The 72089-nt window shown below is 36.4% G+C and overlaps 5 protein-coding genes and 1 non-coding gene across 8 annotated transcripts; 3 read left to right on the top strand and 3 right to left on the bottom strand.

The window, feature by feature from the left end:
• Positions 1 to 7886: 7886 nt before the first annotated feature.
• Positions 7887 to 15283, bottom strand: LOC104225539 (retrovirus-related Pol polyprotein from transposon TNT 1-94). 3 transcript variants are annotated; one of them, XM_009777361.2, is made up of 4 exons: positions 14984 to 15283; positions 9663 to 9821; positions 9050 to 9268; positions 7887 to 8231 (listed from the first exon to the last, which is right to left on the bottom strand). In XM_009777361.2, the coding sequence occupies exons 1-4, from the start codon at positions 15143 to 15145 to the stop codon at positions 7890 to 7892; spliced, it is 882 nt and encodes a 293-aa protein (XP_009775663.1). In that variant the 5' UTR covers positions 15146 to 15283; the 3' UTR covers positions 7887 to 7889. The 3 variants fall into 3 exon arrangements, with proteins under 3 accessions (XP_009775663.1, XP_009775664.1, XP_070006880.1); XM_009777362.2 differs by lacking the exon at positions 9663 to 9821 and having other exon boundaries at positions 14984 to 15281; XM_070150779.1 differs by lacking the exons at positions 7887 to 8231; positions 9050 to 9268; positions 9663 to 9821 and adding an exon at positions 9828 to 14547 and having other exon boundaries at positions 14984 to 15073.
• A 686-nt stretch (positions 15284 to 15969) lies between these two features.
• On the bottom strand, positions 15970 to 16042 carry TRNAV-UAC (transfer RNA valine (anticodon UAC)). Its single transcript has one exon. It is a non-coding gene; the product is annotated as a tRNA-Val (tRNA).
• A 1012-nt stretch (positions 16043 to 17054) lies between these two features.
• On the top strand, positions 17055 to 21893 carry LOC104225541 (tetraspanin-19). Its single transcript, XM_009777363.2, has 6 exons — positions 17055 to 17475; positions 18560 to 18659; positions 20274 to 20354; positions 20452 to 20556; positions 21122 to 21319; positions 21426 to 21893. The coding sequence occupies exons 1-6, from the start codon at positions 17303 to 17305 to the stop codon at positions 21435 to 21437; spliced, it is 669 nt and encodes a 222-aa protein (XP_009775665.1). The 5' UTR covers positions 17055 to 17302; the 3' UTR covers positions 21438 to 21893.
• Positions 21894 to 28766: 6873 nt separating this feature from the next.
• On the top strand, positions 28767 to 29135 carry LOC104225544 (uncharacterized). Its single transcript, XM_009777367.1, has one exon. It carries the CDS (start codon positions 28767 to 28769, stop codon positions 29133 to 29135), a length of 369 nt encoding a protein of 122 aa, XP_009775669.1.
• A 23118-nt stretch (positions 29136 to 52253) lies between these two features.
• LOC104225542 (expansin-B3) lies at positions 52254 to 56238 on the top strand. Its single transcript, XM_009777364.2, has 4 exons — positions 52254 to 52663; positions 53409 to 53715; positions 54297 to 54426; positions 55625 to 56238. Exons 1-4 carry the CDS (start codon positions 52489 to 52491, stop codon positions 55817 to 55819), a joined length of 807 nt encoding a protein of 268 aa, XP_009775666.1. The 5' UTR covers positions 52254 to 52488; the 3' UTR covers positions 55820 to 56238.
• A 2140-nt stretch (positions 56239 to 58378) lies between these two features.
• On the bottom strand, positions 58379 to 62979 carry LOC104225543 (clathrin light chain 1). The gene is made up of 3 exons (XM_009777366.2): positions 62461 to 62979; positions 59544 to 59697; positions 58379 to 59465 (listed from the first exon to the last, which is right to left on the bottom strand). The coding sequence occupies exons 1-3, from the start codon at positions 62868 to 62870 to the stop codon at positions 58734 to 58736; spliced, it is 1296 nt and encodes a 431-aa protein (XP_009775668.1). The 5' UTR covers positions 62871 to 62979; the 3' UTR covers positions 58379 to 58733.
• Between the last annotated feature and the right edge of the window lie 9110 nt (positions 62980 to 72089).

Below are 72089 nucleotides of genomic sequence, written 5' to 3'. Positions count from 1 at the left end.
TCAATTGCTTCATCCTTACTTTTAAGCAAATAAACTTAACAATATTGAGTACAATCGTCAATAAAAGTTATAAAATACTTTTTCTCACCACGAGATGGTGTTAACTTCATATAATAAATGTCAGTATGAATTAAGTCTAAAGAATTTGAATTCCTTTCAACAGACTTATAAGGATGTTTTACAAGCTTAGATTCAATACATATTTGACATTTTAATTTATCGCACTCGAGTTTAGGTAATACTTATAAATTAATTAACTTCCGCAAGGTTTTGTAATTGACTTGTCCTACATGAATATGCCATAAATCATTTGACTCTAGTAAATAAGAAGAACCTGAAATTTTATTAATACTGTCAACAATCATTACATTGAGTTTGAAAAGGCTCTCTGTGAGGTAGTCCTTTCCAACATACATATCATTATTGATAAAAACAACTTTGTTAGATACAAACACACATTTGAATCCATTCATACCAAGTAAAGAAGGTGAAACTAAATTTTTTCTAATAGAAGGAACATGAAGAACGTTGTTGAGCGCTAAAACCTTGCAGGAAGTCATTTTCAGGAATATCGTCCCATAACTCTCAATCTTGGTTGTTACAGTATTTCCCATGGAAATCTCTTCTTCGGTACCAGCAGTAGAGTAAGTCGCAAATGATTCTTTGATAGCACACACATGTTGAGTGGCTCCAAAGTCAATCCACCACTCCTTCGGATTTTCAACTAAGTTGCATTCCGAAAGCATTGCACACAGTCATCAATATCACCATTCTTCTCCACTATGTTGGCTTGTCCCCTTTTTTGTCCTTTTTTCGGGAGACGACAATCAGGGGCTTTGTGACCAGCTTTTTCACAATTATAGCAGTTGCCCTTGAGTTCTTTCTTGTTCTGCTCCTTAGTCTGTCCAGAATACCTCTTCCTCTTCTTACTTATTGGAGCAATCTCCTCAAAGATATTAGCTCCGATAATCGTTGAATTTCCATGAGACTTCTTCTCGGTTGTTTTGTTATCTTCCTCAATCTTGAGACAAATTACAAGATCTTCCAACTTCATTTCTCTGCGTTTGTGCTTTAGATAGTTTTTGAAATCTCTCTACAAAGGAGAAAACTTTTCAATCATTGTAGTCACTTGAAATGCTTCGTTCATTACCATACCTGCAACAATAAGGTCATGAAAAATAAGTTGAAGCTCTTGAAATTGGGTTCTAACCGTTTTATTGTCTATCATTTTATAGTCTAGAAATTTGACAACCACAAATATTTTCTAGCATGCATCCCATAATTCTATCGAAGTATTCATAGCACTGTAGATATTGTATAAGTCATCCTCCAAATCACTTAGGATGTAGCCTTTGCAAAGAAAATTTGCATGTTTCCATGCATCAACAATCATAAACTTCTCGTTGTCTGGCACGTCGGCGGCAGACATTGGAGGATCTTCACTGGTGAATTTCTGCAAACCAAGCGTGGTAAGCCATAAGAACATCTTTTGCTGATGTTTCAGAAGAAAAACGATGAAGTTTTTATGTTCTTAAAATTGTTTCTGAATTTTAACACTCCGATGAAGTTTTTATATTTTCAAATCAGAAATAGAAAAATTTAAAAGGAGTAGAAAACCACAAAGGTTTTAATCTCCAAAACAGAATACAGATTACAATATAAAAATAATTTCTTTAATATTGTTAGTCAATCTTATTGCTATAATAAATTATGAAATAGTAAATTTTTTGAAATAGAAGCAGAAAATCAGCAGTAAAGGAATGTTGAAATAATCAAACAGAATCTAAAAAATAATTTCGGAATGAAATCAAGCTCACTGAATGCACAGTGTGTCCTTAAGGAAATTATTTCCCTCAAGTTCCCGAGGTGTTGGAATATTATCCTCCCAAGATAGAATGATTTAACTCACCAGTGTATCGGTACCAAAAACGACGGTGAATATGGGCTCACTTAATGGCTGTAAATCACACTGAAATTTAATTGTACAGAAGAAGTTCAGAAATTAAATAATTGAAAGAAATTTTGTCCAAAAAAATTAATCAAACAATCTTTGACCGAATTCAAATCTAAGCGAACGACAGTGCGAGACTTGCCTTCTTTCTAGCCCATTTAACACTAAGGGAAGTGTTTTCTCAATATAAGCACATTCCATTTTCTTTCCGCCATCAATGAGGGATAATTGCTTTTTCCAAAGCATAAGGGAGCTCACTTTCCCTTCACATTTCTTCATTTCATTTCCCATTCACCAATCTTTTAATTCCAACAATAAGTAGACTATCGGACTTTTGTTTTTAAGTATTTCAGGTAAAATATATGATCGTTTTCAATAATATATGTATATTTGAAATTTTTATCGACGCTAACGGGCCTCTTCTTTATACATAAATCTGTTAGCTCTTCTATTTGTCTTTTGACTCTTTTCTAGCTTGATTTTTTGTTTGTTTTTCTTTTTAATAATGTTATGTAGAGTTCCGATATTTTTAATAATGTTTTGTTTTTAAGTATTTCAGGTAAAATATATGATCGTTTTCAATAATATATGTATATTTGGAATTTTTATCGACGCTAACGGGCCTCTTCTTTATACATAAATCTGTTAGCTCTTCTATTTGTCTTTGACTCTTTTCTAGCTTGATTTTTTGTTTGTTTTTCTTTTTAATAATGTTATGTAGAGTTCCGATATTTTACAACACCTGAAAAATTGTGGAAAGAAAACAAGCATCTTAAATCTGATGTCTCTTTCACAAGGGCAAAGAAAAGAAATGGTTTCCCAAGCTATCCGTATTAGCTTCTCTTTATTTATTTATTTATTTATTTATTTATTTATTTATTTATTTATTTATTGCAATTACAAAAGTGATAAGGAAATAGGCATGGCCGGGCTTTTGTAGGATAGGAGTTGGTCTGTGACTACTGCCATTTAGGTTCATCTAAAACTCTAACCTCTACCTAGAAGGAAAATTTACATGTTATAACTAGCTTAGGACCCGTTTGGTCATAGATTTTGTCAAAATTTATTTGAATTTTTTTGACAAATACATGTTTGTTCACAAATTTTATTCATATTAGTCTTAGGGTACGTGCGATGCGCGTGAATTCTGTCTCAATGAGTATAATATTTAAATATAGTACGAAGTTAACTTTCTCCACGGTTCATATAAGAAATAAATTAATAAGTAAATTTTAATTAATTTTAAGCTCTAAAATTTTAAAAAATATTAATTAAATAACTATTATATGAAATGTTTCTTATAATATTTAACATAAAATTGAGGAACTTATATAAAGATCAAGTTTGAAATGATAAGAAAAAGCATTAGTTTTAAATTTTAGTCCTTTATTGTATGTAACTATTATTCCATAAATAAAAAGTATTCTATTAAGTTGAAGAAACTCACGTTTTCTCATTAATTTATATATGTTATGTAAGAAAGTCAATTTTTAAACTCACGGTAATAATTAGAACTTCTTATTTAGTTCAATAAGGAAATATTTAAATTTTAGGTGATTCAAATACCCTAATTATTAGGAAAGTAACTTAAATTACAATTATGTCCAATGTAAATTTATTTTTAGAGGGTAAAAAAGGCAAACGACATTTTGCTAAGGATTTTCGTGCTTTTAATATAGTATATAGATTTTGGCAAATTCCCAAAACTCAAATCCCAAAACCAACTCAAGTTTTGGCCAAAAATAATATTACTATTACATTCTTTAAAAATTGCCCCAAACTTTTATATTTTATAAAAGAGTCTACCATTTATTATTTTGTAACAACATTGCTTCGTCTTTTTGGTCATCTAATAGTGTATTATGCAATTTATTATAAAAATGATAACTTTATACCAAATTTATTTATGTTCAGGACTATAGTTTACGATAATATAATTTGATGAAGGGTATTTGTGATAGTTTTTAGAACTTGCGAGTATAAGTCATATTTCATATTTTCTCAAAAAAAAAAATATATTTTGAAAACTGAGTTATGTAGCTAAATTAAGATGGAAAAGGCAAATTATGCTGTACGAGTCCCATACTGATGGGACCTTAGTTACAATGTGCAACGCTCTCTAGCTAAACCGCTTCGACTTGGTCTATTGTAGTAACATTTTTGAATACTTATAACTTCATTTGTTATATATCCATAAACTATTTCAGAATTAACCAATTATTCCAGATACCACCTAAAGTTCCAGCAAATGCTTGGTTTTGATGGCAATAGCACTGTTACTTCCCATCGCAAGAATGATTTAACATAACTCTGATTGATTAAGTCAAACAAATCATAGTAGGCACTATCAGCCTCGTGCATTAAAACTTATTAAAGTATAGCTATAAATGATAAATACAGTATAAATATTTGATATTTGATGTGTCACGTAATTTTTCATTATTTGATCAAGGCCCTAGGGTAGAGGTTCAAATCTTTCTATTGCCATCTAAGTATTTACCTCTTCCAATTCTTTAAGCATATGATTAAAATCTTCTCATTCACAAGTTGTCATATTTAGATCCAGGAACAGAAAACAAGTTAACACTTGAAAGAGCACAAAATAGAAAAATGGAGTACAACCCTACCAAAATTACCAAAAGACTGTACACATCCAAAGATAGTAACCAACTCTCTCCCAAACCCAAATTCCACAAACCCCTCAAATCATAATTATAAGGAAAAGAAATAAAGAAATATTTTTCAACATAATATTCCAAAAATATGAAATACAAAAGAATCTGAGTTGAGCTTTCAACTCCTCATGTGCCTGACCTTGTGCCAACCCTTCTTGCAAGATGCTCCAACAATCTTCACTCCTTTCTTGAAAAGGGTCTTCAATTCCTTTGCTCTCTCCTTCACTTGCTTCTCAAACCCACCCATTTTCTTCTTTCTGTCAAAAATTTGGACAGTAGAGAATTTCAAGAATATAACCTTTCTATTGGTAATCAAGCAGAATGGGAAGCTATGCTAAGAAGATAACGTTTTTAAAGGAGCTTGTGGGTGGGGCTAGTCCTATATGCTTAGTGGGATCCAACGCATGAGAATATACACGTTGCTGGTTATCATTTTTGATTACGGGGATAAGCATGGGGTTCGACGTCAATGTTATTACTAATACTTGGGATTTTTTAATACGTCTTAACGGAAACTGCGGTCCCAATGATTATCGAGACCTGTGCGAGCCTTTCAATCATCTCTTTGGGACCATTGTTTATACTAAATCCACAGGTGTAGAGTCGTGTCGTAGGATGCACCGGATAAAATTGCCCTTCAAAATTTACGTTTCATTAAAATATATTATTATATTAATGCAAGTTTGAAATAATCCAAAAAATTAAAAAATAAAATTATATACCTAGTAAATAAATAAATACTTAACATATTTCTTTTTTTATATATAAATAAATATCCAGTTCTATACTACAATATAGGCAGATAAATTAAATAAAAAAATTTAAACCTTTTTCGTATAAAAACATTCCTCAACATCGTTTCTGTTAAAAAGATAAAGTGGTGGACTGGTTATAAGGGTATTTTTGTAAACAAACAATTCTTTTAGAAATTGTGCAATGCGTTAATACATCAAACCAAACAATGGATAAGAAATATGTCAGAATAACTAGTGCAAGCATAACTAATACCAGCATTACTAATACACCCTATAGGCATATAAATTTTATTGGAATTAAATCCGTAAAATAATTGAGACTATATTATAAAATTCAAGATATAATAGTTCAAGTAAATTTATTGGGCTAATATAATTAGATTAATTATAAGCCCAATATATATGGAATAAATAAATAAGCCTTAATCCATTGGGTTAGTCCATTTAGTTGGGCTAAAGTTATGAGCCCACTTCATTAAGCCTGAGATGTCATCTTCCTAGAGGCCCAGTTTGGTGTCACGCGTTAAATGACGTGGCATGCCAAGTCAAACGGAAGAACCAATAGGATCATGCCACATGTCAAAATGACAAGGCATGCCAAGTCACATTAGCAGGCTAATAAAATCGCGTCACATGTGCAAGTGACATATTTTGGCCAATCAAATGCGGCTATGTCACACTTCAATTTGTTTGGTCGGAAAGAGTTTGTTCTTATCACAACTCCTCCCTTCCACAACTATAAATAGGGGTATTCATAACCCAGAAAAGACACCAGAAGTTATAACAAGAAGCAAGAGAGAGCTCGTGGATCAAACGCTGCAGAATTCTCTAAAAGCTACAAGCATTCAAAAGCTACAAGCATTCAAGTGTTCAAGATCAAGACGAAGATTCAAGAATAAGCTGCAAGCCCTTGGATTAAAAATACGTCAAGATCAAGATCAGGCCTCAAGCACTTGGATTAAAATAGAATAAAATTCAAGATTAAGCTCAAAAGCTCTTTTATTTACGGTTGAAAAGTAGAATTCAGAGGATTCATAGAGATTGTAACATTCAAATATTCGAAATAAAATATTACGATTGTTGCGATATTTTTCGGTCTTGATTTTATTTTCTTGACGCAAATTTATTGTTTATACACCCTATTCAACATTATTTTTATGTACCCTACAAACGACCCTTTATAGTCCGACTCTTTATCGGACCCCGCACATAACGGGAACTTAATGTATTGGGCTGTCCTAATAGGTGTATAATTAAATACACTTATATCTGTTAATTATTATTAATTATAGTACATGTTTTTACCTAATAAAATCACTTAATTGTTTGCCAGCATAAAGCAGCAAGACATATCGTTTACATCTGTGCAGTTAGAACCAGCTAAACATGCTTGTCTGTCCATTTGTGTACAGCTTGCAGATATTTCTTTAATTTGGGCTCTTTTTTCCCTGAAAAGAAATGATTTTTAGAGCAACGGCTGGGAACCAAATCACACCATTTTTCACTTTGCCAAGTTCTGGTCCCTTTTGCTTCTAGTAAATATTCAATTGCCAATTTCCACGTATTTATTGTGACCCCAGTAGACAAATTCCTTAAAAGACTTCCAAAGCGCAATGATTCCTTTTGAATCAAATCTCACCTGACAACTACTCAATAACAACTAAAAAAGAGTAGTTTGGTGTGCAAAGAATCTCGCTTTCACGCAGAGTCCGAAAAAGAGTCACATCCTAGGAGATGTAACAGTCTACCCTAATGCAAACATTAGTGTTGCTTCCACCTCTCGAAACAATAACTCTGCTTTCCTTTGACATGATCCTCTTCACAAGTTGTCACATAGAAGCTCTCCATTTGTCATTTTCAATTGCTATGATGTCCGGATCCTTCAAAATGCCACATTTTCTGTATCCGACGCGACGATATTTTTTGAAAAATTCAAGCAATGTAAGCCAACTATAGTTTATCAAAATCTAACAGGCTAAATGCATTAGCTTCCTGAATACGAATTTTCAAATCAAAGCATTGACTTTGGTTTAGTAGAGTAGAGACTGAGAGACCACGAGAACTTGGAGCGTACTCAAACCAAGAGTGTATTTTTTCCAATGAAATCCATTTCGACTTACTTTCGGTTAATGCGCCTAATTGCTTGCCATATAAGAGGAGATTGTTACCTACCAATGGATGGTACAGAAGGACCTTTCTCACAAATAATTCAAATCTCTCCAAAAGAACAATGATACTAGCATTCTTACAATGTTATTAGTAAGAAATTGAAGGGGAGCCTTGTAGCACAGTAAAGTTATCTCCGTTTGACCTATAGGTGATCGGTTGGAGCCATGAAAGTAGGACCACTAATGCTTGCATTAGGGTAGGTTGTCTACATCATACCCCTAGGAGTACAACCCTTACCCGGACCCTGCATGAATGCAGGATACTTGTGCACCGGACTGCCCTTTTTATTAGTAAGAATATTGTAAGAACGATTTATCTTTGCTATCAAAAACCAACTACTCATGATGCATATGTTATTAATAAGGTTAATGCATTGTACAATGAATGAATTATAATAGAAGACCTTAAGTTTCCACTCCAGCAGTAACAGCATCCAAGGATTAAACCTATGATGAACAACTGTATGAAATTTTCAGCAGAGAAGTGAGCTGCACTAAAAACAACTGAGCTAACAATGACTGCTTGCTGCCATTTCATTGTGGAGGAAAGAGCAGTCAAGAAGAACCCTCTGTACACAATTTCTTCTAGCGAGGGGGTGATGATACAGTAGACCAGGATGCATGATGTTATCGAGATTGGTCCACTCGAAAGAATTTCCTTCAAGATTGGATTGTTGACTTCCTGCAAAGTTCATCAAACAATGGTCACTTACACCAGCGACGTTCTAGATTTATCACATCATACAGCAAAGAACAAGTCAAAGTGAGATAGTATTACGGATATAGACAAGAAAATGCATGTGTGTGCACCTTGACTTTATCTTCAGTTCTAGTTCCAACCAATATAAGAGGCAAGAAACCCAATCAAATACATGTAATATAGGCATGTCCGTTTCTCAAACTCAACTAACTTTTCTGGTGCTTTCGTTTTGCATACCTCCAATTCAAACCATATGCTTTAGCTTACTCAACAGTCATTCAACTAAAGCTTGAAATAATTCCTGTGTAACGTCCACAAGAATCAGGTGCAGGGAAATTCTTCCCCCCAATTTTACTATCTAAACATGCCAACATATCAAATACATTTCAGTAGTCCTTAAAGTAAGACAACTAAAGACAAAGTAGCAAGTGTATTTAAAGAACGTAACAAAATTTGGGGCTAATAAAGAGTAAGATGGCATGCAGAGACGTTTATCACTAGGGAAAGTAAGTTTATTTGTTAAAAGAATTGCACTACCTGCCAAACCCTTGGGTTAAAACTTTCAAAACCATAGTAAGAATATGAGGTCGTTGTATTGCATAGATTACTCTTGCAAGAGGGTACTCTGAATTTTCCATATGATCTAATTATCATGATAAAGTGAAACAGAATTATGAATCACGAATTTTGTCCTCTTCTTTTTTTCTTCTCCATCTTTTATTTCAAGGTGAGTTAATGCACTAAAAATTTCAATTTTCAATTTGATATTGCATCTGAAAAAGGAAACGTAAACAGCTTACCTTGGTACCTATCAACCAGTCAGCAATAATGGAAGTGGTGAAAACCAACAGAACCAGGAACCCAAAGCCAAGAGCTGACGCAAATAACCAGTTCCTTTCTTTTGCTGATTGCTTCTCTTGAAAGAAATCACGAAGCTTGTATTGGGGCTTCCCAGGATATCTTAAAAGAAGTAGCACGCCCATAAGCTCTAACATCTGAAGTACAACTAAAGACAATGCCTGTGTTGAAAAGGCAAAGAATGTATATAAGGTGTGAGCTAGGAAAAAACAAAAAAATACCATCAAATTGATTAAAATAATAAGTTAATGGACTATTTGCTAGTTGAGAAAAGTTGACGTTTTGAAATGCTACCAAGTTTGATATACTTCACTTTTGTGTCCCACAAATTTGATCCGATCGGATTTATATCTAACGGTAAGAATTTCTCTGCACAACAAGGAACTGAAAGATACCTGATCTTTTTACTTTGAGCGAGTCACAAGAAGCAAAAGAAAACACAAGAGAATTTATGTTTATAACTTTATATCCCTTGAACTTAATCAAAATTCATCAAACCAGCCCACACAGCTAGAACAGTAATATTCTATAATGTTACGGACAAATCTTACTCACCTCGGTCTGTGGATCAAGAGCTGAACAATGCAATATACTGGTAACAGCAGACAAGCCGCCAAAACTCAAAGGAACATGCACACTGAAAAGGTAGAAAGCCATACTGCTCCACAAACTACCCACATCACAAGGATTATCTGATTTAAGGACCGAGAAGCCCTAAGTTGAAAAACATTTACTTAAATATCTGAAGTACAATACTTTACAAATTTTGGAATAGAAAACTGAGTACAAGCTTTGATATATCACTAACCATTTAGTTACTATCTATTACCATGTTCATTAATCACTAGAATTCATTTGAACTTAAATATACAAGTTAACTGTTTTTCAAGAATGTTCAACCCCGCATATTGGTGCATCTTTTTCCAACTTGATTCAATTTACTAGTTACCCGACAGAATCTAATTTACATGAAATGCAGTGACTAACTAAAAAGCTCAAAATGTCACATGCCCACTGTGGCGGAATATCGTGGGTTAACTAGCACACAATCACACACAAAGCAAATAGAGAAGAAAAATCAACACAAGGATTTAACGAGGTTCGGCCAAGCCTAATCCTCGGGGCAAAAGCAGAGAGAGTTTTCCACTATGAATGAGAAAAGAAGCACAATAACAATCTATAGAATCCCCAACTACAACCCCTATATATAGATCCCAAAAGGTCCCAAACATATATGAGAAAGGTTTCCCAATTTGACAAGGACTATAGGTTTTCCTTTTCCAAATCTATTAGGACAATGGGTTTTCCTAAACCTATAGGGACTATGGGTTTCCTAAAAATACAAGGAAATAATTCAAGCCACAAATAACAAATCTTCCCCTTGGCTTGAATTCTCTTCATCAACAGGAACAACGTCTCTCTACCTTGCCCTCAGCCCTTGCAAGGGCTCTATCCACCTAAACTTGTTAAGAGACTCAATCTCTTTACTCATAGCACTAATCCGTCGATTTGGTTCTATACTCGGAATAGCTTCTAGATAGCTATAACACTCAAACGCATCAACGGTCTTTGCAACTGCCAAAGCAAATCCCACTGGATTCGTATATCCAAGAAGATTCCCATCAACTACGTTTGCAAACCTTTGCGGTCGGTTGATCACTCTCTTCTCCCTGCCTGTTGCAATGCTATATGGTTGTTGTTGTGCAGGTGCATCAACATTATCGTCTTGATCAATATTTTGCACCTCCTCCACTTCCTCTACTTTAGAACTACTGGGCTGAGCTAGTAGAGATTCAATTTCTAGCTCTATGCGGCCACTGACACCATGATCTGTTTCTGCTATTGCCTTCTCCCTCTGACAGTCCAGTGAGGCAGATTCATTGAATGTTACATCCCTACTGATAATTAGCCCTGGAGTCTTTTGATCTGTGCACCACAACTTAGAACCTTTCACTCCAGTTGCATGCCCTAGAAATATGCACTTCTTTGCCCTCGGCTCAAGTTTCCATCCCTCACATGAGCATAAGCAGGACAACCAAATATCCTTAAATTTGAATAATCAGCAGGCGAACCGGACCATACCTCAAAAGGAGTTTTGAACTCAATAGCTGTGGATGGAGATCTATTGACCAAATAACAAGTTGTATTGATTGCTTCAGCCCAAAAATCTTTGCTAACACATGAGTGTGAAAGCATGTTTCGTGCCCTATCACAAAGCGTTCTATTCATACGTTCTGCAACACCATTTTGTTGTGGTGTTCCGACACAAGTGCGGTGTCTCACTATGCCCTCCCTGCTGCAGAAATTATCGAACTCAGAATTGCAAAATTCCAACCCATTGTCAGTTCGAAGACGCTTAACTTTTCTTTCCGTCTGCCTCTCAACCATCGTCTTCCATTTAACAAATGTCGAAAATGCCTCATCTTTTGTTTTCAGAAAATACACCCACACCATCCTTGAGTAATCATCAATCAAAGTCATAAAATACCTGGCACCACTCTTGAAGGGAACTCTGTTTGGACCCCACAAGTCAGAGTGTATATAATCTAACTTGTCTCTGGTCTTGTGCTCGGCCTTCTTGATGAACTTTACCCTTGTCTGTTTACCAAACACACAATGCTCACAAAAATTCAAAACTTGATTTTTGTACCCATTCAGCAAATTCTGCTTACTCAACAAAGACAATCCATTATCACTCATATGGCCAAGTCGCAAGTGCCACAACTAAGACTGATTCAGATCACTTTTCCCAGAAGCTACAACAGCTTCCCCTTCAACTACACTGGCCTGAAGATGATACAATTTAGAATGTAGTTTACCCTTCATGAGTACCATGGAGCCTTTACACACTTTAAGTATTCCATTCTCGGAGTGAAATTTATACCCTTGATCATCCAAAGTCGAAAGAGAAATCAAATTTCTCTTTAATCCGAGGAACATGCCAACACTCAATGTTTCTGATGATTCCGTCGAACATTCTCAATTTGATGTTACCAACCCCCTCTACTGGTAATGGATTATCATCTCCCATATAGACAGTCTCACTCATTTGTTTGTAAGTTGCAAACCAATTCTTGTGTGGACTCATGTGGAAAGTATCACCAGAATCAAGAACCCAAGAATTTTGCCCATGACTAGCACTCACAGCACAAACTTCCCCTACATAATCACTATCATCAGAATTATTGCCAGTGTCAACAATATTTGTCGAATTATCTATTTTCTGCTTCCCTCTTTTCTCCTTCAGCTTAGGACAATCTCTCTTGTAGTGACCTTGCTCCTCGCACTCATAACAGTTTTGCTTCCTTGCTCTAGACTTTGATCTTGCGGTTGACTTTTTCCTGTTAAAGTCTTTTTGTTGTGTTCTTCCTCTAATCACAAGACCCTCGCCCTCAATTCTGTTGTCTGGAAAGCTCTTTTTCAACTCTTTAGATTTTAGTGCATTACTAACATCTTCTAGTGAAATGCTATCTTTCCCATATAGCAGTGTATCGGCAAAAGTATCATAAGATTGTGGTAAAGAACATAACACAATCAAGGCCTGATCCTCACTCTCAATTTTGATATCCACATTCTTCATGTCCATTATAATTGAATTAAACTCATCAAGGTGAGTTTTAACAGGTGTACCTTCGTTTATACGGAGATTGTATAACCTCTTTTTAAGGTAGAGTCGGTTTGTCAGCGATTTCTTAGAATACAGATCTTCCAGCTTCTTCCATGTCGTTGCTGCAGAAGTTTCTTCAGCAATTTCCCGAAGAACGCTATCTGTAACGCTCATGAAGATCGCACTCAAAGCCCTCTCCTTCAGGTCTTCCTTCTTTGTCTCTTTCATATCTTCAGGAAAATCTTCATCAATTGCTTTCCATAATCCTTGTAACACCAGGGGCGATTTCATCCTAATCTTCCATAGACTGAAACTAGAACCTCCGTCAAATTTCTCTACTTCGTACTTTGTTGAAGATGATGAAGATATCTTAACCCTAATTATGTGTAGAAACCCGAACCTTGCTCTGATACCAATTGTTGCGGAATATCGTGGGTTAACTAGCACACAATCACACACAAAGCAAATAGAGAAGAAAAATCAACACAAGGATTTAACGAGGTTCGGCCAAGCCTAATCCTCGAGGCAAAAGCAGAGAGAGTTTTCCACTATGAATGAGAAAAGAAGCACAATACAATCTATAGAATCCCCAACTACAACCCCTATATATAGATCCCAAAAGGTCCCAAACATATATGAGAAAGGTTTCCCAATTTGACAAGGACTATAGGTTTTCCTTTTCCAAATCTATTAGGACAATGGATTTTCCTAAACCTATAGGGACTATGGGTTTCCCAAAAATACAAGGAAATAATTCAAGCCACAAATAACACCCACATCATGGGATACTGAGAACCCAATCAATCTGCTCAACACACTCCATTATTCACTTTCTTCCTTTTACCTGCAGGTTACGTCTCCTTGATTAGCTCGCTCATGCCTCGAATAACCACCTGGAAGCCTATCCAGCCCACAAGCATAGGTTGCCAGGGTAGTCCCACCAACCAATTATGAGCAGAAGGACTGACAGCAAGTGTCGTAACTAGGATTAGAACTAGAGACCTCTTTACTCCCATGCCTGAACCACTAGACCATCCCCTTTCGCGATCATATTCAGTTCAAACATGATTTATCTCATGCCTTTAACACTTAGCTCCTGCTGGGGTTTACTTTCTTTTTGGAGTTTTAATCCATTCAAAATTTGTGTGTATCAAAGAATTTGCCATGATGAATCAATGATAAATCCATGTCATCTGTATGCAAACTAGCTTTCTGCTTCCTGTTCCAAGGACAGTCTTTTACTTCAATTTACCTATTTTTGGACGATAAATCGCAGCAATGTGGTCCAGAGTCCGTCCGCACTTACTTTGTGGTCCTATTATGACCTTCTATGTTTGTTCCTGTTTAGCATCAACGAAAAACCTAAACCTTTGCTTCAATTCATGAAATAAGGCGGCTCTAAGCACACATGAAACACTCCGGATGCAGTTTCTTCTTAAATGGGGTAACTGAGCACCTCATCTTCTCATGTCGTTGTTGTTCATTCCCTGTAGGCTGAAGCGTTTGGTACAAATTCTCCATAAGAATCCAAAGTAACCCTCTTTTATGTAGAGAAAAAGTCTGATCCAGCTCTTTCCTCACTAATGACGTAATAACATGTCAAACTGCTTGAAATTTTGTAGAGTTATATTACACTTGTCATCAAAGGTAGATGGCCTTAAAACAAGTCATCTTAGCAACTATGCACCACAGGGCACCAAATTACTACCACAGGGCACCCTATATGTATATATCTCTTTTTGTTATCCGGCTCCCGTGTATACTTCCACCTCCTACACTTCTGTGGCAGATGTAGCCCTTTTCAATGTGTTCAAGCGAACCTATTGCTTTTAGCTGAAACCACATAAACACGTGCAAAAAAAGTTGAATATTTTCAATAGACACCTCTTTCACTTCTAATTCATCTAATCTACTAGGTTCAAATTGTAACACCCCATGCATCAATAGAAAGTTCAAGAAGCTGCCCTTGACAATTTCATTGTTTATTGGGCTTTCCCTTGTCTTTTGATACTTCAAGACTAAAAAATGACCCCAAAAATATACATAGAAATCTCAATTTGTCAATTATACTCAAAGACAGAAACCATCCCACTTAGATGTTCTCTTTTTACCATCGAAATTACTAAGCTTTGTTTTCTAACAATTTTCTTTAGCTCTGTTTAACTTAACAATGGCCAAGATTTTGCAAGGCAAAAAAAAGTTAAAAAGTTTTTTGAGTTTCTTCTAGCGAACATGTGTTAAGGAAAAGAAGCAGTGAAAGCCAAAGTACCTCGGAGACGACATTCTGTGTGTCGTTATTTTTTATGCAACGAAACTTGGGATAAGTTCTTGTGCGGAAGAAGTTGAAAGGGTAGAAATGACTGTGAAAATCTTGGCTCAACTTCAGGGATGAAAGACAAATGGTAGGTGTACGGACCAGTAACCCGTTCATATTTCGATTTCCCACACCAATTTGAGCTCAACCGCGAGGGTAGAGAACTAGAGATTATCGGCGTCGCGCGGTGGCTGGATTTGGCCAGAGAGTTGGCTGTCCAATCCTTGTGAAATTTTTTCAACATAAATATGATGAGTTTTGATGATATTTGATAAGGCCTTTTAATAAAGATAAGCAATAATGCCTAGGTGTTAATTAAAAGAGTAATTCTCCGGGTGCAATAAATGATTTTTTTTTATCCTTTTAAATTTAATCTGAATAAGTGTTTTTTTTTTCCTAAAATCAAGAGGTATTATTTTTTCTTCAAAATTATTCTCGTCTACACAAATTTCTAAAAAATCTACAATGAGTAGATTAAGATAGTTTAGTTAAATAATTTCTCTTAATTAATATTATTAAATATTTTCTTAAATGGGAGTTAAAATTACTCTTATTATGAGCCGGAGGAGTAAGACTTGAAATATTCGTAAAAAATACTAGTACTATGTTTTTTTGTCTGAGAAGTCACTTTTTTTCCTTTGAATGAGAAATTATTATTTTTTTACACGAAAGCTTTTTTTTCCTTCTCTGTATTCGTTTCTAGGACTGAGATGACTATTAAACAAGCTGAAAGACTAGCTAAATTGCTGAAGCGAATAGGCTAAGCTCAAGGGGCCAAAGAATGGGGCAGACTAAAGTCTAAAGCGAGCAGATTTGATTTACTGAATGGAGAGCTATGGAATATTGAAACATTGTACAATTGGGTTAAACCATTAGAGAAAAATAATATGACACATGGGCACACAGCTAGAAGGTGAAAATTCAAAAACAAATATGACACATGTTGCTGCCCAGGATCGAACTGGGGACCTTTAGTGTGTAAGACTAACGTGATAACCACTACACCACAGCAACCTATTGTTGAAAATATCTTACAATATATTTCTTTGTACCTAGTTTTCATCTTTGAAAAGTTCGTTGCCGGACAATTTCTGGGTGCAAAAGTTCCTTAAGGCCTAAGGATATGAAAATTCTTGCATTAACATCACAAAAAAAAATATGACATATGTTGTTTTTCTACACAAACTATAATTTTATCTTCCAAGAAATATTTCAGATTCTTTTTTAAAAATTGCTCGAACAGAAAATGAGTTTTAAAGAAAAACTCTATACGTTTCCAAAATACGATATTTTGCATAAATTATTTTAGAAAAGATTTTTTTTTTTTTTGGTCAGCAACTAGTCTAATTGATGATTCATCAACAACAAATAAAAAAGAGCTGTCCATCAGATACAGAGCCTGTTTGGATGGGCTTAAAAGCTTTTAAGTTATTTTTTAGCTTATTGAGTTGTTTGACAAACTTAAAATTTGGTTAAAGGACAAATATTTTTAAGCCAAAAGGTCCAAATTAAGCCAAAAGTGATAAGTTGGGTAATCTTAACTTTTTTTTTTCCTTAAAAGTCACCCCTCTTTGACCAAGTATTTTACATTGCTATACCTGATACTTATGTATAATTTCCAAAATACCCAATCATTTCTATTTCTCCTTTCCTCCGCCATTTCAATCCTTGCCTTCTAAATTTCATAATCTTTTCTTTTTCTCCTTTCCTTTGCTATTTTCAATTTGTGCCTTCCAAATTCCAACTTTGTCCAACTCTTTATTTTGTTTTAGTTTCTTTTTTGGTTCCATAACATTTCTAAAAAGATTGTTGTTGAATCCCTCATTTTTTAAAATTGGTAAAACTATATTCTAAATCAAAATTTTGAATGAGTCTACATGTTAACAACAAATTTGAAGCTATGAGACGAAAAAATATATTTTGGTGAAATAATTGATTATTGCATGTTATTTAAATAAATAATTTATATTTTATAAATTAATTTAATAAATTATTATCTACTAATTGAATCATATTCCGTTTTCCTATTTCATGTTCACATAGATTGGACAATTACTGAAAATTTCCTAAACGCCAAGTGTCCCAGCTTATATTGCGTGAAAGACGGACAATAGGGAACGACCTCAGAATACAATCACTAAATTGTTTCAAATTCTTCAACCCGTCGTCCTCAATTCGACAATTCCCACAACCCTAACCTTTAAAAAAGAAACCCTAGCTTTAATCTAGGGTTAGGGTTTTCAGGAATTCTATTCAGTTGAATCAATAATTAAGATGACGAGGATGGCGAGGAGTTGCATGCAGTCATTGCTAAAGGTGGTAAATTCGGCGATTGGAATGGTTGGGATCGCGATGATATTGTACGCCCTTTGGATGTTTAGGGTTTGGCATAAGCAGATGGGTCCCACTCCTCCCCCTTTCTTTGGCCCTGATGCCCCTGCTCCATGGTAAATCTTTCATCTTTTTTAGTGCGTGCGCAAATTTACATGATAGTTGATCACTTTACGTGATGGTGGGGAATATTTGTTTCTCTTTTTTTAACCAAAGTTATGGCCTTTTAAAGTAATTGGAGTTCCTTTTTACTGCCTCACTTTTGGTCTGAATTTTTGATTTATGTGTTTTCTGCTTATTGGACGCTGTGAATAAAAGGAGGATTTTTTATTGTCAATTTTACTATATTAAAGTTCATTTCGGGAATTAACTATGCCTCTGTTCCAAATGGTTGGATATATATGTGAATCCTCTGTATCCCAGTATTCATAGGAAGGAGGGTCCATTACAGTAAAGACTTTTCTTTTAACAGAACCATGGTCGGGCCACATGACTAGCTCGCACGACTCCACTATTCTACCAAGTACCTCCATCCTCCCACTAGTATAGGAGCTGGTAAGCCACACCATTAGGTTATACTTAGACTATCTTTAGGATTTGGGAGGGGGGGGGGGCGGTTAAGGCTTTGTCCACTACCTGTGTATAGATCACAAAAGATAAAAGGAGGATGGTTTTGTGCCATACCTCCCATAGAATTGAAGAATGATAAAAGTCACAGAGGTAAAACAAACTTCAAAGCTGAAATGAGGAGGACTCCTCCTGTACATGATCATCTGTGTAAGCTTTCAAAAAATAGCTAGGTAGTCGTGCTATATACATAAGGGACTAACTTTTGAATCATGTACTTACCTTTAAACAATTGCTATGGGGAATCCATTATTATGCATCATGAATGGACTGTTTGATGGAAGAACTTATAAAAAGAAATGGACTGCTTGATTGAAGTAAAAAGTAGAAACCAACTAGGCCTTTTCTTTTTTCTCGTTTTATTTTGGTTCAGTAGTAAAATATTGGTGTTTCTTTATATTAGATAGTAGAATTGTCACACACTCATATGCACATGTTGAGAATGATTATTGATCTAGATTTTGATATTTTTATGTTTCATAAGCTGTCAGATTTCTGTTCTAATTTTTTGAAATTTGGATATTAGTTTCTGGTTCAACATCTGTGAATTTAGCAAACTTTTGTCTAATGCAGGTTCATTTACTCAACACTTGGTCTTGGAATAACTTTGTGCGTAGTCACGTGTTCGGGTCACATTGCTGCAGAGACGGCTAGTGGCTGTTGCTTGTATATTGTATCCTTTTCATTACTTTTCTTTTAATTAATGTAGGTTATTGAATGAGAGTCTTGTCTGTTCAGCTGCCCTAGTGTTCCTTTTTTTTGGGGGTGGGGGTGGGTTGGGGTCAGGGCAGACACGAGTGTGTTCCGAGAAAGTTATTTGGACAAGCTTCATCCTACACTATTGTAGTAATTAACTAGCAGTTCAGCAGAGCAATGGAAATATTTTTACTGATTTCACCTAGGATGGAATTGTGTCGATATTTCTAGCTTGGAGATATTGGGGGTGTGGGGTGATGGTCAGGGTAGACACGAGTGTGTTCCGAGAAAGCTACTTGGACAAGCTTCATCCTACACTATTGTAGTAATTAACTAGCGGTTCAGCTGAGCAATTGAAATATCTTTACTGATTTCACCTTCTAGGATGGAATTGTGTCGATACTATTTCTAGCTTGGAAATATTGATCTGCATAATCTTCTTATACTACTAAGGAGAAGAAACAATACTCTTGTTCATGACTTATTTCAATGGTTCTTGCATGTGACTCAGTCTTTTGTTTGATAATGTGATTTTCAATAAAGAAGAATCATCATTTTGTTTATGATTCCCATTTCTATTTTCGTTGCAGTTTGATATAACGTCAGCACCTGGGATTGAGGGTAGGGCAGGAAAGGATTTCCTTGAATGCTTGTGCAATGATGTAATTGGGTAAATTAACTTAAAATTAAACCTTGTTGGTATCATCAGTTGGTCAGCACAAACATGAGAGTTTTGGTATCCACCAGTTGGTCAGAATAAACATGGAGTTTGTATTTGGGTATTTAACCAAATAGGATCATCTGGTTCCTCTAAAAAGGACCTATCACTGAAATGCCCCTACTATGGGGTAAAACTTAGTGGAGAGACACGTTTTCCCTTGAGTTGGGAAATGAAGCTATAGCCGCGGATGATATCTACCAGTTGATTTTCTTGGTTTACTTTTGATGCCATTATCCTAGATGTTGAGGTTGATATGCTTTATGCATTATTAGCAAGTAGCAATACAGGCAGCCACCCAAAATGTTGTCAATAATCTATACTGATTGGTGAAGCTATTTTAAAAGATTTTAAGCACCTTCATGGTAAGTTAGGGATGGGGGCTGCACAAAGGGACTCTTTTGGAATCACCTTATCAAAAAAGGACTCTTTTGCAATTCATGTGCAAAAAATTGTAATTAACTATCATTCGTCATGGTTATACTCTTTCACCCTAGTAAGTTTTCTTCGCTTTCTAGATTGTTGCTTAAAGTGTCATTGTTGCTGCTACTTTTTTGGCTTATCTTTTTATTTGATATTAATCCTTTTGCCCCACAGAAGCTTGAGAACTTGGACTCTGCTTTTAAGACTTGCTATGGGAGAGTTGGAATGATTGCTAATTTGAAACTATTAGGATTAATATAAATGTTACTTTTTCTTATTCAACTTGACAGTAATCAGAAGTGGTCTTTTTTCTTTAAGATTCTGCAGTTACGTTGCTTAATATTCACTGTACGGTCTCTGGGTCTTGTGTAAGGTGATATAATCATATAAACCTGCATCCTGGAGTGACTATTCAATTAAAACAGTGATGTTTCTCCTTAATTGGCATAGTACATGGTTTTTGTGTTCCTACTTCTCATGATAGAAGCAGCTGTGACAGTAGACGTATTCCTTAACAGAAATTGGGAAGAGGTATATGCATTGACAAATGCGCCATGGATTTTGATCTTATATATTGAGCTTTTAACAAATCTTTTATATTGATTTGTGTTCAAATTGACCTGATCAGGACTTCCCCGAGGACACAACTGGGAATTTCGATGAGCTCAAACACTTCTTGAAAGAGAACTTTGACATTTGTAAATGGGTAGGTTTGTCAGTAGTGACTGTGCAGGTGGGTCTCCTTCCACGCTCATATACCTCGATACTATGATTAAGTTTTTACCTGTTTTTTATTTGGCAATATAGTTATTCAACTAAACCCTGTTGATATGATTTAATCATTAGCACAAATCGCTGTTTGAAGCTGGTGAGATAAACCCGTTCCAAGTATTGTTATGCTTGAAGAGCCTTCTTTGTAAACCGTTCCTGCCTCACTCCATTCTTTGTTTTTTAGTCATCCCCGTAGATCTATGTCATAGTAATAATGTGGATTCATGTAAAAGGAATTTGTTACTAGATTAGATCGTATATCTCTTGTATTTCTTTTTAATAGGTCCTAGTGTGCTTTAGCGTGCATTTCCGCTTTTTCTAATATCTGAAGAAATTTCTTTGTTTTGGGTGCCATTAGAGCTTATTTCGCTCTTCTCTGGCTGTAAAATTTCACTTCTGGGATTGAAGTCCTTTTAGCCTTTTTTTCTTTGAATGTCTCTGTAATATTTTGAGAAGTTCTTTCTCCATGCAGCCTTGCATCTTTTTCTGCTTATTTGAGCATCTGCCTAATTACTTTCCACGTGCAGGCGGTAAGTATATTATTGGCGATGATCCTCAAAGCTCTAGGACCACATCCGGAAAGGTATCATTATGAGAGTGATGATGACTATATTCCAGACCGAGTCCCACTATTGAAGAATTATGTTCCTTCACCTTCTTATGTTGTTGGTGACCCTGTGTATGGATCTAAGAATGATGCTTGGAATATCAGAATTAACAGCAAGGTAGGCATGCTCTGCAGACTCATAGGATAAAATTCATTTAGGTGCTCAATTGTAAAGATATTTGGCTTGATAGTATATGATTCCTTGTTTTGTATCTGATGTGCAGGCAAGCAGATGAGCTACACTTTCCGTTGGTCAATCAGCAAGCACTGAATTTGCGGTACAATTGTAATCACTGTGCAAAATGTGTGTAAAGTTGAAGGGGGAATTTTCACATGCTTCTGACCATTGGTAGAATTCACGTAAAGTTGTGCAGTTCTTGTATATTCTGATTCTATGTACTCTTACACTTGTGTGGACAATGTGATAATTTAGCTCTCAAGAGTCCAAAAAGTCTACTTCAGTTGCCTTTTGTTCAATAGCAGAATCATGCAGTTTACCAGAACAAAGAGTAAAGTACATCAAACGACTGTTAGATGAAAAATATAATCTCATCATTCTGTTGCTAGGTATGGTGGAGGACCAATCAATTGCACTTGTTATAAGTTGAGACTGTTTAATTATTTGCGGTACTACTTATTGCTTGATGTTCCCTTTTGTGGACTAATAATCAATCATACTTGTGTACTACTTACCGTTGGTGTTTCCTTTTTGCACATCCCCCTCCCTCTCTCTCTCTCTCGAAAAGAACATGTTTCTACTTTCTATTATTGATGAATTCACCCGACCTGCCTAAAACGGGTAAACTGAGAATAGTATTTGGTATGCATTACTTGTGTAGTGTTAAAATTTGTTAGGTGATGTCATCTCTTGCCCATTAACGCTCAAAGGTAGTTCTATGATAGTAATATGTCACGGACAATTTAAAGGTTAATTCCACAGCCTCTTAAACTATACACCCACTCAAACTTAGTCATCATCACATTTTAGCCCCAAAAAATGGCCGTACGGGAATTCTCCTGTAAAGATTGATCTTTAACTGGGACGGAATGAGCAATTATTGGCGAACGGCGATTGTCTATATGTTTATTGACCAATTTGACCTCCATGTTCAGTCACTAAAGAATTGAAAAAGTTTCTTCATGTGAATACATGTAAAATGTAATAACTAATATGTAGAGATCACATCATGGATACGTGCATATTTATATCAATAGGTCAATAATGTATTAATATTAAAGTTCGAACTCATTGTTTCCCCTGCAGAAAATATTGACACTTTTAATATTAGAAAGTTTTAGAGATATTAAGACGTTGTAGCAACCGAACTCTTTGACGTATGTATCCATTTGCGGATGAGTTAAAGCTACGGGTTCGGCAAAACCTAGTAGCTTTGGTCAAAATTACGTATTTGTCTTAAAACATTTATTGAATATGTGCAAATTATTAATTTAGAATTCAGTAACTTAAAAATTTAGACTCCTGAACACAAACTTCAAATTATGGTTCCACCTATGTATGTATAATCTAACTAGTCTCTGGACACGTGCGTTGCACGTGTATCCCATAGTAATAAGTACAAACATTTTAAAACGATATAAATAATATTAAAATATATGTACAATAAGGAAATACAAATTCTGCCTTAATTAATTATTGAATATAAATACTATTTAAACAACAAATATTAGTTATATAAATACGATTGTCATACCAAATATTCAATTTGATATTTTCCTTGCCTCTTTATATTTGGACAACATGTAGTTTATATTTGAATATGAGCAACGTCGGTTATAGTTGCGGATACTTCACGTCTAGAAGTTCCTACTTTGTCTTTAAGAAATTGAAGCCTTCTTACTTTTACAGTAGCATACATATCAAGAAGCTGTTGGAGGATGAAAGTTGTAACTTGTAGAAGTTGTATAGAAATTCGATCAACATAGGTCTTCCTTAAGGTGGCTAGTAAATCATAATTCATTTCATGGTGTAAAGCTGCAAAAAAAATTAGTTATTTGTAATAGAGATATTTAATAATTATTAATATCAAAAAGTTTTATTAATATCATTGTTACACGTACAAGAACCCTTTGCTTAATTGAAGATTATGACTCTTTTCATCTATAAATTTGACAAAAGAATTGAATTATATAATTTATAATTGTATAAATATAGCACGACAATCATATTTCAAATCTAATATTCATCACGCACCCTGTAGTCTAATACTTTATCTATTCTTAAACTCACATAGTAACAAAAAATGAGTTAAAGTAGACCAAACAAAAATATTTCTTTTATAATTGATATCTGCTTATTCTTTAGCACACTTGCTTTTTTGTAAATATTTTTTTTAATAAATTATCTAATGATATGATTAGAAAACATAAATAAAAAATAATATATGATTAATAAGCGATGCTCTTAAAAATCTTGTGCTTAAAAACGTAATACAAATTATTATTATTATGAACTTTATTGTCTTGATCTTAGGCCCGGGCTTAGCACAGGCTTTGAAGGACTAGTATACCTGTCAAAAGTGTTTTGTCATATTTGGTAGGTTGTTAGAAGTGACGTGAACTATATGATAGATCTCACTATTGGTCTTTATTAATAGTAAAATCCTCTCAATTAGTTTATGCTCAGAGCTTTTCAATTTTTCTTTTAATGATATGGAGTGCCAATTTTCAATAGTGATTTTTTCATTCATATATATTATTTGAAATTTTATTACCCTTAATGTTCATGTTTAGTTAATTATCCGGCATAAACAAGTTTTTTTATAAAAAATATACAATCTACCTTAAAAAGCTCTCAAATCCATTATTTATGCCTTCAATCAAGGAATTTAGTTACATCATTCTCCTTTTTTTCCTCCTCTCTCCCCTCTTCTCTCCAAATCAATGCAATTTAGATTTTTTCCCTACTTATATTCTGTATTTTATTTCCTACTATTTCAGTTGTAATCAAAATTTAAATCTGGAAAGGAGCAAATAAATGAGCTTAGCTAGTAAGCCACGTTACATCACAAATTTGGAAGCTTCCCTTCAACCAAACCAAATACTATAAAACCAAAAAAAATCAAAAAGAAGGCTAAAATATGGTATTCCATATTTATAAATCAGATCTTGTTATTGAAGGAACCAAGAGAAAGACGAAAAAAGCATACAGAGAAAACGTAGAAGTTCAGGCACAGACCCCCATCAGGTTTTTTGTGCATCAAATTATAACTCAAAGTAATTTTTTTGTTAGGTTTGAATTTATAAAATCAGTTTTATCTGTCTCTAACTCTCTATCTGCACAAATTCAGTTGTCAATTTGTTAACATATTATGAATTCGTTTATAAGCACACAATTTATTCATGGGAATTTTTTTGTACACTATCCCGTTAAATACAACTAAACTAACATACAATTTAAATACAAATTTGATATAAATTTAAAACAATATATCTTTTATATATTTTGTATCTGATTTATACATAGTAAAAATAAATTTCATACAACTAATTATATATTATACAATTTATCTACAACTTTCACACATTATTCCTACCGAATTAAATACAACTACAAAAACATACAATTTAAATGCAAATTTTATACAATATGTCTTTTGTATATTTTGTACCTGATTTATACATAGTAAAAATGAATTTCATACAACTAATTATATGTTATACAACTTATCTACAATTTTCGCACATTATTTCTATCAAGTTAAATATAACTACAATAACATATAACTTAAATACAAATTTTATATAAAATTTATACAGTATATCTTTTGTATATTTTGTATCTGATTTATACATAGTAAAAATAAATTTCATACAACTAATTATATATTACACAATTTATCTACACTTATCTACAACTTATCTACAATTTTTTTACATTATTTCTATAATTTTACTATAATTTTGTAAATATAGTGCATATCACGTCTTCTTCTTCTTCATATTCGACTTTCAATCTGAAATTCAGCAAAAATCAAGTCTAATCTTCACCAAAATACCGTCAAAATTGAGATTTAAACTCCAAATCATATTCTCAATTGTTTGCAACAACACTCAATCCCAACAAATAATGATTTTTGAAAACCCAAATTCGAATTCAAAGTTTCAAAGCTTTTTAATGGCTATCAATGGTGGAATTGCTGCTCTCTTTTCCTTTGCTTTACATTACTAGAATTAGGGATTGAGAGATAGAGAGAGACGTAGAGAGAATTTCCAATTGTTTTGCAACAACACTCAATTCAAACAAGTATTATTTTTTGAAAACCCAAATTCGAATTCAAAGCTTCAAATCTTTTTAATGGCTATCAATGGTGGAACATCTGATCCTTTAACTTTGTTAGGAATGTTCTTTGAAGCTATGTTCTTCTTCATTGAAAATCGTTGAAGCTAGCTTTGCAAAAGTCGTTAACGGGGGTATGAACTTTGAAGAAGAGTACAAATTTTGACTGATTTTTGAAGAAAGTATTTGCAAAATGCGTTAATGGAGGGGTTAATAGTTTTTGGCTAGTTTTAGAAGAGAAAATCGTGGGTGATTGAAGAGGAAAATATGGGGTGTGGTTTGATACGTGGGGGAGTGGGAATATACGGTAGAATTAAATTAGGAAACTAATTAATACCATTAAATCTCTTAAAATGTATATAAATGGTAATTAGGTATATAAAATGTAATTATATTAAAAGTTGAGTAGGGAGGATAATATAGATTCATATATGGTATAGGAATGTAAAAATCAATATATATATATATATATATATATATATATATATATATATATGTTTTGAAAAAAAGCCACTATCTATCGCTCCAAATAATTCTACGAGGAGCAGTAGTGATGTCTGCTGAATGGAAATCAAATATCTATCACTAATATCTCTAAGACGTACTTTTTCACTTTAACTAACTGAAAATTATTAGTTTAGCAGACATTATAACGCATAAATCTTTAGATTACTTTAAATTGCTTTTTCGACTTAGCTTTAGTTTTGGTCTAGTTTTAGTTTAATAATTAATCTGTACATAACTTTATTATGAAAAGAATCTAACTTCAATCTATTGCAGAAGTGGGATTGTACGTATATAATTAGCAATACACTTAGTGTGTGTTTGGTACCAAGGAAAACATTTTCCGGAAAATATTTTTGAATTTTCTTATGTTTGGTTGACTTAAATGTTTTGGAAAACATTTTCTTTATAAACTCATTTTCCTCCAATTAGAGGAAAATTTTTTCCTTATCGAGAGAAGGAAAAAATATTTTTCAAAACTCGTTCTCAACCTTCCTACACTATTCCCCACCCTCACCAACCCACCCCACACCCCCACACTCACCCACCCAACCCCAACCCCTACCCACCCCACCCCCTCTCTCAAAAAAATTTTTTTTTCTTCCAAATTTCAGTTTTTTTTCGTCACCACCCACCCTGCTCTGACCGACTGCAAAAAAATTGTTTTTTTTACATTTTTTTTTTAGTTTCAAATTTATGTTTTTTCGTTTTTCTGCACCTCCCATACCCCCACCACTCCCCCACCCCCACCCCCACATGGCACAAAAAGTTTTTTCTACTTTTTTTTTGTAATTTTTAAATTTTTGTTTTTTCGTTTTTCTGCACCACCTACCTCATCCGGCCAAACTCTATCCCCCCACACAAAAAAATGTTTTTCTTTTTTTGTAATTTCAAATTTATGTTTTTTCATTTCTCTGCCCCTCCCCCCTCCCCCCGAATTTTTTTTAATTTATTTTCAGTGTTAGTTTTTTCATCTTTCGGTTTACAGGTTCAAAATTTTACAAGTTCCAAAGTTATGAGTTCGGAGGTTTATTTGGAAGCTTACGGGTTTAGAAATTATAAAGCTTACGGGTTCAAAAGTTTGTGGATTCGAAAGTTTAGCGGTTGGGAAGTTTATGAAATTTGTGGGTTTGGAAGATTGTTGGTTCGAAAGTTTATGGCTTTATGTTTATTGTATTTAAATTATTTATGAATACTCTTAAAAAGTTATTTTCCTTAATTTACATACCAAACACCGGAAAATGAATAAGATTACTACTTGTATTTTCCATGAAAAATATTTTCCGTTATACCAAATACACTCTTAATCACATAAATTATGTCATCTTTAGCTTTACGACTTAATTAAATATCATATGCAGAAGTGCTCTTAGCTTTATCAGTATGTATTAGCAGTGCTCTCCTTCTCACCAAACTAATAAAAGGAGCTTATTTAAATTCTCAATTTTCACTTATTAAATTGTGGTACGTTCAGTAGAAGAAAACAAGTTATTGAGTGGTCCTTTTGTTTTAAGCTTACGACTACATAATTAATATTTGTATGATTACAAGAAAATATTTGCATTAATGAGAAAAACACAAGAGAGGAAGCAATTGTTAGTAATACAAAAATATGTAATGTATAAATAATTTAGTGGTAACCTTGAGCTTATACGTACTATATATCAATTGTTAGTAATATATAAAATTTCAAAACCTTAAAAAAGAAAAAGATGGAAAGAATCAATTGAGAAAACTTTAATGTCCTTCAAACATTCTGTTTCCGTGGAAATCAGTCACATAAATGATAGAATAAACTAAAAGTTAAATCGAATTGAAGAAAGAAAATTCAATGAAACAAGTGTTTTCAGTAAGTAATCTATGTATATACCATATTTTTTTGTTTGATAGTATTTATAAAAAGTCTACTTTTAACATTCTTAGATTATTATTACATACCATATAATTAATAAACCAACAAATTAAAAACACGGAAAATGTTACATAATAAGTACCGAATTTTCTGTTATAACAACAACGACATACTCAGTTTTAGCCCACATCGTAAGGTCTGAGGAGGATAGTGTGTATGTAGACCTTACCTCTATCCTGTGAAGATAGAGAGGCTGTTCCAATAGACCCTTGGCCCAAGACCGATTTTTCTGTTAGTTTTTAATAATTTGTAATATTGGGGGTTGGATATTCTACAACAACCTTTACATTTGTAATAATCTCATTCTGTTTTTTTCATAAAATATACGAACTAGAAAACAAACGGGTTCATCATAAACAGTACTATTTATTATTATTCCTTCTTATTGAGATATTTATTGTTCAAGTAGTTAGTTAGAGCTAGTTAGTGTCATTGTTAGAGTTAGTAAATTCATTGTTAGAATTAGTTGTTGCTAGTTGTACAAGTACATGTGTATATATACTCTACGAGCTATTAGAAAAAGTTCTCGAGCTTCTTTTCATCATTTTCCTGGTCTCCTTCTTCTCCATTTTCTTCGTTCAATTCTATAAGCTTCTCCACTTGCCATGGCAGACATGGTTGAGCTCAAATTGCTCTGCTCTCAGTAACGATCTTTACATGGTATCAGAGTGAGGTTAATCTCGTATATCGTCTTCATCTTTATCTTCTTGTTCCATTACCTCTGTTTTTGATTTCATCAGATATTTTGAATTTAGCCCTAATTTTGATTTTTCGTCTCATTTACTTGTTGTCGAAATCTGTAATAGTTGAAAATTGAAAATTCCTCTGTTTTTTCCTCAATTACATTTTGTTATGGATGTCATTGATCAAGACGATTCAACCGGAGTGGAAACTACCGCCACCGTCACTCCGACGGGCACAGGATTTGATCCTATGTACCTCCACCTGTCTGATAATCCAGGAGCTATGTTGGTTTCAACTGCATTTGACGGAATAGGGTACAGGTCTTGGAGGAGGAGTGTGTTGAGAGGTTTGTCTGTGAAGAACAAGTTAAGTTTCATAAGTGGAGAGTGCAGACAACCAGATCCTTCATCACCACAATTTCGACAATGGGAGCGTTGTGACAACATGGTGACATCCTGGATTCTAAACTCACTTTCGAAAGAAATCGCAGATAGTGTAGAATATGCAAATGATGCGGTTGAGCTTTTGAAGGAATGAGAGGATTGCTATGAACAAACTAATGGAGCGAGGTTGTATCAAATTCAGAAAGAGATCAATGACCTTTCTCAAGGTACTCTTGACATTACTACCTATTAGTCTAGGGGCAGCAAATGGGCGGGTTAGGCTGAATTTGGGCGGGTCAAGATGGGTTAGGTCAATAAATGGGTCATTGCCCTACTCAACCCAAAGTGTACTTGGGCTAAGATGAGCTGGGTCAAGATGGGCTAAACAATGGGTCATAACCCAACCCGCCCAACTTGACCCATATTTTAGAACCATGCTCATCTTGCATAAAAAAGCCATTTACCTTAAAATGTGTAAGTCGAAAAAAATTTGGGGGGGGGGGGGGGTGATGCCGAAAAACGAAAAAAACAGAAATTGAAAATTAAAAAAAAACGTAATTATTTTTTGAAATAGAAAAAAAAGTAAAAAAAAAATTAAAAGGGAGGGGGGAGGGGGGTTGGTGGTGCAGAAAAAAAAACTAAAAACTAAAAATACAAAAAAAAGTAAAAAATTTCTTTTTTTTGGGGGGGGGGGGTTGCGGGAGGGGGAGCAGGGTGGGTGGATGGTGCAGAAAAACAAAAACACATAAAATTAAAAATACAAAAAAAAAAGTAAAATTGGGGCAACTAAATAAATTTCTGTATAAGTTGGGTTGAGATACCTTTTGTTTTTGGGTGAGTTTTATGGGTTGCAGTTGGGCTGCTTAATAGGTCATAATGGGTTATAAAATATAACGGGTTAACTTGAGCTCAGCCCAAATTGACCCATGAGCTAAAATATTTGTAACCTAACCCATTAATAGGTCAGTGGAGAGTTGGGCGGGTTAGATTGGTTTGGGCTCAAATTGTCACCCCTACCTATTACACTAAGTTGAAGAAACTCTGGGAAGAGCTTGCCACTTTGAATAAGAGAAATCAATGCAATTGTATCTGTAATTGTGGGGCAAAATAGAGTATATATAAGGCTGAACAAGATAGGAGACTAATATAATTTCTTATAGGACTGAATGAAGTATACACAGTAGTTCGAGGAAGCATACTTATGATGAATCTATTACCAAATTTAGCACAAGCCTTTTCACTTCTAGTTCAGGATGAAAAACAAAGGGAGATTAGGCCAACTAACCATTTAACTGTTGATTCAACTTCATTGAATGTGAGTACATCAGGACAGAGTTCCTTTAAGACAAACTTCCCAACAGACAACAATTATCGTGGAATTTCTAGAGGCAGACTCATATGGGATTACTGCAAAAGACCAGGACATAGTAAAGATAAGTGTTACAAGCTACATGGTTATCCACAGAACAACCAAAACTCTACTCAGAATTTTACTCCTAGATAATTCTCAAATAACCACAACCAAGGTCAAGGTCCTAGATACAACAACAGAGGGAAAAGAGTAGTTAGTGTGCAAGGAGTTACTGATGAAACTACTAATGGCAAGGAAATTGAAAGCAAGGCACAAGATGATGGCAGAAATGTGAACCTCACTGAAGAGCAATATGGACAGCTTGTAAGCTTACTTCAACCATTTCATGGAGGAATGGAGATGCTGGGAAATCATCAAGAAACTCATACTCACCTAGTATCAATGCTTCTAACTTTGCAGGTATGATAGTGTGCACTTCTTCCATTGATTTTGGTAAACTTTCATGCAAATGCTTTGAGTCCAAAACTGACACATGGATACTGGATTCAGGGGCCTCCAATATGACCTTTAACATCTCTAATGTCTAATATCGTATTCTTACCTTATCCCCTTCTAATAGTCTTACCCAATGGATACAAAGTTAAAGTATCTGAAATAGGTGATGTTGTTCTTACATCCAAAATAATATTACAGAAAGTCCTTTTTGTTCCCTCTTTTAAGTTCAATCCGGTGTTTGTCTATTGGTTGACCAAATATCTCAAAGGGATGACATCATTCACTGACAATACTTATCTTCTGCAGGCCCCTTCAGTGAAGAGGCCTCTGGAGATTGGTAAAGTGAGAAATGTCTTGGAAATATGAAACAACCATTCATATGTACAATTTGTCCCATGGCCAGACAGACAAGATTTCCCTTTCCTCAGAAAGTCAGTACTTCTTCCAAAATCTTTGAATTACTTCATGTAGATCTATGGGGACCATATCATGAACATACTCATGACAAATACAGATACTTTATTACTATAGTAGATGATCACAATAGAACCACTTGGACTCAACTACTAGCTTGCAAGAGTAATGCTCTACAGACAATCAAAGCATTCGTTTCCCTAATTGAAAATCAGCTCAAAACCAAAGTCCAGTCCATTAGGTTTGATAATGGACTAGAATTTAACAACTTAGAAACCAATACTTTCTTCCAGTCAAAAGAAATTGTACACCAAAGAACTTGTCCTTATATACCACAACAAAATGGAGTGGTAGAGAGGTAACATAGATACCTTTTTGAGACAGCTAGAGCCTTACTTTTCCAATCCAAATTGCCTTTGAAGTACTGGGGGAACGTGTCCTAACAATAACTCACATTATAAATAGACTACCTACTACATATCTCCAAAACAAATCTCCTTTTGAAGTCTTATATGGCAAAAAGCCAGATTACACACAACTGAGAAGCTTTGGTTGCCTGTGCTTTCCTACAACACCCAAGGTCCACTTAAGCAAATTTGAACCAAGATCTGTCCTACATGTCTTTCTAGGCTATCCTTTTGGTGTCAAAGGCTACAAAGTCCTAGACCTATCAACCAAGAAAATACACATCACCAGAGATGTTATCTTTCATGAGTTTATTTTTCCTTTTGAAATTCATTTCAAGTCCAAATCTGAGTCATTTCCTACATACTTTGATGTTGTCCCCTCTAATGAATCTGCTAGTCATAATGATCCAGTACTTACTCCTCCTTTTTCACCTCATTCACCTTCTACTTCTCCAGTTCCAACTTCTCTTCCTAGCGCTTCTGCACTATCTCCACTACATTCACCTCCGCTCATTGATTCTTCACTAGTACATCATCCTCCCATACTCCTGAGAAGATCACAGAGGAAACACAAAACTCAGATATATATAAAAGATTATATCTACAAAATCAGCAACACTGATAAACACTCTTTCTGTCTCGGTACCTTGTTTTCTAAATATCACCACATAGACCATGAATCAATGAATCATAATAGTCAGGCTTTGGTAAACAGGATTTTCAATATTAGTGAGCCATCTTCCTTTGAGGAAGCTGTTGTCAGCTCTGCTTGGCAAGCAGCCATGATTCAAGAATTTGAGGCTCTTTATGCTAATAATACCTTAAATTTAGTACCCCTTCCATCTGATAAGAAAGCAATAGGTTGTAGATGGGTCTACAAAATAAAACATAGGTATAAGGTCAGGCTAGTTGTGAAGGGCTATACTCATCAAGAAGGTGTAGATTTCATAGAAATATTTTCTCCTGTGGTGAAGATGACCACAGTGAGAACTCTGATTGCAGTAACAATAAAGAACAATTGGGCAATGTTCCAATTGGATGTAAACAATGCTTTTCTCCATGGGGATTTACATGAAGATGTGTATATGCAGATTCCACCAGGCCTTATGGTGGAGGATAAATCACTGGTTTGCAAGTTAAATAAGTCTTTATATGGACTCAAACAAGCTAGTAAACAATGGTATGAGAAACTAACTAAGGCCTTGTGTTCTAAAGGTTTCAGTCACTTATTAAATGACTATTTATTATTTCACAAACAACATGGAGATTTTGTGGTTTATGTGGTAGCTTATGTAGATGACATCTTGGTCACAAGGACAGATCTAGAGGAAATACTACAATTGAAAACCTTTCTTCATGACAAGTTCAAGATAAAGGACTTAGGTAATTCGCACTAGTTCTTAGGCCTAGAAATACTGTATAAGCCTGATGGTGTAATCATTTCCCAAAGAAAATTTATTCTGGACTTATTGAAAGAGTACAATATTTTGGAATATACTACTTTCAGCTCCCCACTTGATCCTAATGAAAAGCTTAAAGTCAAGGAGGGTAAACCTTTGGATGATCCAACCTTTTACAAGAAACTAATAGGGAAGTTAAATTTTTTTACTAATACTAGGTTGGACATAGCTTTTGGGGTTCAACATTTAAGCCAATTCATGCAAAATCCTAGAGAGCCCCACTTGAAGGCTACTTACCATCTGTTGAGGTATCTCAAGGGTGATCCTACATTAGGAGTCCATATGTCCAAATCTGAAGATTAGACTGTTAGAGCCTTCTGTGACTCAGATTGGGTATCCTATCCAGACACAAGAAGATCTGTAAGTGGGTACATTATTTTGTTGGGAAACAGCCTACTCAGTTGGAAGTCCAAGAAGTAGGAAGTTGTTTCCTTATCTTCAGCAGAGGCAGAGTACAAATCACTTTGAAAGGTAGTTGGTGAACTGGTTTGGCTAAGCAGACTTTTGGTTGAACCAAGAGTTACCTCTATACACCCCATTCAAGTATTCTGTGATAGTTTGTCAGCCTTGCACATAGCTAGAAATCCTATGTTCCACGAGCGTACCAAACACATCGAGGTTGACTGCCATTTGTGAGGAAACAGCTGCAAGAGGGCCTTATTTCATTGCATTACATCGCAATTGATCAACAACTTGTGGACATTCTTACCAAGGCTTTAACAGGTGTCAAACATTCAGGTGTTTTAGCCAAGTTGGCAGTGTTTTCACCACCTCCAGCTTGAGGGGGGTATTGAGATATTTATTGTTCAAGTAGTTAGTTAGAGCTAGTTAGTGTCATTGTTAGAATTAGTTGTTGCCAGCTGTAAAAGTACATGTGTATATATACTCTATGAGGTATCAGAAAAAGCTCTCGAGCTTCTTTTCATCATTTTCCTGGTCTCCTTCTTATCCATTTTCTTCTTTCAGTTCTAGAAGCTTCTCCACTTGCCATGGCAGACATGGCTGAGCTCAAATTGCTCTGCTCTCAGTAACGATCTTTACACTTCTTTATAAGATCTTGTGATGGTTGGCCCTTCCAATATTATTTCTCAAGTCGTTTGGAGTAATTAAGAAGTTGGTCAGGTTTAGAACACGTTACATTTCATGCTAAGAAGTGGATGATGTCCTTATATATTTACATAACTAGTTTCTCGGCACGTGCATTGCACGTGTATACCAAGTCATGTATTTGCAAAATAATATTAAAAGAATAGTTGAGTAAACAATTAAATATAAAAATAATAAGATTTTTGAATAGTTTGAATATCTATTACCTTGTAAACTAAGTAATGGATACCAAGAACTGAAAGAACGGGAAGAGAAAAAATGAATTACCAAATTGAGGAATCGAAAAGAATGAACCAAGAAATTTTCAGTAATTCTCACAAAAGAAAAGTACAGGTATGTTCCATTATGATTCTTGACTGCTACTCTCAATAGCCACAAAAAATTGATTAGTAAAACCCCGTTGTATCAAGCATGCAAGTGAAGAAAGAAATGAATATCTGGAGTGATAAAAGTGTAATGTTTAATTAACTTATAATTTTGACAGTTAATGAGAATTATGAAACGTTGAGAGCTGTTTGTAGGCATTTGAAACGGTGGCAACTCTAAGCAACTTAGAAACAACCTTTCTTAACAACAGACCATAAAGCGTTGCCTTTTTCCTAGGCATTAGTTTTTTATTTTATTAAATAGGATATTTAGTTTAATTAATAGAATACATTTATGTTATTTAAAAGGGTAATTACTGGGAGGGAAAAATACGTATCACAAAGAAGGGAAAGGGAGGGGGGAAGGAGGAGACATAAAATAGGAGTTATAATGAAAATTAGGATGGGGAATTTTACAAAGGGAAACCTAAGAAACATAACGTAAAAGAAGAAAAATAGAGGAATTTTAGGAGAATAGGTTAATAATATATTTTGTTTAGTAGATAAGAGAATTGATTATCATTTTAAATTGGTAACATACGAATTTCTTAACGGATGAGATAGACAAGATATAATGACAAATAGAACCCAAAAATCTTACTGAATACATATGTTCTTTTTTACTGCATTTACTTTAGCAGTAGAATCATTTAATAGTAGGATTTCAGCCACGTTCATTGTAACGTATATTTATCATTTAATAGTTGGGAAAAAAATAATTTAACAAAAATATAATTTTATAGGAGTAATGTTTAGTGAAGGGTAAAATGGTCTTTCAGCTTTTGAAGGACATTTTAGTAAACTAACTTCACCTAAAAGTGTTCATGCTTATAAGATAGTATGATTTATGAAAATATTTTTAAAGACAAAATTATCAATTAATTCGACCTAACTCAGTCTGAGACAAAATTAAAAAGCTTCAGACGACCATGGTAAGTAGAAGTCCCGACAATTAACGTTGCGCGTATACCCCATCTCAATAAATAAATTCAATAAAATAAATTAAAATTAAATTTTTCTTTGTTTTTGAGAAAACGATTGACGCTATAGCTAAAAATGGGTAATTGACTTAATATTTTACACAAATAACTTAATATATAGAATATATAGCGAGGTTGTTATTTATTGAAATAAGTGTATAATAATAAATATCAACTCGTTTAGAATAGTTTATTGTCTTTTACTATGTCATTCTTATTGCTTCAAAGTCATATATTTATCGGTTTGACTATCAATACTATAATTTTACTCTATTTTTTTTTATTTCTTTCACCGCTAATGCTCTTGCTATTGAAACAAATTTATGTCCTACGAGTTTAGTCAACTTAAAATAATTTTACTTATATGCCAAATTTAAAAAATAATTAAATTAAATTCTTTTGCTAATAAATTAATTTAAAGACTTAATTATTATTTCTCAACCTTAAAGGAAATAGTTAAGTTTCTGTTGATTCAAAATTTTCGTATTATCTCCTCCGTAGTTTTAAATAAGTAATTATAATTATAAATTTTATTCGATAAAAATTATATTTTTAAAGCGTAAAACAATAATTTAATATTTTACGTTTGAATCTTTGTGTTTGTAGAATTATTAGTATCGTTAACTTCTGTCTATAACTTTTCTTCCTCTCTCACTCTTTCTCTTTCTTTTGTATTCTTAAATATTTTATTAGTAATTTATTATAATTATGATCAGTGTACTTTTTAAATATTATACTAATCTTCATTATTTCTATTATTATTACTATTAAAAGAAAAATAAGGAAGAAAGAATGAGAATACATTTGAAATTAACGTATGCAAGCTCAAGTTATTTCATGTCTGCTGTTTTCGTTTCTTATGTGCCTTATCATATTCATAGTTGCTACTCCAAAATTCCTAACGAGTGATAATTCTCAAATATTATCTAATAAATTTTATATTTTGACGTATTGGTGAACTGTTCTATTCTAACTTGGATAGTCTATTTAGGATTAGAACTTAGAAGTCTAGATACAAAATCCTTAGGTGAATTAAGTTCTTAAATATTAGGAACCTTCATATAATTCAAATAAGGAAAGATTTAATAACTAAATTTTAGTTGATTTAAAAGTCCTAAATATTAGGAAAATAATTAACTTATAATTTTAGGAAAATATTAAATTACTATTTTATCCAATGTGAAACTTATTTTTAAAGAGTAAAAAAGACGAACGACATTTCGATAGAGCCTTTGTGTTTTTAATATAGTATAGATATATATATAGATAATATCTAGAGATTCAATTTTTTTTTTTTAACATTCACAATGTCGGTCTAAAATAAGTAAAATGTTCACGCTCCCGCTCTTTTTAAATCATTGTTTAGCTTATGTCTTTTACCTAAATATAAAGAAATTAAGTGGGCGGTCAATTTTTGGACGGATAGGGAAGTAACACGAGACATGTTATTGACTCATTGCCCCACAAATCACCAATATATCCGACTTTTTAAAGACCTTTTGTTCATATTTGCAAGACCATTTATTTCTTATTATATTAGTTTTTCCGTTGAAGAAAGACAAAGAGGTTCCTGTTTTTTTAACAATAAATTTGTGTTGCTCTTTACACCACCATTCATGCCTCAAATTCTGCAATGAGATATCCATTAACCGTTGCTTTTTTCTTTTCTAAAGACAAAAATAAACAATTCTCTTTCCTACTAAAAGAATGCAGGGTGTGATAAAGGGAAATAAGGTCATCTTTCCATCTTGAATATCAAAATTGTAATAATTATATCTCTTTCTATGACTTTAAACTTTGCTAGTTGGTAGTTTGTCTAAGTCAGAGGTAGAACCAAGATTTCAATTTTATAAGTTCGGGATCCTAATCCTTCTAAGTTAATGGGTTCCAAATTAATAATTTGTACATATTTAATGAAAATTTTAAGATAAATACATGATTTGAACCAAATCTACTGGGTTCCGCCGAACCCGTAACCCACACTATGGCTCCGCCTATGGTGCAAGTGATGAACATTGTACTATACCCTGTTAATAACTTATATAGACCGATAATTTAATAATTTATACTATTAATATAGTTTTACATGTTATAACAAGTTATTTATTATATTTTAAGGTTCATTAGTTTATAATGTTATAATAGTTACTTGTAATTACTTTTAAGTGATTGCATAGTGTAAAATTTTGTTACCGTGATAGTGCATGTTAATTAAAGGAATTTTTACCTCATATAACAAAGGTTGAAACTTTATTTATTTTAAATAAATACTCTTTTAAGAAATTATATTCCATAACTACCTTTTGATTTTTATAGCCAAATATGTATTTATGGTTACATGCTACCCTTAAGTCATAAAATATTCTTTTTATTATTTTTCTCTAAATAAAACTCCAGTTCCATAACCTGAGTCTCTTTCCAACAATTCCATTATGCCTCTCCATTCGTGAAAAATCAGCACAGGAGGTTGAGGCAAAAATCAATGGCCACTGAAGTACCGCTAGAGGCAACGGAGGTTTCGCTGGCGTTGATTACTAAAGTCCTAGATGTTTAACCAAAAATCTGAGTCTTTGGTCAAAGCTTAAAAAGAAATTCGGGTTACTGATAATCAGGAGACGAAAATAAAATACTTTTGAGAATGATGGTGAAGCAGTAAATAGTTTTGTATTTCAGTAAGATTCCAATAATATTTCGTATCCCTACAGATGGTGAGTTCTTCTCCTTTTATAGCTAATCCTAGGAGAAGGTAATGCATTTGTCTTAATGAGACAATTATGAGCAATAAATGACATTAAAAGAAACGTTACACAATCATTTCTTTTTAAAACAAATATTCTAATGTATTTGATATTTAATGTTATTTTTATACTCTTTTACGTCATCAGATTCGTATCTTCAACTTCTTCCGATCTTCGGCCTTTAGATGACTTGGATAGGTACGAGACTCGTACCTATTTTAGTAACGGTCCGTGCTAATGTTGCTTTCTTTTTCCCTTATCTGTTGTCACCCGTGCCTCTTGGCTATTTATTGTGTTTTGACCGTTTGACCAGTCCACGTGTCATGCCACGTCACCTAAAATGTAAATTCAGTTTTTTCCCAATACAGATAGTCCCCCCACTTTCCATTTATTTATCAAGTAAATAATTGGGAAGTGGATTTTCATAAAAAGGGAATTTTTGCCGTAATTAATATTATGACAAATACTGACGCTTCAATTATCCCTTCCATTTAATGTTTTATATACGTGTCACCTTCTGATTGATTATGCAATTCTACCCCTTTTTTTTCGAGACTTCTTCATTCACACTATTCACGAAATGATAGTTGCCTTTATTATAGGCTTTCCTTCATTGCACTTCTAAGTTTGACGGTTGTCATTATAAGCATTTTTAACCCTCCTTCGTTTACCTTCTTCTTCATAGATCTTCAACAAGCAATTTCTTACTTACTTGTATTTTCTCCCCCTTTTAGTACATCTTTCTTCAACAATGTCATCTCCAAACCCTAACCCTAGAAAAGTTCCAATTCTTGATCACTTTCCCAATGCCCCTACAAAACATAGGAGAGGCAGAGGAGGTAGGCTTCGGAGCTTGGGCCTAGGATCCGCTCGTGATAGTTTATCTGGTCCTGCTTCTTCTTCTCTTAATATTGTGAGTTCTATTCCGAAGACCCCTTCTTCTAAAGTTAAAGAAATCCTTGATTCTTCTCAAGAACCTTTAGTCGATGAAATTGTTCCCAATGATTTGTCTTTTGGGAGTGATAGAACGTCTCTTCAAAGGCAAATTGTAAATTTAGAAAAAGCTGACACTTATCCCTCATTAGTAACCGAGCTTACAATCCCTACCATCAGAAGGGATTGTAACTGGAGCAATAGTCTACGAATGTCAATTCCTTCCCCAAATCAAAGAATTTCTTCCTTTAGAAATGGTTATTCTTTCGTTTATACTTACCTATTTACTTTGGGCTTTAATCCTCCGGTTGACCCAGTCATTGTTAACTTTTTTCATTTCTTTAAAATCTGTTTGGCCCAAGTCGGTCCCCTAGTATGGAGAGCAGTGGCTTGTCTGAGATACTTATCTGCCAAAGCCAATGTTGACTTCACCCTTTCTCACCTTATTCATTTATACCATCCCAATTTAATGCGCCATGGGATTTTTACCTTAACTGCAAGAAGCAAAAAGGTTTTGGTAAACCCTGAAGATAACAGGGATCGTGGATGGTACACCCGTTACGTTGCTGTACGTACGGTGGACTTACTTGGTGAAACGAATATTCCCTTTCCTGAGAAGTGGAATTTTGCACGTAAGTTTCCTTTTATTTACCGTACCTCTTTTTGAGAATTCTGATTCTTTTTCTCACTTCGTCTCTTTTTGGTTTTTTGTAGCAACCATGGGAGATGTGGAACTTATTCCTAACTTCCGTCGTTGGGTAGATTCAATTTTGAAGATTGCTCCTAAGGATCAAAGAACTTGGAAATCAATTTCTTCTTTACATGGCTGGAAGGTGAAAACACATGGTATGTCCCTTTTTACACGTTTTTTTTACATGCCAAGCACATGTTTCTCAATGTTGATTATGTATCCTTCTTTTGATCAGGATTTGGTGTTAGAGGAATGACAACTGAAGTAGCTATGGTCATTCGCATGTCTGCTAATGCTGCACTTGATTTGAACAAAGCTCGAGCTTCGCTTCCCAAAAGGAAAGCTATAGGAGAAAAGTTCTGAGAATGAGGAAGAGGAAGATACCTCTTTAATTGCCAGGCCAAGAGTTAGGAGACGAATCATTAATAGTGATGAAATTGAGGATACCCCTGCTCAAACTTCGTCCACCGAGCCTGTTTTGATTCATTCTGACGAGGAAACCGTACCAAAAGATACCAATGAATTAACTCATCGTCTTTTTGATAGCGGTTTTGAGAGTAGTGAGCCCGGCCTTGTTTTTGATGAAGCTCCTCTCTCCTCATTCGTTCCTATTTCCTCCATTCCTTTGCTAGTTTTAACTGCACCTGCTTCCGTTCCTGTGCCAGTTTCTTCATCTTCTCTTTCCATCCCTTCTTTGACTCTTATGGCTCCCGCTGTTGTGTTTTCCTTTTCTACTACTCCTCCTTCCATGGCTCCTCCTCCCTTCATTCAGCATACAGAGGCAGGTTCTAGCAGTAGAACCATGGCTATGAGAAGTGTTACTCTTGAAGTTCCTGCTAACTATAGCCTTTTGAGAAAGACTGGTAGAGCTGATGTTTGGCCCGAGCCTCTAATCTGTGATATTGAGAAGAAGAAGATGGAGAGCCACAACTGCCTGACTCTGATGAATGACATAGTTCATTCTACTTTGAAGGTATTTTTCCTTTACCAACAAGTTTTTTATTTTCGATCTTACAAATCCTCATTTCTATGAGTTGTCTTTATAGGCTAACCTTATTGGTACCGAATTGATGGGAAGAATTTCCCTTCTGGAAAGAAAAACCCATGAGTCTGAAAAATCAATCCATGAGGCTGAGGAAATAGCCAGGGGAGCCCAGCTTGAAGCAACTAATTGGAAAGAATAGTTTGAGAATGCTCAGGGGACCATAGACGAGTTGCAAGAAAGTAGAAATCTCCTGGAGCAGCAAAAGCGTGGTTTGACTTCTAAACTAGCGACTGCCAAGGCTTATTCAAGCCAATTTAAAAGAGATAAAGAGCTTTTGGAGTGCTCAATGTCAGAACAATTATCAAAGGCTAGTGAAGAAGTCAGGGAGCTTAAGGCACTTTTAGCCAAGAAAGAAGAATATGCAGGAGAATTAGTGCAAAGCTTGACTCAAGCTCAAGCTGACTTACATACCTCCTCTGACGAGATTCGAGCTTTGAAGAGCTCTCATGCCTCCCTTGAAGCTTCCTTTGATTCCCATTTAGCTGAACATCAAATATTGAAGAATGATCTTGCTATATGGGTGTCACACCTCCTTTTTCCGCCCCCGCGAGGGGAGTAGTTCTTGCGGGGCAAAAATCACGTGCTCACAGCGGGAAAGGGAGTATGGACTTCTGGAGGAGAGCTTCAACATAGAGGTGAGTTGAGCTTTCCTGAAATCTCGCCGTGATGCTCTGATGGAAGCTGCTCAGGAAAGCTTCGATTTGCAATCTGAACAAGCCAAAGTCTTAGACACTATCGAGAAAAGTCAACAACCTGTTGATACTCCTTCTCCTGCACTTGAAGCTCCTGGAACGGAAGAGCTTTTAAATGAAGAAGTGGCTACTGCAGCAATTGAGGTTGCAATTCCGGCTCCCGAGGGTGAAACTTCTATGACACATTCCATAGAAGCTGAAGCTCCTGTGATTCTTGAAAATGAAATTGCAACTTCTGATGTTCCAACCCCTTCAGTGACTAGCTGAAAATGAAATTGTTGTTTTTGTTTTTATTAATTTGTGGTGTTATCCCTTGGCAACTTTAAGGGATCTTTTGACGAAGTCCCCAGTTATCATAATGGGGCATTTGTAAAAAACAAATATTTTGCTGACTAAGTTTGTACTTAGTCTTTTATATTAAGAAGTTTTTATTAGTACTTCTGTATATTTTATTCTTGCCCATTTATCTAGGACTTATAGAATAGCTTAGCATTTTTATCCTTTTAAAATGCTTTATGATTCTTCTCATGGATTATCAACATGAGGCTTATAAAAGAGGGCCCTTTTATTTTATCGACACTTAATGAAGAAGACGTCTCAACTTCATAATGGTGTTATAATACGATGAAAGAAATAGGAATACACATGTTTTGTATGAAACAACTTTGGCAAGTTTTTATTCATGAACTTTAACAAGTGTTTGACTATTACATGTATTACAATACATCTATAACTTTCTCGTAACTGTTTTTCTTGTAACAGATTTGTACATAACATAGAATAAACAAGGTTTTTCTTCATAACCTGTTTCAGTACATAGTCATGACCCTATCTTTATATATTAAGAAGGGTTTGAGAGGTGACTTTGTTTATGAGTTTTGAGAGATGACTCTGTTATTCTCATGAATGCTGAAGACTTCGTAACTTTTTCTCAACACTTGTCTCTTTGTGGCCGACTTTTGTTCGATATTCGTATCTGCACTTCTACACGTATCTGTGTACAATATGTAGTCCCCCAAGTGTTTGAGCGGTGAAGTATGAAGCCTCGAGCACTTGTTTATTTCTTTTACTTTGGCCCTTTTCCTGAAACAGAAAGATATACGGGACTCGGAGGTGTGATTATAGATGAAGACTACCTAACTCGTGTGTATTTCCATCAGATTAATTGTAACACTGGGCTGGGAATTTAAGAATACTCCATTTTACCTTGCAGGTTGTGACTCATCATTTGGCACGAGTTAGGGTGTTTTGCCTAGCATCTAAAATCGTTAGTAAAATATTAATAATCCAAGAGAGAAATTTTAACATGGTTATACCTGACCGTAGGTACTTTCTCAAAAGTAATATCTTTTTAAGTGGACGACATTCCAATGTGAGGGTAAAACTTTACCGTCCATTGTCTCCAACTGATATGCTCCTTTTCCCGCAATGTCACGGACTTTGTACGGTCCTTCCCACGTTGGACTTAGCTTTCCTGAGTTAGCAGCCTTTGCAAATTGGAACACCTTTTTAAGCACGACGTCCCCAATTTTGAAAAATCTGAGGTGTGCTTTCCTATTGTAATATCGTTCAATTACTTGCTTTTGTGCTGCCATCCTTATCAATGCAACTTCTCTTCTTCCTTCAAGTAAATCAAGGTTGACCCGCATCTCTTCATCATTAGATTCCTCCGTTGCCTGATCGTACCGTGTGCTTGGCTTACCTATTTCAACTGGAATTAAGGCTTCCGCACCATAAACCATTGAAAATGGTGTTTCTCCAGTGGATGTTTTGGTCGTTGTACGATAAGCCCATAATACTCCAGGTAACACCTCAGGCCAATTACCTTTTGAATCCTGTAACCTCTTCTTCAAGTTGTTGATAATGACTTTGTTAGTAGATTCCGCTTGTCCATTACCTACTGGATGGTATGGCGTAGACGTTATCCTTTTGATCTGCCAACTTCGAAGAAATTCTGTGATTTGAGCTCCAATGAATTGTGGTCCATTGTCACACACGATCTCCTTTGGTGCTCCAAAGCGGCATATTATATTTCGCCATATGAAGTCTTTAACTTCCTTCTCTCGTACCTGTTTAAATGCCCCTGCTTCTACCCATTTAGTGAAATAATCTGTAAGTACAAGTAGAAACTTTACCTGACCTTTTGCTTGTGGAAGTGGACCTACGATATCCATTCCTCATTTCATAAAGGGCCACGGGGCTATAACAGGATGTAGTAACTCAGCTGGTCTGTGCATATTGTTGTCGTACCTTTGACATTTATCACATTTTGACACGAAACTGGTTGCTTCTTCTTCCATCTTAGGCCAATAATTCCTGTGCGAATTAATGTTCTTACCAGTGACCGTCCCCTTGCGTGATTCCCACAATGTCCTTCGTACACTTCTCTCATCACATATTCTGTTTGAGAGGGTCCGAGACACCTTGCTAGTGGTCCACCGAACATCTTTCGATAAAGATTTCCTTGATATAAACAATATCGAGCAGTTTTTTTACGAAGCACGTGAGCCTTTCCTTTGTCATTAGGCACGGTACCATGCTGTAAAAAGGCAACAATTTCGTTTCTCCAATCCCATATTAAATGATTAAAATTTACCTCGTTTTTATCAGATTCGAGAACGGAATGAAATAAATGTATGACTGAAGCATTTGTATTGTTTGCTACGTCTGCGGCAGATGCGAGATTTGCTAAAGCATCTGCCTCTACATTCTCATCTCTTGGGATCTGCACTACTTTCCAAGTTTGGAATTGCTTTATTAACTCCCGTACCTTTGCGAGGTATTCTTGCATTCGCGTCTCTCTGGCTGTATAAGTCCCCAGCATTTGATTGACCACGAGTTGAGAATCACTCTTGATTATAATTTGTGTTATACCGAGTTCTCGTGCCAATTCTAAACCTGCAATTACAGCCTCATACTCTGCTTCATTGTTAGTTATAGAATGACATTTTATAGCCTGTCTAATAGTCTCACCCGCAGGTGGTACGAGGACTATCCCTAGGCCTGCCCCTTTTACATTAGATGAACCATCAGTGAATAAAACCCAAGTCCCCGGGTTTGCACCATTAAAAACTAGTAATTCTTTTTCTGCTTCTAAATACATCACCTGGCTAAAATCAGCCACGAAATCAGCTAGTACTTGAGATTTTATAGCGGTTCTGGGTTGATAAACAACTTCATATTCACTTAGTTCTATAGCCCATTTTGTTAATCTTCCTGAAAGTTCGTGTTTATGCAAAATATTTCGAAGCGGAAAAGCAGTAACTACATTAATGGGATGACATTGAAAATAAGGTCTTAATTTTCTGGATGCCATGATCAAAGCTAATGCTAATTTTTCTAGCTGTGGGTATCGTGTCTCAGCTTCCAATAAGGACTTACTTACATAATAAATAGGAGATTGTTTACCTTGGTCCTTGCGGACTAAAACAGCACTCACCGCGACTTCAGATACGGCCAGATAGATGAGAAGTTTTTCCCCCACCTTTGGTTTTGCCAACAACGGTGGTTTTGACAAATAAGCTTTCAAATTTCTAAGGGCTTGTTGACAATCTTCATTCCATTCAAAATGATCTTGCTTTTTGAGTGCAGAGAAAAACTTAAAACACCTTTCTGAGGATTTGGAAATAAATCTCCCCAAAGCTGCAATTCTTCCCGTTAATCTTTGTACTTCCTTTTTATTAGTAAGGATATCAGGGATTTCTTCTATTGCTTTGATCTGAGAAGGATTCACTTCAATACCACGGTTAGAAACAAGAAAACCCAAAAACTTACCTGATGCAACTCCAAATGCACATTTTTCTGGGTTGAGTTTCATATTAAATTTTCGCAAAATTTCAAATGTAACAGATAGATGAGAAATATGATCATGAGATCGCTGGGTTTTGACGAGCATATCGTCTATATATACCTCCATTGTTTTCCCTAAATGTTCTTGGAACATTTTGGTGACCAACATTTGATAGGTTGCCCCAGCATTTTTGAGACCAAAGGGCATTACTTTATAACAGTAGGTCCCCCTGTCTGTGATGAAAGAAGTTTTTTCTTCATCACGAGGATCCATCTTAATTTGATTATATCCCGAGTATGCATCTAAAAAACTTAAAAGTTCATGACCTGCGGTTGCATCAATTAGTTGGTCTATACATTCTCAAAAGTATTTTATTTTCGTCTCCTGATTATCAGTAACCCGAATTTCTTTTTAAGCTTTGACCAAAAACTCAGATTTTTGGTTAAACAAATTGGTTCCGTTACCGGGAATCTGATAATCTTTTCTTTTAAGCTATATCTTGTCCATTGTCGTCACCATGTCAAACAACAACACCGACAATAACAGTAATAACACATTGGGAAACCATGAAAATCAAATCCATCAAAATCAAGGTGACGTGGTTCCCTCCCCTCCAGATTCACCACGTCAATCTCGTGAAGGCACTCATGTTACTGAATCCTGTGCTGATCAACAAGAACAATCTGAACACTTTGAAGGAGTTACAACTGAAGCTTTACAAAAGCTAATTGATGCACAGGTCGACAAAGCTCTTCAGGCACTTGTTAGTCGATTGCCTGCTGCACCACCCACACCAACTCCTAATAATAATACATTGGAGAATCCCCGTTCTGGTCTTGATAATTCTGGAAACGGAGCAACCCCCAGTGAACCACAGGAAGGGGGACCAGGTAATTCAAATAATTCATATTTGCAAAATTTAGTACTAACCTTGCAGAAACAGATTAAGGAACAAAATGAGCGTATTGAACAAATCCCTGGAGTTCCGCCTGTAATAAAAGGAGTAGACATGGACAAATACTCACAACAACCATGGAAGCCAAGTGCTGCTCCCCTTCCAATTCCGAAAAAGTTCAAAATGCCTGACATCCCGAAATATGATGGTACTACAGACCCACGTGACCACGTGACTGCATTTACAACAGGCGTGAAAGGCAACGACTTGACCAAACAAGAAATTGAATCAGTACTGGTCAAGAAATTTGGAGAAACACTCACCAAGGGTGCATTAACCTGGTATTCTCTTTTATCTGAAAATTCTATAAATTCTTTTGCTGAGCTTGCAGATTCTTTTATTAAAGCACATTCGGGAGCACAAAAGGTTGAGAAAAGAATGGAAGATATTTTCAAAATCAAACAAGGGGATTCGGAGTTGCTTAGAAATTTTGTTGATAGATTCCAGCGTGAAAGAATGACTCTACCTCATGTGCCTGACAATTGGGCTGCAATAGCCTTTGCAAGTAATTTAAATGACAAAAGTTCTGAAGCCACGAGACGACTCAAAGAAAGCCTTCGAGAATTTCCTGCAACCACGTGGAATGATGTTTACAACAGGTATAGTACGAAGCTGCGAATTGAAGAAGATACCGTACCTAAGTTTCATCATGAAGAAAGGGGTGGTCCCCGAAGATCAGAAACCGAAAAAAGATCAGGTAAAAATAGGTACGATACATATATGGGACCTGCAGGAAAAGACCCACGGTCGAAACAAGATAGCCAGCAATATGATCAAAAATCGAGGAATAGGGACTCTGGTTCTTCTTCAAAGTTCAGGAACAAACAAGAATCACGAGATGATGACAGAAGTTTAAAGGCACGATTCGGCGGATATAATTTTAATGTCTCTACCTCCGAGCTCGTAGCTGTTTTAAGAAGCATGGGAGATAAGGTACGGTGGCCAAAAGAGATGCGGTCAAATCCACATAGACGCAATCCAGATCATTGGTGCGAATTCCACAATGATCACGGGCACAAAACTTCAGAATGTAGATTCTTGCAGAGTGAAGTGGATCATCTATTGAAGCAAGGATACCTCACTGAGTTATTTAGCGAGAAAGGAAAACAAGCTTATATGAAAAACAGGCAAGAGCCACCACAACCTCCTTCACCCAAAAGGACAGTGACTGTGATAAGCGGGGGAGAAGATATTCACGGCATAACCTACACTACCTCCAACAAGGTTTCTAAGGTAACAATTACACACGGGAAACGGGTGCGGCAGGTCCTAGAAAATGAAAGTATTTCATTCGATGACGCAGATACCGAAGGAGTGACAACTCCACATAATGACGCACTGGTAATATCTTTACTTGTACATGATACTAATGTAAAACGAGTTTTGATTGATCTAGGGAGTTCTGTAAATATTATATTACTAAGGGTATTACGTGAAATGCAAGCTGAAGACAAAATGATACCCAAGGCGCACACCTTGTCAGGCTTCGACAATTCAAGTGTAGTAACAAAAGGAGAGATAATTCTAACAACTTTTGCTGCGAGTGTTGTTAAAGAAACTAAATTTCAGATAGTTGATATGGAAATGGCCTACAATATGATCATGGGGACACCATGGATACACGATATGTATGATGTCCCATCAACTCTACATCAAGTTATTAAATTCCCATCACCATGGGGAATTTGCCAAATTCGTGGGGATCAGCAGATGGCTAGAAGTGTCAACGCTGTAACAAGTACGAGCACCGTAAATAAAGAAAAATAGCAATTACAGGAAACAGTTGAATGTAAAAAAGATCAAACTTCAGCTGAACAAGAAAAGACAGATTTGGACTCAAGGCCTGACACAATTCAGGAACCTGAAGAAAATGAAAGCATCAAAACGACAATTGAAGAGCTCGAGACAGTGATATTATTTGAGCAATGGCCTGAACGGAAGGTTTATGTCGGGGCCAATTTAAGCTTAAACATGCGAGGTATGATAATCAAATTTTTAAAAGCTAACTTAGACTGCTTTGCTTGGTCCCACGCTGATATGACAAGGATACCACCGGATGTGATGACTCATAAACTCAATGAGGACCCTTCTTTCACACCAATAAAGCAAAAGAAAAGAAAGCAATGTGCTTTCAAGAACCAGGTGATTCAGGATGAGGTCCAAAAATTATTAAAAATCGGATCGATCCGTGAGGTAAAGTATCCTAATTGGCAAGCTAACACGGTGGTCGTACCCAAGAAAAATGGTAAGTGGCGCGTTTGTGTGGATTATACCGATCTAAACAAAGCCTGTCCAAAAGATTCCTTTCCTTTGGTGAAACAGTAAATAGTTTTGTATTTCAGTAAGATTCCAATAATATTCCGAACCCTATAGATGGTGAGTTCTTCTCCTTTTATAGCTAATCCTAGGAGAAGAGGTGATGTCTTTGTCTTAATGAGGCAATTATGAGCAATAAATTATATTAAAAGAAACGTTACACAATTATTTCTTTTTAAAACAAATATTCTAACGTATTTGATATTTAATGCTATTTTTATACTCTTTTACGTCATCAGATTCGTATCTTCAACTTCTTCCGATCTTCGGTCTTTAGATGACTTGGATAGGTACGAGACTCGTACCTATTTTAGTAACGGTCCGTGTCAATGTTGCTTTCTTTTTCCCTTATTTGTTGTCACCCGTGCCTCTTGGATATTTATTGTGTTTTGACCGTTTGACCAGACCACGTGTCATACCACGTCACCTAAAATGTAAATTCAGTTTTTTCTCAATACACTAGAGAGAAAGATCCACCCCATTCTGATGGTCGTTGGTTTGCAATGAAATTTGGACATGGCCGCTGCAACTCTTGCCTCTCACCAACTCCATTGCTGCTTTTCTTCATCTACCAAATTCGCAATTACTAACAAAAGAAGACAATCTACTATTGAAAATAAGGAATTTCTTTCGCTTTTGCGCCAAATTTTGAGAGTTTCGAGTCAGAATCGCGGCCCTCTTGGCGAGACGATATTATGGTTGTTCTTGAACAAAGACGACGGAGTTGGGGGCTGAGCAACTTGAATTTTCTGTTGATATATTTTAATGTATTTCGATATATCTTGTTGTATTTCATTGTATTCATTATCTTTTTTTTTCCATTGTATTTCAATGTATCTTGCTATATTCTATGTATTCATTGTATTTATTGTCTTTTTTTTTCCATTATATTTCAATGTATCCCGCTGTATTCTATGTATTTCATTGTATTTACTGTCTCGCTATATTCCATGAATGTATTCATATATATTTTTTAATTAATATAATTTATGTATTCAGATGTATTATATAATTTCTCTGAAGATTGCTATGTTTTTGGGGTGTTTTTCGGTTTGAGAATCTTTTTTACAACTGGGAATACAAAATTTGTATGCTATATTTGTTGAATTATATTAGGAGTTTATTTTGTTAATTGATTCACTTTCCGTTTAAAAATAGTGTAATCCCCTGTTTCACGCTGTGAATACAGTCGAATACAATAATCTATCCAGCTGTAATCCCATGTTTCACGTCATGAATACAATCGAATACACTCGAATATAAAAATCTGTCTAGCTATAATCCCCTATTTCACGCCTAGAAATGCTATTGTATTCATAAATACAATAGTTTAAATACATCGAATACACTCTAAAAAATATGAAAACATAGTTATAAGAAGTAATATAATAAATGATAGCTACAACTAGCTAACAACCACTAAAACATAGTGATTTATGAAAGTTTCTCTTAATTAAACAATTTTGGTAGCTACGACATGCTGGTGAAATCCTTCTCCAATCAACCCCTTCCTTCTCCCACCAACAGATAAATAAAATGAAAAAGTAGAACAGTGCAAAATGGTAAAGCCTAATTATTTCGAGAAGTCAATTAAATAAATAAAAATTAGACTTTGAGGACTTCATAAATCATGTTGTTAAGTCTTATAAGTAAATAGTACTTTTTCTGTTTAGCTATCGAGAGCCTTGATGCATGACTAACCTTGTAATTACGAATAATAATCACCCCATTCTGAAATGAGGCAGAGATAGAATAACGTCTGTGATATGTTCTTTTAATATGATTTTGTTTTTCTTGGGCCGAGGTCCATTTGAAACAACCTCTTCAGCTTTACAAAGCAGGGTTATAAGATTTGCGTACATACTATCCTCTCAAGACCCCATTTATTAATTACACTGAACTTGTTATTGTTGTTGTATACCTTCTTTTGATAGCTATAATTAAGAAATTGTAAGAGATGTTTTTTTTAAAAAACATTTTGATAAAACTCATAAGAGTTATAACTACATGTTTTCTATTGCAAGTTTTATATGACCCATCATGAACGTATCATATAAATTGTTCATTAATGAAGCATTGCATGACATCTTAATTAATTTTCTAACTTCACGCACATAAGAGCGACAAAATGTGATGTTTACGAGCTATAATGAAAAGATGAATTCAAAAGCAGATCCAGATATAGATTAGGAGTTTATTCACTCATGTCTATATAGCTTGGATGTTAAGATGAAGTATAGTACTACTTGAGAAATTCAATTGTGCCACTGACCCTAGATAAAGAATCTAAGTAATGTTTCTCGTAAGTGGGAATGAAGGCTCTAATATTTGCAGATAATATAACTCAAAGTTTAATTTGAACTCTTTCCTAAAATTTCATTACATGCAATGGAATCAACTTCAACTTTGGTTCTCCATTACCTTTTCGAACAAAATCGAAACAGAAAACAAGAAAAGAGATACTAATACGATCCTTCTGAATTTTCCTAGTATGCATTACATTTTATTCACAAGCATAAATGAAGCTCTATGAGCAGTGAGAATTCATATAATTAGGGCATTTGTACATGAGGTTTACTCTTTAAATTATGTCCTGTTAACCTATTTTCACTAAATTGTTTGGAAAAAAAATGCATTCAAATATTTTAAAGGCGAAATTTATCCGACTGAGATGATTAGAATCTAATAGTCAAATATGATGCAAATAATTTCATATATCAACATCAACTTACTTCCAATTGACAGGTAGTTATTAGTATTTTTATTATTGTTGAACTACATTTTGCTCGTTAAAAACTTTTACTCTTGGTGGTCATTTGGTAGGATTAGAAAAAATAATACATGTATTAGCTTTGATATTACTAATCCTATGTTTGATAGTGTTTTTCAACTTATGTATACTACTAATACTTGTATAGTATTAGTTATACATCCTGTTCAGTACGAATCTTATACATAGCAAACTATGACAATAACAATACTATAATTTTTAATACATGAATATGCATGTATAAATACATAACTATCCTTTTAAAAATTTTAATATATCAAATCAAATAGTCAATAAAAAATAATTTCAACATTATTAATATATTATATTCAGTACTATTCTTATATCTGTCTCTGTCTTGGTATAGTCCTCTCTTGGTAAATCCAGGCCCATTTCCTCCAGTCCAGTTGTTTTGATTTAACAAGGAATTAACTCTTCGGTAAAATTCTGGAAGAAGATGGTCAGCAAAAGCTGCCAAAACCCTTCACACCTAAGCTACGACTGCACATATTGAGAGGAAAACGAAAGACCCAAAAATCAGCTCAAAACCCAATAACCAAACAAGATTAACGGCAGAATGATCTATTCTTATTTTTTTTCTTAAATGCCCATTATACCCTCGAGCACTGACAGTTGATTCTAAAAAGACAAGTCGAAGCTTGCTGATTTAACGCCTTAACCGTCGGTGGGCCACTCTAATTAAAGTAGTGGCACTATCGTTAATAAAATAACCAACAATGGGTCACATTGACATAAAAAAGTTACTTACATTAACGTAACCTTTTGGTATTTTTCCCACCTTATAAAAATAATAACAACACTCTCCACTCCCCAAAGCAACATACACTACACACCTCAGTCCTAAAGTCACTAACACTGTAACCAGAGTCTAAGAATACTGTCGGCAGTGACAAACAACTTCCTCTATTTCTTGCTTTTTTTTTTCTTGTTTACACACTAACCTCGGTTTCTCCGCCTAGCCGGAAACTGAGGTGGTTATAATTGTAGTGCTGACCCACATTTCACTTACTTACATTATGGAAACTCACTGCCCAAATTTTAGTTTCACTAGTTTTTACTCTGTGGTTTCTGGGGTTGTGTTTTTTTGGGCAGTCATTGCTTCTGCTGGCCCTCTCCGACGTGTTGAAGACACACATTGGTACCCTGCTACGGCCACTTGGTACGGCAGCCCCGAAGGCGACGGCAGTACCGGTAAATTTATTATGGTTAAATGATACTATGTGTTTTTCATTTTAAATCCTAAGTGTTAAGGTTATGTTGTTTAATTTGATATAAGGGGTCGTTTGGCATGAGGTATAAGAAGGTATAATGGTGGTATAAAAATTTAATACCATCTTAATATTATGTTTGGTTAGCAAATCAGGTACTAAGTTATCCTTAATTTTAACACTGGGATAACTCATACTTAAAGAAGGTGGGGTAATTAGCACCGGTATAATTTATATCTTCTTCTTAGAAATTATGTCATTGTCATTCTTAATACAGCATATCAAACAATGAATAAACAACAATCCCAGCATAACTTATCCCAATATAACTTATACCGACATAACTTATCCCAATATAACTTATACCGACATAACTTATACCGGTATAAATCGTAATCCCCTAAATTTACTGAAAGACTCGTTACTCTTTATAAATGAATGAATGGAGTATTTTTCAAAGAAATTGAGTCAAAGTTATCAATTTTCTTTTAGTAAGCTAATTTTAAAAAGAATAAGTCTGGTGCACTAAGTTTCCGCCATGCACCGGTGAGGACCGGATCACAAGGGTCTATTGTACACAGCCTTATCCTGTATTTGGGCAAGAGACTGTTTTCAAAGCTCGAACTCACCTTCTGGTTACACGACAACAATTTTACTAGTTACGCGAATGCTCCCTCCTTTTTGTAAGCTAATTAATTTGATTTTTAATGGTGGAATTTTTTGGTCAGGTGGGGCATGTGGGTACGGAAATATGGTGGATGTGAGGCCGTTCAGGGCAAGAGTAGGGGCAGTGAGTCCAATTTTGTTCAAAAATGGTGAAGGATGTGGGGCCTGCTATAAAGTTAAGTGTTTGGACCGTTCCGTTTGTTCAAGAAGAGCTGCGACGGTGATTATTACCGACGAATGTCCAGGTGGGTACTGTTCCGGCGGCAGAGTTCACTTCGACCTTAGTGGCGCCGCCTTTGGCCACATGGCTGTTTCCGGTTACGGCGGTAGCCTCCGTGACCGTGGTGTTATCTCCGTCATTTACCGCCGGTAAGGAACTTTTGTCATTTTTTATTCTTGTTATAACGGTCTTGTTTTTTTTTCCTTTCTGTTTTGTCAATTAGTGTTTAATGGTTTGTTAATTAATGTACCATATGTCATAAAGTTTTTGACAAGGCAGAGTAGTACTATTTTTGTTGACAATGACACCCCTGACTTAAGTGACTGTGTTGGGGTTATTTCTAAATATTTTTGGTCATTTTTTATTTGCTGTGATATATTTTAGTATTGATTAAATGCTGCTTAGTTATTTGCGCATATTCACACACGAAAAAGTGAATTATATTCTGTTTTTTTTGTGTATAGTTTCTGTATGTTTTATATCCTTTTTGGTCAAAAACTTCACTGCTACTTCCTTGGTTTGCATGAATTGGAGTCTGACTGCTGACCTACTTTTCCTCTGACCATATTTATTTCACCATTTTTGTGGTTAACTTTCAAGAGATTTTTATTATTATCTTCTCTTTGGAGGACTAATATTATTCTCTTTTCCTCACAGTAATTTATTAAGTAGTAACTTTTACATTTTAGACAGATGATGGGCACTAATATTCTTTAATTTGTGGTTGTAGAACTCCATGTAAGTACCCTGGAAAGAACATAGCCTTCCATGTAAATGAAGGGTCAACACCTTACTGGCTTTCTCTTCTTGTTGAATTTGAGGATGGAGATGGTGATGTTGGATCCATGCATATTAGAGAGGTACATGTCTTATGTCTCCGCTTATATTTATATACACTCGGAGACAAGCCAGAATTTAAAATTTATGGATTCAAATTCGAAATTGCACCACTTCACTGGGTTCAAAATATACTTTTTGCACTTAGTCGGATTATTAATACATATACAGGTCCAGGATTATTAATACATATACACCCCAAGGCAAAACTATATATTAGTTCAAATGAATCCATAACTTCTTACTGGGCTTCGCCCAATATACAAAGTATTTACACTACAAAATAACAATTTGTGTATAGCTTAAGCTCTTTATTTAATTGGTCAAACTGAAGATTGAAAGCTTCCTAGTCAAAAGAAGCTTTCGAGTACTAGTATAAAGGATGAGGAAACATGTTATGGTCTATACTTTCACGGTTATCAAAAAGAACCTTTAAAAAAAATTTAAGCTCTGCTTTAGAAGACTCTTTACAATTTACAAGAAATCTGAAATATATTAGACAAATCCGAATATTTAGTAGCTTTAAGAGAACTTTAAGAATCACGTGATACCAGACAAAGCAAAAAATCTTTGTTTGACATATGAAAGATTCATTTGGCCTACATTGATACTCTCTCTGCCACAATCACACCATTGTTTTACCAACAATATAGATAGCGTTTCTCCTTTTTGTGTATGAATATGAAAAGTTCCTCTCCATCTTGACTTGTTTGTCCAAAGTATTATGCACTTCAATCACTTTCCACATGCTTTTCTTTTTATCACTGTTTTACAATAGTGTTGCCTCCTTTTCATGCCGAGGGTCTTTCGGAAACCTCTCCACTCTTTGGGGCAGGATAAGGTCTGTGCACACACTACCCTCCTCAGACCCCACACGTGGGATTATACTGGGTTGTTGTTGTTGTACTGTTTTACAATAGTGCAAAAGTGTTCAATACATACAAAAGTTACCTCCTTTTTTCAACCAACCAACAACAAACCCAGTATAATCCCGTAGGTGGGGTTTGGGGAGGGTAATCTGTACACAGACCTTACCCCAACTTTGTGAAGGTAGAGAGTTTATTTCTGATAAACCCTCGGCCCTCTTTTCAACCAAATACAATTAAAAATGTCTTCTTCCCTCATTTTTTTATGAAGGGTAGATTCTTTTTCCTTTATCATCAGACAGACAAGAATTTTGAATTTTTTTTAAAAAGACTCTAAAATTTGCTAATTTTTCAGGCGAAGTCGAATGTATGGTTAGAGATGACACATATATGGGGAGCAAATTGGTGCATAATTGGAGGACCATTGCAAGGACCTTTTTCAGTGAAGTTAACAACACTGTCAACTGGAAAAGCCCTCTCAGCTAGAGATGTTATTCCAGGCAATTGGTCTCCTAAAGCCACTTACACCTCTCGTCTTAACTTCTTCTAATTGGCTCCCAATTACTGAAAAATTAAGATACCAGTCCCTCAATTAGCTCTTTGTGTCTTTTTTTAAAGGAAAAGTAGCCGTTTGGATCAGCATATAAAAGTATCCAAGGCTCTTTCCTTTTTTTTTTTCCTACTTTTGTTGTTGTTGTTGTTGTTGTTGTGTGTAACTGCTAGTAGCCCTCTCCAAAGGAGAGTGAGCGCCTTGCCTTGTGGTTTTTCTTGTAATAATAATAATTGTGTGGTGATACGTTAATTTGTTGGGTTGTAGGTTAAGTTTAGTGGGGTCATTTTCTGTGGGTTTTAACTGAGGATAGGACCAAATGAATGCACATGTAATGTAATGTTGCTTGATATGGAAACATGAATGAATGATGTGGGGACCTTTCTGCTCTTTTGGTAGTTTGGTTCTGTTTCCTACTATATTTAATATCTTGTCACTGTTCAATACTTACAACTGAACTCAGAACATCCTATGGTTGCAACATAAGAAATTGATCAACTCATCAACGGTTGCTCAGATCCTAATCACATACAGATTTACTATGACAAATAAACAGAAACGAATTCAGAATCTTTGAACTGACGATTATCATTTCACCTACTACCAAACTCTACTTCATCTAACACTGTCGGTATTACTTTGAAGTCGTTTTTTTCATAGCGGGGTTTGGGAAAAAGCGGGACTACAAAGGTCTATTGTACGTAAACTTACCCTGCATTTTGGTAAGAGACTATTTTTAGGACTTGAATCCATGACCTCCTGATCATATGACAACAACTTTACCATTTTTTTTCCTAGCCATGAGACAAAATGGAACACAGCGAAAGATCAGCACCACCTTATTGAAAGATGATATAAGATCGAGGGACCAGGTACTTACTCATATTCAGTGTTATACCAAATCAAACAATTTAACTATAATGGTCACAAAGTTAAAGTAACAATATACTCCACATTGATTAACCAAAGTAAAATATTTTCAATTCATTTACTTAATGTAAATATCGGATTCGATTAACATTTTCTCTTGAACTTGTGTTGTTGGGGTGGGGTGGGTGGGTGGGGAGTTAGGTGGGGTTTAACTTCAAGATTGGGGCAAAGCAATTGGGTGGCCAATAGTCATGAAAGCATAAATATGTTCTGAAACGCACACCTCTATCACATGCAATAAGAGTAAAGAACTTAGTGACAAGAATGATCTTGTCCACACGTGGAAGCGGTCCCAATTACAAAACAGTTACTACTTCTAACTTCATATTTGGAATCAACTGACACTCAGTTCTATACATGTGAATGGGCATGTGCCCAAATCCTCCCAAGATAAAAGGAGAATTCACACTCGTGACCAAGAGGTCCCTTAGCTAAGATTCTCAAGATTTCTCTTTAACATTTATGTAGAGATGGACAAATTAGGGGCACAAACATTCAACTCTTTGGTCCTTGCAACATCAAACTATTAGGAGTAGGGCTTAACGTGGATTTGAAGCCTGTAGAATACAATACATTATCTAAAACAAATTTACACTATCCGTGTATTGTAATCTTGAAGCGGGTAATCTATCTTATTTTTCAGGTTGTCATCCTGCAATCTTGTTTTAGATGATTTGATAGTGTAAAAGTTCTTTTACAATGTAAATTTGTATAAACACAAACAGTACATCTAAATATGAGTATGAATTGGAAGGGCTAAAACTAAAAGTAATAACTTAAGGGTGCATTCAGTTATCAAACATAGATCATGGTATATTATTTGCTGGAAACCGGGAACAGAGTATGTGACCAACTTCAAGTACTGGAAAGTGAAAATAACAGTGACCTAATGTGTGAGGCTCAACTAGTATCTCTACCTGCTTATCTTGCCACCAGGTCATTGACCTTGTGTTAGAATAGAATTATCAATTGGAAAGAACTAATTTCCACCAACAGACCTCCAACTACAAAAATTACAGTCCTACGCAATGCAGGATTCTACTTTTTCTTTTCACTTTTAATCGATAAGTCCATAACTCCAACAACAAGATATTCTCAACTGTATCAAATATTCATGAAAAATAATGAATTTCTGGAGGGAGTGATATTGGACCTAAATTGAAGCTGGGAAAAACGTTGTAGGGTACACTACAGGAAATGTAAAACTAAGATTGAAATACCATGGCAACACCTATGTTTTAGACACTCTTATTTGCAAAATTCCAATTAAACTGAGAAAAATTTGACAAGCTTGACCATCAAAGTAAAATTATATCAGTTCACTTTACAAGAAAATATTTCATTACCGCTGGGCCTTTTTAACCTTCTCTTTCCTTGTTTATGAGCTGGTTAAAAGTGTATTATAGTTTAAGTAAAATCTGATTTAAGAGTTCTAGACCAAACCGTGTAGCTTTCTTTGATTATTATTAACAGAAGCTTTCACTAAAACAAAAAACTAAATAAAATAATTGTGGTATAAAGAGACTAACTTGCATCGAAGCTCGTTTCTGTTCAAGTAACGTAAAGAGAACTAGTTAAAAACTCACAAACTAGCCGAACGAAAAGAATGTGTCGTGTGTAGATGCGACATAACACCGAAGAATGCTCTCTTAACCTCAATTAAAAGATTAACCAGCCAGGAAAAAAACTTCGAAGCACACAAATAACAAGCTGAAATTCCTGCTACAAAAGCTACTTCCAATTGTATAAAGGAAAAGGGAACAACAAACTCATCGCATTTCGCGCATCTAAGCAAAAAAGCCTAAAACATACCAGGAAGAAAGTCCCTGGCTGCAGAACATATGTCCTCAAAGGCCAGTCGCTCTTATTTGCAACATGACATACAGCAACAGGAAAAAAGAATGAATGAATGATAATAACTCCAGAGCAGTGTAATAAGAATTAATTAGGCTAGAAGAGAGAAAAGGCATTACTAGGAACTTATTTATGCAGTTGAGGCAGAATCACTTTCTGCAGCTTGTCCGCCTTCGACTGAAGTTGGTGTATCGGCCTTTGGTCCTTTTGGAGTACCAACACTAGCAGCAGCCGGAGATCCTTGTTGTGCAGCATCCTTGACTGGTGAAACAAGCTTGTCAATAGCAGCAGCTGGAGATCCTTGTTGTGCAGCATCCTTGACTGGTGAAACAACCTTGTCAATAGCAGCAGCTGGAGATCCTTGTTGTGCGGCATTTTCCGCATTCTTGGCATCATTAACTGCCTTTCCTATGGGACTTTTCTCATTTTTGGCATCCTTAGCCACCTTTGGTGTCGCGATTTTCTCATTTTTGTCATCCTTAGCCTCCTTTGGTGTAGAAATCTTTTCATTTTTGGCATCCTTTCGTTCCTTCATGTCCTTGGCGTCCTTTCCTTCCTTCGCATCCTTGGCATCCTTTCCTTCCTTTCCATCCTTACCATCCTTGTCTTTCTCAGGAGGAGGTAGCATATGTGGTGGAGGGTTCTGCTTCAGCTTGACAAAAAGCTGGCGCATTCTAGACAGGTCAGTGGGTTTCCCAGGCTTTGGGCCCTGGATAACTGCAACTGATGGCTTCCTCTCTTCCTCCTTCTTGCCTCGCCTCTTCTCAATATTAGGGACCTCACGCGGTATAATCTCTGCAATTGCTTTAAAGTATTGTTTGTGAGCTTCTTTGTGAAATTTCTCTTGGTTGGCCAGGTACAACTGCACAAAAGCACATGCATGGTCATTTACTATCAATTACTGTTTTAACATATAAGAGGTTTGAGTGCGAGCAGTTACTTTCTCCCTTTCTCGGTTATTAGATTTGTTGGTCTCGCAATTAAGCTTCCGTTTCTCATAAAATGATCGTATGTACTCCTCAGCTTCAGCGATAATCTGATTCCTCATTTCCTTTTCCTTCTTCTCCTTCTCCTCAAGATAAATGGCATTTTGGCTGCAGAAAATAGACAGGAGACTATCAGATTGCAAACATATCTTGGCAAGCATTATATGCATGTAAAAACAATGGGCATCAGTATATATCTCGTGGTGTATATCAAGTAAAATAGCGTAATACAGTCATAAACATTGTAAGAAACCGAATTTGATCCGAATCTCCTTGATGTCCCAAATGCAGTTCCTCGCTAAATATCCACAACTGAATAAGCAACTGAAGAAATTTTGACCAATTAACATCATGTGAAGTTCTAACCGTAGAAGTAAGTTAAACATCAGTGTTTTCTGTAAAAAAACGATACTTATCATTCATAGCCTGTTGAAAATCTCACTGAAAGGGAAAAAAACAGGTTCTGATTATGTTAAAAACTAAAATTAAATTATTGAACTCAGTAACGAGATCAGTTGTGAAAACAGTGTATTAATAGAGGAAGCAAAGCTTAATGACAGGAGAGAAAAGAGGGAGGAAGCAACTATTCATTATATGCATACATTTTATCTTAGAAAGGACATTTCGGAAACAGAACAACACAATCACAATCACAATCACAATCATTGATGATGACAATAATAACATTAACCAAGAAAGCAGACCGTCGTCATCTGCCCCTCCCCCCTCCCCCCAAATCACAATCATTGACGACGATAATAATAACATTAACCAGAAAGCAGATTGTTGTTCAAAAATCACCTAAAGAGGAAAGGAACAATGAGAAAATCAGAGCTGAGCACAAAACATAGGGAGCTAGATATTTAATATTCACTGAAGATCATATACGATAAAGTTTGTCTTCTGCTCTACTACACCAACACCACTACGATACTCTCCTCTTTCCTGATGATTAGAAGTCTTACTGGGATGACTGGCTCGTTTCACACAATGACTGATCCAAGATGACCCAGGGACATACAAAACTCTAGCTACAAATTAGTAATATGATGTTAATTTAGTTTAGTAAGCTATTGGTTCTCCTTGACACCTTGGAAATTTTTTACTGCAAGTTTGAAGCTGTTGTTACTTTCTTTTTGTTTTCATATCGAGCGTATAGAAAATCAAGTATGGTAATCATTGCAGATACCATCCAGCAAGTTTCAGAATGATTCTGTGTTTTTAACCTCTTGACTGAAAGGAGTTAACACAAAATGAAATTGCTCTTGATGCCTCCTTTCTAATATATCTCTAAAACACCATTACTTATTCTTAACACTTTATAATAACTAAGTTGAGTTTTACTCACAAAACAGCACATTCTACAGTCTAAACTTCGAAATGACAAAGTCACATCATTGCCAGTGTGTTTTCCTCTTATATCCAACAAAAAAACACAATTGTCATTTCAAGCTGATATATATCTTTGGTATAAATCAGCAGACCATTGCTCTAATGTTTGAGATTTTGAACAAATGTGACTCAAGAATGAAAAAAGAAGAAAGAATTTAAATCCATAGATTCATTAGCCGCTGTCTTTCACTTGATTAACTACTGATGTCTCTCATAGCAATATAATAATTCAAATCCATGAAGACGAAGAACAAACTTAATACATTGACCTTTGGATTTACTGAGCTAAAAGTAACTGGAATCTCTTAATATTTAATGCATGGTTGAGGAATATTTCCTAACCAAGAAACATCATCAAACAGCAATGCACTTCAGAAGGCCTATTTAAATGTTTTACTCAGATAATCCTCAAGAACCTAGACACTTTAACTGCACGTAAATTAAACATATTGCATTGCGAGCAGCATTAATTACCTAGTTTAGTTCCTTTAACCGCATAAAGTCAAATAAATTTTCCCCGTCATGCATCTTCAACGATGATATAGCTCCTCAATGAATGATAGATGCTCAGCTATATCATACTATCAAAATAAAATACCAAAGGGACCACATCATTTATTTCCTAATGCACCAGCAAACTTGAGCTAGTGATCCCGATGCATATCAACAGTGAGGGAACTTGCAGTTTAACCCCATTGTCAGCAGTTATCAACTGAGAAATTGTACCAGTACGAAGGATGAAAAGGACTAACTATACATTGCAGTTAGAGTATACTGGCATATGGTTGCATTATCCATATTCTACATAAGAGGATGTCCAGTGTAAGTGCAATTAATGAAAAGAGGGCTTTAGTATATATGATCTTTTACTGTGTGCTTATATGACTAGAATGTTGGATTTCTAACAACTTGACAGCATCTTCTAGGAGAATCATGCTCAGAGGCAGATCCACTATTTAGAGGGATTGTTCTATATATTCAAAGGATTTAAGTTATATCCACGAAGTAATGAATTTTTTGCACCATCAGTATAATTTAATCAGCTTTATCAAGTTGTTTACTATTTTCTCTAGGTTATCAATCAATGTTATTAAATAAATTTACCTATAATTACATTTTAAGTGACCTAATTGTGTAAGTATCTTTTACACCATCATTGTACAGAACTTAAAAACTCTTCTCAAGATACATACACTTTAATTCCATGCATTATAATATAGAGTATGAGTCCTTTTGACTCTTGATTAATTAATTCCACTATGAGATAAGGGTATATATTTGTCATACAAGGACTCAATAAAGGGCGTATTAAGGCAATTAAATTCAAGCACAAATCCAAAAAAATTGAAAACCAAAAATGAGAAAAGCTCATCAAACATAATTCAGCATATTTTAGACCCAAAAAAGACGCATACACACTGTAATGGGCAAATGATATGTATCATCTGAAGATCAAAAGTTACAGTTTTGAAAACTGACCGACGCCATTCGCGAAAAGCAGCACCTTCTTCACGCATCTCAGTAGGATCGGGAAGCAACGGTCCATCAGTACCGGAGGAGAAAATGCCATCTGTATCAGTTCCGAGATCATAGGGCTTGGATTGCACACCAGATCCTTGATAATGATCCTCCGATGTCTCAAAAGGTGAACTATGATACTCGCCATTATTCTCCGGCGACTGCATGTTATCATGATGGTAGTAATGTTGCTGCTGTTCACCGGTGGAGAAATCGTCTATATCAGATGGAACCGGCGGAGGAACACCGCCATCATCGGCTGAGGGAACGTCGAACTCGTAACGCTGGGAATGAACGTCGTAGCCGTTGTAGTTGTGATCGTCAAAGGTACTTGTGGTCGACGGGATCTCTTCACCATCGAAATTCTCCATTGTTGCAAAGTGTTTGAAAAGGTCCCCTGTGAAAATGTGTGTTTCTATTCTATATGCAAATGGAAATGGAAATGCATGTTTGTTTGTTGAGATGGAATGAAACGAAGAGAGCGGTGCCCTGTGGAAAAGGTCTCCCCTATGCTGCTCCTTCAAAATGAAGCATCTGTCCACGTAGATTTTGTCAAGCCTTACGTGTAGTTTAGGTAAAATTTCTTTTTTTTTTAATTATTATTTTGAAACGATATAAGTACTGTATTTGCAAATTTTACACCTTGGTGGAAATAACTGGAACTTATAGTATGTGTGACCAAGCTTCTTCATGTGATGACCCGGTCAATCGTCTCATTAGTTACCGTTTCGTTTTCCCTATTTCTGCTTTTTTATACTTTGTTTATCCGTGTTATGTGGTATCGGGTTGGTCGGATCGAATCCGGAATGATTTTGGTAAGGTTTGAGTCACTTAGTCTCTTTTGAGGAAGCTTAAGTTGAAAAAGTCAACATAATGTTGACTTATGTGTTAGAGGGCTCGGATGTGAGTTCCGATGGTACGGTTAGCTTCGGGAGGTGATTTGGGACTTAGGAGCGCGATCGGAATGAGTTTTGGAGGTTCGGAGTAGATTTAGGCTTGAATTGGCGAAATTAATATTTTGGCGATTTTCGGTTGGTAGGTGAGATTTTGATATAGGGGTCAGAATGGAATTCCGAGAGTTGTAATAGATCTGTTGTGTCATTTGGGATGTGTGTGCAAAATTTCAGGTCATTCGGATGTGGTTTGGTTGGGTTTTTGATCAAAAGCGAAATTTAAAAGTTTTTGGAAACTTAGGCTTGAATCCGATGTGTTTTGATCAATTTGATGTTGTTTGAGGTGTTTTGAAGATTGGTACAAGTTTGAATAAGGTTTTAGGATATATTGGTGCCTTTGATTGAGGTCCCGGGGGCCTCGGGTGAGTTTCGAAGGGTTGAACGGACCATTTTGAGTTAAAGAAAAGTTGCAGATTTCTGTTCAACTGTTGCAGGTATTTTACTCTTCGCGTTCGCGAGTGGACCCTCACGTTCGCAAAGAGTCAGTTGATGAAGGTGGAATTTAATCCTTTGCGTTTGCGAATGGCTAAGTGTTTGTGCATCGCGTTCGCGGGGTAGTGTCGCGTTCGCATAGAAGAAAATGGGCGGCTGAGTTTCAGTGGATTTAATTCATCGCGTTCGCGAAGGCCTATCTGAATAAAGCATCACGTTCGCGATGTGGTGGTCGCGATCGCGAAAGAGGAATTTGGTCAAGGTTATTTTTGTGCTTCGCGAACGCGAGGCTTTGACCGTGTTCGCGAAGAAGGATTTTCAGGCCTGGGCAGAAGGTTTAAAAGGTCGTCTTGTCCGCGAATGTGGGGTTTATTTCTTCCATTGTTAGTCGTTTTTGGAGCTATTTGAAGGAGATTGAAGAGAGATTCAAGGGGAATCACTTGGAGGTAAGAATTTTGGACTTAAAACTCGATTCTATTGTGAAATCTACCTAATAAATCGTAGAATCTACGCCTAAAATTGAGGAATTAGGGCTTGAGATTAAGAGACTTTAAAATGAGAATTTGAGGGGCCATTTGGACTCCGATTTCAGTGTTCTTGGTATGTGTGAACTCGTGGGAGGATAAGGATTCCGTTGATGTGATTTTTATTGAGTTTTGAGACATGGGCCCGGGGGTCGGGTTTTGGTAATTTCGGGATTTGTGTCGTATTTTGATTATTTTCACTTGGGCTTCGTTCCCTTAGCATATTTTGACGTCCTCGTTCTGATTTTGGATAGATTCAACGCAAGTGGAGGCCGATTCGAGGGTCAAAGGTGTCGCGAGCTAAAGATTTGACCGGTTCGAGGTTAGTAATGATTGTAAATGATGTTCTGAGGGTTCGAAACCCCGAATTGCACATCGTAGTGCTATATTGAGGTGACGCACATGCTTGATGACGAGCGTGGGGACGTGCACTATTGGGGATTGTGACTTAGTCCATCCCGAATGACTATTTTACCGCGTATTTGATTGAAATCTATTTGCTATCATCATGATTTGGGCTGAATGCCATATTTGGGCCTTGTGCCAACTATTTGAACCCTTCGAGGATTTTTACTGGTATTTTCTCACTGTTTTGACTTTATACTTGAACTCAGTCATGTTATATTTCACTGTTTTTCGTACTCAGCCTTTTTTACTCTCTTTTAACACTTACATGATCTTTTAAATGATATTTTTGGGCTGACAATCATGTTTTACTATTGCCTGAATGGCTTGTGAGGATTTTGACTGAGTAAAGCCGAGGGCCTATGTTGTGAGTAAACATTTGATACTGATTATGAGGCCGAGGGCCTAGTGATGATACCACGAGGTGACTTGATATTGCGCTTGGGCCGTAAGGGGCCCCTCCAAGAGTTTGTACACCCCGAGTGAGCGCGAGTACCCATTGTGATGTGAGATTGAGCCAGAGAGACTGGTATTGTTCTATGTGATTGCCCGAGAGGCTGGTATTGTTCTGAGATGTTGCTCGAGGGGCAGAATTATTGATACTGTGCCCGAGGGGCGAGCTTTTTATGTGTTTCTTTTTCACAATGAACTGTCAAATTACCTGCTTAATTGTTGAAAAAGGCTTTTCATGAAGTTAAATTTGAGTTAAAGGATTTTTACCTATCTTTCACTAGTTTACTGTTTTAATGGTTTTACTGCTTCATTATAGCATGCTTTTGTGCCTTGCATGATTTCCTGCTTTCAGTCTTTATTTATGATTATTACTCACTGAGTTGGAGTACTCACTTTACTCCCTGCACCTTGTGTGCAGATTCAGGCGTATCTGGTCCCGTTCCTAAGTGCTGATTATTTCTGGCTCAGGCAGATCCGAGGAGTTTCTAGGTAGCTGTTGGCATTCGCAGCCCAAAGCTCTTCCCTATTTTATTCCTTCCTGTTCTTAGTTTCTGTATTAAACTCTGTAGTTATATATATTTGGAGTATTCTGTTTTGTTAGATGCTTATGACTAGTGACACCCCGGTATCGGGCTATGTTAGGTTATTTTCTGCGAATTATGCTATTATCTGTTAACTTTGGATTATCTTATCATGCTTTAGATTTATTCCTTATGGTTTTACTGTTAATAATTGGATATGGGAAGTGTCGGCTGGCCTTGTCTTCACGAGAGGCACCATCACGACCGGGTCCGGGTTTAGGGTCGTGACAAGTTGGTATTAAAGCCTAGGTTACATAGGTCTCACGAGTCATGAACAGGTTTAGTAGAGTCTCGAGGATCATTACGGAGACGTCTGTCTTTATCCTCGAGGGGCTGCAGAACCTTTATGAAAAACTTCGTATTCTTGAAATTCTTGTCGTGTGACTTTGTTGATCCGAAAACTTCTGTTGTTCTATTCTCTCACAGATGGTGAGGACACGCGCTACCGGCCAAGATGGACGAACACCAGTACCACCAGTTATAGCCACTAGAGGCTGAGGACGCGGTCGTGATCGCGGTAGGGGTAGAGGTGTGGCCCGCACAACAGCCAGGGCAGCACCTGCAGATCCACTAGCCGCCCCAATTCAAGATCAGGTCCCAGTTATGGGCACTCCAGCAGCACCAGCTCAGGCACCAGTTGTGCCCATTGTGATTCCGGGTCTTCAGGAGGCCTTGGATCAGATCTTATCAGTTTGCACTGGCCTAGCTCAGGCAGTTTTAGCCACTACAGCCGTAGCTACTTCTCAGGCCGAGGGAGGAAATCAGACTCCCGTCGCTCGCACACCTGAGCAGGTCGTACAGGGACTTCAGACGCCGGGGGAACATCCTGCCCAACTGGTTACAACCGCCCAGGGATATGTAGTTCCTGCCATGGTAGAGGATGAGCAGCGTAGATTGGAGAGGTTTGGTAGGCTTCAGCCTCCGACCTTCAGTGGTGCAGAGGGCGAGGATGCCCAGGGCTTCTTGGATAAGTTTTAGAGGATGCTTCGTACAGTGAGTATTCTAGAGACCAGCGGGGTCGCTTTCACTACTTATCAGTTTTCTGGAGTTGCCTTCACTTGGTGGGAGGCTTTTGAGAGGCTTAAGCCTGTTGGTGCAGCACATCTTACCTGGCAACAGTTCTCCGTTCTCTTTGTGGAGAAGTTTGTGCCGCAGTCCCGTAGTGAGGGGCTGCGTAGGGAGTTTGAGTGGTTGCATCAGGAAGAGATGACTGTGACGCAGTACGAAATGAGGCTCTCCGAGTTAGCTCGTCATGCTATTTGGATGGTTCTGACAGATCGAGAGATGATTAGGAGGTTTGTTGATGGCCTCACTTATCAGCTTTGTATTCCCATGACCAGGGAGAGGGTGATTGGTGCTACCTTTGAGGAGGTTGTAGACATTGCTCGGGAGATTGAGTCTGTTCATCGCAGGAGCGCAAGGAGAGGGAGGCCAAGAGGCCTCGAGGATTTGGTAGTTATAGTGGTACTCCTTCGAGAGATCAGTTTCAGTACGGCAGAGGCCGTCCATTCAGACATGCTCAGCCAGCTCGCCCAGGTTATCGTGGGGCTTCATCGGGTCATGGTTCTCACAGTTCTCATCAGGGCCAGTCCTCACTTAGTGCCCTTCCAGCTCAGAGTTTGTCCCGTGCTCCATCAATTTAGGGCTCTTCTATGCCAGGTGCATTTGCTAGTCACTCCGGTGCGAGGGGTTCCCTTTAGTCCCCTTCTCCAGCACCTGGGAGTTGTTATGAGTATGGTGAGATGGGTCATATGTGGAGGCAGTGCCCCCATCATCTTGCGAGTTCATCTCAGCAGAGGGGTCAGTCATCGGCTTCAGCGCCAGTTACTTCACCACCACCCGCCCATCTAGCTAAGGGTGGAGGTCAGTCAGCTAGGGGTCGCTCCAGAGGGGGAGGTCGATCAGGTGGCGGTCAGGCCCATTTCTATTCACTTCCAGGCAAACCCGATGTTATTGCTTCAGATGCTTTTATTATAGGTATTATTTTAGTTTGCCACAGAGATGCCTCTGTATTATTTGATCCTGGTTCCACCTTTTCTTATGTGTCATCATACTTTGCTTGTTATTTGGATACGCCTCGTGAGTTTCTTGCTTCACCTGTTTATGTATCTACCCTGGTGGGCGATACTGTTGTTGTAGACCGTATGTACTGGTTGTGTGTGATGACTATTGGGGGTCTAGAAACCCATGTGGATCTTTTATTATTGTGTATGGTGGATTTCGATGTCATTTTGGGCATGGATTGGCTATCTCCGTGTCGTGCTATTCTGGACTGTCATACTAAGACAATAACATTGGCTATACCGAGTGTGCCACGGATTGAGTGGCGAGGAGTGACTGATTATGTTCCCAGTAGAGTGATCTCATTCTTGAAAGCCCAGTGTATGGTTAGGAAGGGTTGTCTTTCGTATCTAGCCTTTGTAAGGGATGTCGGTGCTGAGACTCCCAGTATTGATTCTGTTCCAGTTGTGAGGGATTTTCCCGATGTGTTTCCTACAGACCTGTCGGGTATGCCAACAGACAGGGATATTGATTTTGGTATTGACCTGGTGCCGGGCACTCAGCCCATTTCTATTTCGCCGTATCGTATGCAACCAGCGGAGTTGAAGGAGTTAAAGGAGAAGCTTTAGAAACTCCTTGATAAGGGGTTCATTCGGCCTAGTTTGTCACCTTGGGGTGCGCCGGTTCTATTTGTGAAGAAGAAGGATGGCACTATGAGGATGTGCATTGATTATAGGCAATTACACAAGGTAACAATTAAGAACAAGTATCCTTTGCCTCGGATTGATGATTTATTCGACCAGCTTCAGGGAGCGAGAGTGTTCTCCAAGATTGATCTCCGTTCAGGTTATCACCAATTGAAGATCAGGGACTCGGATATTCTTAAGACAGCTTTTAGGACCCGATATGGTCATTATGAGTTCTTGGTGATGTATTTTGGGCTGACCAATGCACCAGCAACATTCATGCACTTGATGAACATCATGTTCCGGCTTTATTTGGTATTCAGGTTGATCCGAAGAAGATAGAGGCAGTTTAGAGTTGGCCCAGACCGTCCTCAGCCACAGAGATACACAACTTTCTTGGCTTGGCAGGCTATTGATAACTAGGAAATATAATGCATTTTACACTCCTTCTTGCTTAAGTTTTTATTAGAAATGTGCGCAAAATAGTCCCAAAGGCTCATAAGTTGTGCTTGATTGCAGGTTTGATCAACATGGTGACAAGATGTCAAAAACCAACTCAAAAAGGAGTAAAACTTGCACAAGTACCAAAATAAGACAAAGCTCAGTCAAACAGGGTCAGTGCGGCCGCACACTATTCTGTGCGGTCCGCACAAGTGAAGTTCAGAGAGGTTGATATTTAGGCCAAAAGGCAATGTGGCCGCAAGGGGTTTTGTGCGGTCCACATTAGGATCATTGCGGCCGCACTCGATTTAGTGCGGTCCGCGGAGCCAAGGTTCAGAGAGGTGGTGTTTTGGAGGTTGAAGTTCAATGCGGTCCGTGGTCCTTTTTGTGCTGACCATAATGGAAGCCATCGCGGCCGCACTCGATTTCGTGCGATCCACATTGCCCAAGTTCAGAGAGCTGAGTATTCAAGTTCAGAGCCTTAGTGCGGCTACACTCATTTTTGTGCGGTCCGCACTAGCCCCGCAGGGTATTTTTGTCCAGATTTTTCAGCCTAGTATAAATAGATTATTTTCCCATTTTTAGGTTATCAAATAGTTTTTTATCAAGAGCTGCGCTCGTGACTTCATTTTTTTAGCTATTTCGAGTAATTTTAGTGTGATTTCAACTTTGAATCTTCAAGTTTAATTTAGTAATTAATTATTATGAGTTTCTCTTCATCTATTTCCTTGTTTTCTTCTCTAATTATGAGTAGCTAGACCCATAAGCTACGGTTGTGGCTCAACCCTAGTGTGGGTAATTAATGGGCCTTGTGTTTTGATGCTTGATTGTCTATGGGTGTTTGATATTTGGTCTAATTTAGGGTTTTAACTGTGAATTAGTAGTTGCAACCACTAGTTTACGCCTAGTAGACTTTGGCTCTCTTGAGAAAAAGAGCCTAAGTCCATGAAATTAGTCCAACAAGGAATTTGGGGCGTACTCAAGAGATTGATAGCCCTAATTAAAGGATTAAACCTAGAGATAGTAATACCCGACTTGAACCTTGATTGCCTGCAGAAATTTGCATACCCAATTGGTCTTGACAAAGTCAATTCGGGCAAAATCACTCGAACTACCGAGAGGTGTAGAGTGAGTAGAATCGTGCAATGGTTATATCATACTCCCCAAATGTGACAATCTAGCTTCAGACTCAAGATTTCGTCAAATGACCACCTAGGCGAAAGTCACTACCCTAGTGGCTTTTAATCATTTGAACAACTCGCAATAGTTTTATATTAGTCTTATTTATCTTAATTTAGCATTGAAGCATTATAAAATTAGAATCGTAATCAAAACAAAAAATGTGTAGAAGTGCAATTAAGAGCAAATACGCAACTCCACTTTAGATAGACACTCAACTGCAATATCTATCTCCCTGAGGAAATCGATCCCGACCTTAATCGGGTAAAAGCTGCTTCGACCTCTCTCGCTACTCCTTAGTAGTGCAGGGTTGGCCTTGATCAACTATTATTGCCGGTTTTTTTAGGGATTCTCATCTATCGCATTGCCCTTGACCAAGTTGACTCAAAAGGGTGTTTCATTTGTATGGTCGGATGAGTGTGAGGAGAGCTTTCAGAAGCTCAAGACATCTTTGACCATAGCTCCAGTGTTAGTTTTGCCATCAGCTTCAGGTTCATATACCATGTATTGTGATGCTTCGAGAGATGGTATTGGTTGTGTTTTGATGCAGGAGGGTAGAGTTATTGCTTATGCTTCTCCTCAGTTGAAGGCCCATGAGAAGAACTACCCCGTTCATGATTTGGAGTTGGCTGCCATGGTTCATGCGTTGAAGATTTGGAGTCATTACTTATATGGTGTGTCTTGTGAGGTGTTTACTGATCATCGTAGCCTCCAGCACTTGTTCAAATAGAAGGATCTCAATTTGAGGCAGCGGAGGTGGTTGGAGTTGCTTAAGGATTATGATATCACTATATTGTACCATTTGGGAAAGGCCAATGTGGTGGCCGATGCTTTGAGCTGAAAGGCGGTAAGTATGGGGAGTTTGGGATATATTCCAATTGAGGAGAGACCTCTTGCAATTGATGTTCAGGCCTTGGCCAATCGGTTCGTGAGGTTAGATATTTCGGAGCCCAGTCGGGTATTGACTTGTGTGGTTTCTCGGTCTTTCTTATATGATCGCATCAAAGAGCGCCAGTATGATGATCCATATTTGTTTGTCCTTAAGGACAGAGTTCAGCATGATTATGCTAGAGATGTGACCATTGCTGATGATGGGGTGTTGAGGATGCAGGGCCGGATTTGTGTGCCCAATGTGGATGGGCTTCGAGAGTTGATTCTGGAGGAGGCCCATAGCTCGCGATATTCCATTCATCCGGGTGCCGTGAAGATGTATTAGGATTTGAGGCAGCACTATTGGTGGAGAAGAATGAAGAAAGACATTGTGGGATTTGTAGCTCGGTGTCTCAATTGTCAGCAGGTGAAATATGACCATTAGAGACTGGGTGGCTTGCTTCAGCGAATGGATATTCCAGAGTGGAAGTGGAAGAGGATCACTATGGACTTTGTAGTTAGACTTCCATGGACTTTGAAGAAGTTCGATGCTATTTGGGTGATTGTGGATCGGCTGACCAAGTCCGCGCACTTCATTCCTATGTGTACTACCTATTCTTTAGAGTGGCTAGCAGAGATCTATATCTAGGAGATTGTTTGTTTTCATGGTGTCCCAGTTTCTATCATTTCAGACAATTTACATTGCAGTTTTGGAGGTCTGTGTAGCGAGAGTTGGGTACTCAGGTTGAGTTGAGCACAACTTTTCACCCTCAGACGGACGGGCAGTCCGAGCGCACTATTCAGATATTGGAGGACATGTTACGTGCTTGTGTCATTGATTTCGGAGGGTCATAGGATCAGTTTCTACTACTTGCAGAGTTTGTTTATAACAATAGCTACCAATCGAGTATTCAGATGGCTCCATATGAGGCTTTGTATGGGAGGCGGTATATATCTCCAGTTGGTTGGTTCGATCCCGGTGAGGCTAGGCCATTGGGGATAGACTTGGTGCAGGATGCTTTGGAAAAGGTGAAGGTGATTCAGGAGAGACTTCATATAGCGCAG

This window comes from Nicotiana sylvestris, chromosome 7, assembly GCF_000393655.2.
Source record: "Nicotiana sylvestris chromosome 7, ASM39365v2, whole genome shotgun sequence".
In the NCBI taxonomy this organism is placed as follows: domain Eukaryota; kingdom Viridiplantae; phylum Streptophyta; class Magnoliopsida; order Solanales; family Solanaceae; genus Nicotiana; species Nicotiana sylvestris.
The sequence above is the reverse complement of the archived record's forward strand: the minus strand, read 5'-3'. Positions and strand labels throughout refer to the sequence as shown.

Bases quoted from the DNA above. Each gene is read 5' to 3' on its own strand.
- LOC104225539 (XM_070150779.1), bottom strand. From the start codon at position 13,005: ATGAAATCGCCCCTGGTGTTACAAGGATTATGGAAAGCAATTGATGAA.
- LOC104225541 (XM_009777363.2), top strand. From the start codon at position 17,303: ATGACGAGGATGGCGAGGAGTTGCATGCAGTCATTGCTAAAGGTGGTA. The intron at 18,660-20,273 runs GTATCCTTTTCA...TAATTGGCATAG, and splicing joins GTGGCTGTTGCTTGTATATT to TACATGGTTTTTGTGTTCCT. The intron at 20,355-20,451 runs GTATATGCATTG...TGACCTGATCAG, and splicing joins TTAACAGAAATTGGGAAGAG to GACTTCCCCGAGGACACAAC.
- LOC104225544 (XM_009777367.1), top strand. From the start codon at position 28,767: ATGGATGTCATTGATCAAGACGATTCAACCGGAGTGGAAACTACCGCC.
- LOC104225542 (XM_009777364.2), top strand. From the start codon at position 52,489: ATGGAAACTCACTGCCCAAATTTTAGTTTCACTAGTTTTTACTCTGTG. The intron at 53,716-54,296 runs GTAAGGAACTTT...TTGTGGTTGTAG, and splicing joins ATCTCCGTCATTTACCGCCG to AACTCCATGTAAGTACCCTG. The intron at 54,427-55,624 runs GTACATGTCTTA...CTAATTTTTCAG, and splicing joins GATCCATGCATATTAGAGAG to GCGAAGTCGAATGTATGGTT.
- LOC104225543 (XM_009777366.2), bottom strand. From the start codon at position 62,870: ATGGAGAATTTCGATGGTGAAGAGATCCCGTCGACCACAAGTACCTTT. The intron at 59,698-62,460 runs GTCAGTTTTCAA...TATTTTCTGCAG, and splicing joins GCTTTTCGCGAATGGCGTCG to CCAAAATGCCATTTATCTTG. The intron at 59,466-59,543 runs GTAACTGCTCGC...GCTTTTGTGCAG, and splicing joins ATAACCGAGAAAGGGAGAAA to TTGTACCTGGCCAACCAAGA.